This window comes from Psittacula echo, assembly GCF_963264785.1.
Source record: "Psittacula echo genome assembly, chromosome: 2".
NCBI lineage: Eukaryota > Metazoa > Chordata > Aves > Psittaciformes > Psittacidae > Psittacula > Psittacula echo.
In genome coordinates this window covers 33301043-33373131 of record NC_137737.1, presented here as the reverse complement: position 1 = coordinate 33373131, position 72089 = coordinate 33301043, and the positions used below count along the sequence as shown (strand labels likewise).

At 41.3% G+C, this 72089-nt stretch overlaps 2 protein-coding genes across 2 annotated transcripts; one reads left to right on the top strand and one right to left on the bottom strand.

The window, feature by feature from the left end:
- Positions 1-39401: 39401 nt before the first annotated feature.
- Positions 39402-44466, top strand: TAC1 (tachykinin precursor 1; the record flags this gene model as incomplete). The annotated part of the gene is made up of 5 exons (XM_080610350.1): positions 39402-39524; positions 39649-39745; positions 40358-40381; positions 42043-42096; positions 44417-44466. The coding sequence occupies 5 exons, from the start codon at positions 39402-39404 to the stop codon at positions 44464-44466; spliced, it is 348 nt and encodes a 115-aa protein (XP_080466476.1).
- A 10623-nt stretch (positions 44467-55089) lies between these two features.
- ASNS (asparagine synthetase (glutamine-hydrolyzing)) lies at positions 55090-66709 on the bottom strand (the record flags this gene model as incomplete). The annotated part of the gene is made up of 10 exons (XM_080610460.1): positions 65861-66709; positions 64463-64648; positions 64112-64213; positions 62037-62164; positions 60799-60925; positions 59359-59465; positions 58837-58937; positions 57041-57122; positions 56622-56777; positions 55090-55299 (listed from the first exon to the last, which is right to left on the bottom strand). The coding sequence occupies exons 1-10, from the start codon at positions 66000-66002 to the stop codon at positions 55090-55092; spliced, it is 1341 nt and encodes a 446-aa protein (XP_080466586.1). The 5' UTR covers positions 66003-66709.
- Between the last annotated feature and the right edge of the window lie 5380 nt (positions 66710-72089).

Here is a 72089-nt window from a genome sequence, read left to right as displayed (position 1 = left end):
TGGGATGCCTGTGAGTGATTTTCAATAAACTCTGGTTTTGCAATGTTAATGTTATTTCCATTGCTAATAGATTGGCACGGTTTCCAAAGCATTGTCATGAGAAGACAAAAGCCAGATAGTGGATACTTATACTACAGCTGAGCACTATAGTCCATATTCTTGTCAGTGTGTTCTGTTTTCCAAGTAGGACATTAAATGGAGTACGTGCTCATTCTTTATTTCCTTTTTATACTAGACTCAGACCCCATGCTTAGAGATGCATTTGCTACTACTTTATAAATTTCTACTTTATAAATTTCTACTTTATAAATTGCAGCTTGTGTAAGTTACTCCTTGTCCCATTATATGCACTTTCTGTCTCCCTTCTCTGTGTGTCCTCTAAGCAGGTAGCTGAAGAGAGCAGTAAGCTCCCATCATCGTCACCTCTTATGATGGTTAGAAGCTTCCCTACTTCTTCCTTATCCTTCATGTGCTGCAGCCCCTGCCTGTCTTGGTGCCCTCCACTGGACTCCATCCAGTGTGGCAATGTCTTTCTCAAGCTGGGGAGCCCTCGAGATGTGGTCCCACTGCAGGAGACAGGGAGGAAGAATCGCCTAGAGGCTTGCTTTAGTATGAATCCTTGGCTCACCAAACCCAGTCACGTCTTCTCTACCAACCCTGCACTGTGAACTGTGTTAGTCTTAGACTTGATGCCCTCAGCACACCCTTCTGTTTCATCACCTCCCTAAACCTGGCAGACAAATTGAAGAGAAGAAGGACTATGCACCACTGAAACTGTTGACATTTCAACAAAGTGCCAGCTTAGTTGAGACATGTGCTTGATAATAAGCCGGATCCAGCAGGACCCCAGAGGCAAAGGTCCCTAGAAGTACACTGCCTCCCCACACTCACTGCAGGAAAGCTGTGGAGCCCACACCAGAAGGGTTCTGGACCAACAGCACTGCCGGAAATCATGACATGACAGCTCAGCCCTGCTCAAGCCTTAGAGTTAAATGACTACACAGATTTCAGCTGTCCCTGGTGCAAAACCCATCGCTCTTACTTATGTGCATATGATAAATGACCTGCCATTATTATATACACACTCCAAACTGCTACATTGCGAACTATGGCCAATCTGACTATCTAACATAATAAATGACAGTTTAACTCCTTGCATTACAGGCACTACCATAGCTACTTCAGTGCAAAGTTGTGATTATGTTGTGGTATAATGCAAAATGTTCCATTCTGCTGCTAGCATTATGGTCTCTGGTAATAACCCTACTTTTCTTATCTCTCTGAGTCGTAGAATAAACAGAGTAAGTGTTAAGTGAGGACTGGTGGTTGAGCCAGTGTTATGTTGCCTTTTTTCCTGACCAGCTCTCTTGAGCTCTGAAAGACATACAAGTCCTTGGCAGAAACAGTTATAAATCAGTTTGGTGAGCAGATGCTTGGTTGCTTTCATCTGCTTGTTTTGTCCTTTGATCTGATTTTAGATTTGATCTCACTGTTATTAAGAAACAAAAATGACACTTGCCCCCAGGTAAGTTCACTACTTCAAATTGCCACTGATTTAAAAATGTGAAATGATATAAGGTAAACCAATCTAGTCAGGATTGAAGAGAGTCCTCTCTTACCCAGCTCATGCCTTTAACCTCAAATACGTGATTTTAAAAAAATTTGAGTATGGTCCAAAGCGATGTATGAATTAAGTTAATTTTATTCTGTGATTTGAAGTTGTCTTAATCCATCAAACTGAAGCCAAAGCTGAAAGTCAGTGAGAAGTTTCTATGCCTGCAGTACATCTGTGTTTACCAGCTCCCAAGCTCAGTTTTGCTTTAGCAAGGGTCAGATCTGTTCCAAGTTCTGGTAAATGAAAAAGTCTGCTATTGAAAGTATATAGCAAGTTGTAGGAGAGTTTATTTGTCTGGAAATGAACTTTCCAAGTTCATTTTGAAGTCTCTTATTATCTGTGTACCAAGAACTGCTGAAAGGACTTGAAGTGATGTTACTTCTGCTAATGTTTCTATCGGTGACTAATGGGTTTGTTTGATCCTGTTACAAACTCCTTACAATGCTAACTTGAAAACACTGCTTAATGACACTGTGCCCATCTTTTATGACTTTTCTGATACATGTGTTGTGTGTCTGAACAAACTTATTTTACTAAAATTAGCTGGGGGAATGTTTCACAACATTTATAGTATGCGTCATCAGGAGAAAATATATTTAACAAAAATATCAGTTGTGTCCAGCACAAAGGCACATTTCTGAAGGGACATTTCTGAGGCACTGCAGCTGAACCAAAGGACCAATCCGTGCTGCTATCAGTTGCCCTGATATACGAGAGGAAATGGAAACAAAAAACAACTCGTGTAGTGAAGGAAGATGAAGAAGGGTCAATGCCAGAGCTAAAGGGGACAACACCAGAATGAGAGGAGGCAGAAGAAACAGAGGAAGAGGCAGAACAAGAGGTAACTTCCCAATCCCTGTCCCTGACTGGGCTGTGGAGTATGCAAAAGGATTTCAGCTGTCTTCCAGGTGAGCACATCATCACCTGGAGGCTCCAATGCTGGGACAATGGGGCCAGCAGTCTCAAACTAGAGGGCAAGCAAACCAAACAGTTAAAGCCTCTTTGGTAAGGAGGACGATGGCTGAAGTACAAATATGGGGAGGCCTGGCAGATTGATTATATCACACTCCCACCAACCCGCCAAGGCAAGCGCCATGTGCTTACCATGGTGGAAGCAGCCACCGGATGGCTGGAAACATACGCTGTGCCCCACGCCACTGCCCGGAACACTATCCTGGGCCTTGAGAACCAGATTTTGTGGCGACATGGCACCCCAGAAAGAACTGAATCAGACAATGGGACTCATTTCCGGAATAACCTTATAGACACTTGGGCCAAAGAGCATGGCATTGAGTGGGTATATCACATCCCCTACCATGCACCAGCCTCTGGGAAAATCGAACCGTACAATGGGCTGTTAAAAACTACACTGAGAGCAATGGGTGGGGGAACTTTCAAGCATTGGGATACACACTTACCAAAGGCCACCTGGTTGGTCAACACCAGAGGATCTGCCAACAGGGCTGGCCCAGCCCAGTCAGAACTTTTACATATTGTAGAGGGGGACAAAGTTCCTGTGGTGCACATGAAGAATTTGCTGGGGAAGACAGTCTGGGTTATTCCTGGTTATTATTTAACGAGTGGGTTAAACCCACAAGTGGGATTGCTTTTGCTTAAGGACCTGAGTGTGCTTGGAACCTCAGAAATGTCCTTTGTCTCTGCAGCATTATACAAACCCCAGAAATCTGCACGGAGACAGAGGCATCATTCCTTCACCTCATCAATCGAATGACAATAACACCGCATGATGCTGATTGCTTCCTTCTCTCTTATTTGGAAAGCTGGATTCACTATGCAAGAAGACTAACAAAGGACAGGCGCCTGATTTAACCATGACCTGTTTTCTACACATTAGTTCCCCTTTGGAATTTCAAAGGCTCTATTAAACATTTGAGACAGGTAAATAGTAGTGCAAGGTGGCAACCAGAATTTTCGTTTTACAGGAGATTTCACTAGATTGAAATTTATTTTCGTTCTGAAGCAAAACAAAATGCTCCATGAAAATTTACATAAAACAAATATTAGAGGAAAAGATGGGGTGGGAGGTAGGTAAAATGTTTCACTTCACTTTGTCTTCTTTTGCCCCTCTTCCCAATATTAGGTTCAACATATATAGAAATTACAAAGCCATTTCAAGAAGGAAGGAAAAGACTAAGCATTCTAAAACAAAAATAAATTGAGTTTAAGCCACCCCATTAATAAAATTAAATTCTTCACTACATGAATGCTCAGCTTTGCCTAAAGGGTGTTATTAAATGAGAAATCATTACACCAGGGAAAATGATCCACTTTTCTATGATGCAGTACAACAGGATGCTCTGCTGTAGTGACATTATGTGCTGAAGGAGAATGGGAGAGGCTGGGAGTCTTCTCAGCCTTTTTGCTGTCTTTGGCTGCTGCCTCTTTTTTCCAGATCTTATGTACCTACTTGACAAACAGCCAAGTGCAGTGTACTGGTAGCCTCGCAGAGCACGGCCAGCAGCCCAGTTCTGCTGGGGAATCCATGGGGAGAAATTACAACCCGTAGCCAGGCAGAAGGGATAGGTAGGAAAGAGATTCCAGAATTTGTGTCAGAGAAATCGGGGAAAGAAGGATTTAGTGATTTGTAAAAAGCAAACCGAACCGAACCAAACCCAACAGCTTACTTATTTAAGGGTGCAAAAAGTTAATTTTTCTTTTTCCTGTAAAATTTATTAATATATTGGAAATAAACCAGGGTTTATCCATGAGTATGTCTTATTTAAAACATGATCTGATCAGCTGCTTGCACAGCTGATCAAAAAGAAAAAAAAGGTTTTCAAAGGTCCTGATTATTTACTGTTCTCATTGAGCTCTGGTAAGACTGGTGACTGCTCACTACCTCTCAAACCATGCTAAAAAGTTGTGATTTTCCTCATCTTTTGGTGATGAATGCAAAAGGAAACGAATAGCATCTCAGCATGGCTTTTTATACAAGCACCATACACTGAAGTCAAACAGAAGGACCTAGAGCAAAATAAAATGGAGATTGCATAGCGATTGTTGGTTTGTATGGAGATGAAGAGACCAGCCATCATTTGTGTTAATCTTTTCCAGAATCTTTAGGTCTGGGCTCAATGTTACCACTGAAAGGGAAGTTGGAGTGCTGCAGAGACACAACCAGGCAGAAATGTGCACAAGGTATGGGGAATGACCTGTCAAGCTGGACAAAGGTGATTTTGAAAGGCCATATGTCTTTCTGTAACCAGCGTTGCTTGGTTATCCTTTTTAACAGGTTGATACTTCATCACTGCTCCCAGAATAAGTCACCAAAGTCTGACTAGCCAGTTCTCCAGCCAATTTAAGCTGTTGTACTCCTTTGAAGTCCACAAGGAAACACCAATTTATAGCTGCCTTGGGCCTTGCCCAAGGTTTCTAAATAAGAACAGACATATTAATTACATATGGAAACAACCATCAATTCCAGCTTGCATTGAAAGCCAATGGTTATAATTTAATTGTAGTTTTCCGCTGTTCATGACAGTCCATGACATCAGCAGATTATTTAATTATAGCTTTCTTTCTCAAGCCAGGATTGTAAGTTATTGCTGTCTGGAAAACTAGATGAAATTAATTAAGAAATAAGGTGTTAGACATTATCTCTAGATGAATAGGCCCATCTGAGAAAGTACCGAAATATTGATGAACATAAAAAAATCTGATTAAATCAAAGAGGCACTGAGATGTTGAATAAGTTATGGTTTGTCCAAAGTGGAAGACTGTTTGAATAGTCTGCTATTTATTTTCAGTCTACTCCTATGGCTCACTTCCTCATGAAAGACCTTAGGATCCAGCTGATTTCTAATGAGTTTGTTCAGCCAGCTGCAAGTCTATGATTTTGCTAAGGCATTGGACTTTAGTGAACATTTGCATCTCTGGCTGATCAGTAACAGACCCATGAAAAGCCTTAAATAGAAAGATGTTGGTGTTTCACAGCAAGAAGCAACAGCCACACTTTTCTGTTTGCTTTTAATACCCCCTTGTGATTGCCCCAGCAGTGTCGTACTGGTCACCCTACTTAAACAGCAGCACTGCAATTCTGGAGCACCTCTCTCAAACAAACCATTTTCTTTTCTCCAGACTGAAGTTAATGCCAGTCTCCCACCACCCTGGCAAGTACATCCCTGCCATTTATAGAGCACAGACAAAACCTTTAAAAGCTGCTAGCTGAATAAAAGCCTCTCTGCACACTGGAGATAAAGGTTGCGTTAAAGAAAACATCCCTTCATGCAATATTTAATAGGAAGAAAACAAGGCATTTTTTAGCACTATTTTGTTCTTTCACTTACAGGGGAACTGTTGTCTTGCAGGTTTGTTCCCATTTTCAGGCTTCAGAGAACAGAACATTTCTGCTTTCATGCCTTCCAGCAGATGTATAACAAGTGCAGTCAAACTAAAGACTGTATTCCACCCTGAGCACAGTGTTGGTTGTGAGCAGAGACTGCTGGCAAGTGGGACATTACCTGATGCTGCAGGACCCTTCTATCAAAGATCAAAACGAGCTACCTGAGTGAAGCCAAGGGAAAGGGGTGGCAACTGGTGCAGAACCCATCAAACTTCAAAAATCCCATCTGAATGAAGCACTTTCATCTGGGCTGGGGCCTTTGCAAATTCCGAACTGCCTGCTTTGGTAACCTGTCATCCTACCTCACTGTACACCATCTATGTGTTTCACCCAAACTGTGGTGGGGTCTGTACTGAGGCAGCAGGCACCTTCTTGCATTTTAAGTAATTTCTAAACGATCTTTTTTCCTGCGTCAGGGCTGCATGCCTGGAATATGTAAAGAATCCAATAAAAGGATCTTGAAAAAGAATGTGGTAGGTTGATGCTGGCCACCTGCCAGATGACCACCAGCTGCTCTTTCCCCAACCCCTCAACCAGACAGGGGAAGAAAAAGGGATAAAAAAAGCTTACGGCTGAGATGAAGACAGGGAGATCACTTCTCATTTACCAGCATGAGCAAACAGACTCAACTCTTTGAGTGGTGCAGGAGGATGGGGATGGGTGGTGATGGTGAGTCCATAACACCTCCTGTTTGCTGCTCCTTCCCATAGGGGAAGTATAGGTCCTCTCCATGGACTGCAGTTCTTCAGAATAAACCTGCTCCATTCCCCTCCATGGGCTACATGGGAATCTGCTCTGGTGCCTGGAGCACCACCCTCCTTCCCCTCCTTTCTGTCACTTTGGTGTTGTCAGGGCTGTTTCTCACAGTTTTCTTTCCTCCCTCCCCTCTCTGCAGTGTAGTGTTTTTCCCTTTCTCAAATGTTTACCCAGAGATGCCACCAGCTGTGCCAATGGTCTCAGCTGTGTCCTGCAACAAGTGTACTGGAGCCATCAGGCACTGTCTGTGTCCAGCATGGGGCAATCACCCTGCTACAAAAGGCTTGCTGCCCATATCCAATACTAAGAGAAAGAACAGGCACCTAGCAGGTGCTGGACCCAGGAATCGCGTTTTACCGATCTTTAGAAGCTGGGAGGAAGCCTCTGGAGCAACTCGTGAAGCAGCAGGAAGCACTGCTCCAGGCCAACAGATTGATGCTTCGACACATTCCCGGTAAGTCTGACATGTCTGTGCAGTGCTGGCCTCTTCCACACTGCTGGTTTGTCAGGAAATTTGGGCAATTACCACTAGAAGCAATAGAGAAGTTGATCTGGCATGTCTGAAATAGTAAACCGTTGGTGTATTGACTTCACTTTAGGTTGGTAAGGACAGAGATATCATGGTGTTCCTCTGATCCTTTCTTCCTTTCAGTCCAACTCTTTGAGCATTTAGAAATTCCCAACAGATATTTGAGGTTCAAAAGCACCACAGGAAGGGATTTGGGCTGCACCTGCACACAACAGAAAATCTCCCATCCCCAGCAAGTGGCTGATGCTGAATGATTGCTTCAGCAGGCACTCCAGGGATGGAGGAGCAAAAGCTAACGTCACTAAATTCAGGGTATTTATTTTCATGCCTTCCTGCACGTAGCGGGGTTTCCAAGCCCTGTGGTGTTCCCAGAGATGTATCATCCTATCTAAATAAGAGAATTAAGGGTTCCAAAAAGCTAAATGTGGTCCTGGAAAAAAATCTTTCCATTGTGACAAAAAGACTACCTTCTGGGCAAAGCCATAGTGTGGCTGGCACCAGAAATCTAGCCTGAGGAGAAACTTTACCAAAGTCAGAATTGCTGTACTTGATATGCTGAAAAGAGGTAAGCAGACAGGAAAATACATGTCAATTATTTTTCTTTTCTAGATCTTTCTTTTTCCCAATCCTGTTTTGAAGAGGAGCTTCCACAGACCTATCAATTCCTCTCCAATCTGACAGACTCCCCCGTTACCACAGTTTCCTAAAATAGCATTAAAAGTGGAAAAATTTGGAATCATTTTTAGCAAAACTATACCACTGATGGGATTCCAAATGGTCTTTTCTACTTTCTTTCTCCGTTTTCCCTTGCATACTTCTATCTCATGGGCATATTTTGGCATGCTGGAGCATCATACCTCTTTCTATTATTTGTTTTGGACTCTGAGGTTCTTTTGTACGAGGCTGTTGACAGACACTGCCAGCTTTGTGGATATTCTGCTGTAATGTACCACTTCTCAATCTGAAGCTGATGCTTAGCTATGAAAAGTGCAGTGGTAACTGCACCTATGGGGATGTACTGGCCTAGGGGCTGAATGCAGAACCACCACCACCAGACTGGATTCAATAGTGTCATTAACATCTCAAAAGAAGCCTGTCGACTTGAAGAGATGCAAGTTTAATTAAAGGCATTTTATCACCCAAAATTCTTCAAATAAAATCTGGTCTTCTTGAGGACAAAAGTTGTAATTGCTGGATTGTCTTTTAGCTTTTGTTAAAAGAAAAAATCTGTTTATTCCTTTAATACCTAACTAGAAGCCATGAGGCAATCAGTGTCATGCTCTGATTCACATAACAGAGGAAATTGCTGAAGATAGGACTGTTCTGCTGGTACTGAAAATGGAATAGACTTGTGCTCAAAGACCTGTTCAGAAAGCACATTTTGCAAGTTAAATAATTGATGATATAAAAAACCTAATGAATATATACTCCCATACAGCTACATGGGTTGTACTTTATGTGTCAGACATGGACACTCACCCAGGTCTACTTCAGCACACTGACTGGGATCCTATCTAAGGCTCCAACTCTTCTTTACTTTGTGAAAATATCTTCTGATGCAGTAACTCTGCATCTTCATGGGGCAAAACACAGGCTCATCTCTCATTGCTGTTTGCTTCAGTTTTTTAAGTGGATGTGCTGCACATGAAAAGCACTCACAGACTGGTGTATTTCAGGGCCAGACGGACTTGTTCAGGTAAGATATTGTGATACTGCATTAGGAGCCTTGTGGAATGCATTGTACTCAAGGAGGGAGTGGTATTGGGCAAGCCATATCACCTGTACTGGGTCTTGTACTTAGGGCTTTAGTAGCCCATGTCTTAGTTAGCATAAGCAGCTGCTTTAAGGGAATGTGCTGGAACATCTCATGATGGCTTGTGCTACACACTGGAGGGCATTGTCAAAAACACTTGCTAGGAGAAGCTATATGTTTTTGTGTCTTACAAACAATAAAAAGTACCTCTGTATGGGAGAGAGGAGGGATGTCTCTATGGATGGGATCAGCACAGCATCCCATGTGAAAATGCAACCAGGACGCTGCACAAAAATGAGATCCCCAGCATCTGAAGGGACATAAGTTTAGCTCATTATCTATATTAGCTCATTATCTGTACTCTTTTTATTCTACCTAATTAAAACAGCTTTTTTATTATGTCTGTAGATGTGCCTTTCTTACTAAAATCCAGAAAGAATCCTGCATCACCAGGCCCCATCACCCTAACGCAAAACAGATACATGCAGGTATCCCTGCACAGTATCATGTCATAATTTATTGAGACTCTTATCTATCTCAGTTATTCTCATCTTAAAATTCTCAGAAATGCTGTTACATTTTGAAGACAAGGTCTAAGTCAGCATTAGAGAGAAGCGCTATCTCCATTTAGGTTAATTTTACAGGCAGAAACGCTGCAGGGATGAAAGAAGAATATATCCTTTTTGGGGACTGTGGTACTCCTCAAATGAGTGTGTGAAGCTCTGTAAGCCACTGCATGCCCAGGGAGACTAAATTCTGCCTTCCTTTCTGCAGCCAGGGTTACTGATAGCCACATCTGCAGTCGCAAGCTGCTGCACTGAAACGTTTTCCTTCTGCGCTTTCCACTTCTGCCCCCTGGGCTTCCAATAGGACTGCTTCCCTTGAGCCACAGGGTAGTCACCTCATTGCCCTGCCCTGGGCAGCCTCTTGCCCAAATATCATGATGTTCCCTGACAGTGATCCATTTGTTGTGGCATCCTGGCAAAGGTCTGTGCCTTCAGACCTGTTAAAAACAAATCATCTTTTGTGAAAGAGTTTTCACAAAGTCCTTCAGAAGAAGTCTAGATATTAGAATTGTGAATGGCTTTTCCTATTGAAGTAGGTTTTATTTTGCTTATGGTTTGTAACTGTGCAGCCTTGTGCTCAACGTACACACCCTTTTTGTAACAGACCAACAAGCCACTCTAAACTCCCGGCATCAGTCAGCATTTTCTTTCTCAGTACAAGATGTGCTTTTCCATCCAGAAGGTTTTCCCACATTTTATCCAAATACTCCCACATTTAATACATTTTAAAATAATGTATTAAACTATTCCTTAATACTAATAAAGTACAACTATAATTTAAAATAGTCATTGTTCAACACAATAATATCTGGCATTATGAATGAAGCAAAGAGATTCCTACTGTTTCACAGCATGTAATACACTGTCTACATTTTAGAAGACTTTCATGGCATGTATTGGAAAGGCCAGTGGTCATTATGTTTGTAAGTGTATATGGGGAAATAATTTGCACATTATGTAAAAATAGCATACTTAATATAAACTAAAAATAAATACCTCTCTGCAGAGACCAACTTCTGTTTCTAAATAAGATCTGTGCAATGAAGATTTTCCGTAGATTAAAAAACCACTCTATACAGGATGTTGCTTCAGGGATGCAAGTAATAAGTTGTGACAATTAAAATTATATTGGAAAATTATTCTAGACAAAGGACTAGATCTGACATGGAACTCTTCTAGATTCAGATATATAGGACCCAGCCTCTATCTTCCTAGAGAAGTCATGGCCGTGACTGAAGCACTTTGTACTCTTTTTGTTCTCTACAGCAAACACAGGCTTGTGACAATGAGAAGCCTGGACCTTGGGCTGGGAATCAGCTGAGCTAACTCTTGAGGGATATCCATGAGAATGTCTGTAAGACTCAAGTCTTTCTAAAACAAAGGCAGTAGAGAGGTATCTCATGCCCCTGAGCAGCCGGTGCTCACAAAAGAGGTGTCAAATGCTCTGTCTTACTCCACATCAACACTTCTCTGGTGCTCCTTCTTCTTTAGTGATTCCTTGTTTTGTTCCCTCAGGGACATCCAGATTCCCACATCTCTGCTGGTGATGAGAGGATACTCTGACCTAGGCTTACCAGGATGCATGCTTATACTGTCATTGAGGCACCTAAAATCAAGTCAACAGTGAAGTTTCTTTGAGGATCTAGACTAACATATCAACTAGCAAAAAATTAGCACAGGGTGCTTCTCTAGGCAAGAGAAAACCACAGACAGTGACCCATTGGACAGCTGATGCAAGACATTATAATTGTAAATCTCACAGCCAAATTGCACCTTCTTACTGCTCCAGGTGGATTCAACCAACTAGTTTTTAAAATTCCTTCCATCTGCTTTTTCTTTGCACAAGGCCTGTAAGTATACTACCAAAGATGAGTCAGTTACTTATACATTACAACATCTGTGCTTGTCACAGTGAAAATGTCCATATTATTAAAGGTTTCACAACTATATAACTGCTGGGGAGCATGTTCAACATTTTGCAATAAGGCAGACTTCTGTCTTTTAAACTGAATAAACACTTTTACTCTAAGCTTTTTACATAAGGTGAGCAAAAGAAGCTTTCCAGTCCTCTACCATTTAACAAACTACATTGCACAGTATGGAAGTCATGCTGTTTAGGGCACTGTCATTTCTTTCAGAAAAGAGATATAATGCCAAACAAAATGTCTCCAAAAGCCCTTAAAATGATTCTTCGGAGGAAGCACTCAGAGTTCTCAAGCCCATTTGTCTTGAACAACTTCTTTTTAGTTCTCTATATTGAATACAGTTGTAATCCATATATTCTCCATTCAATTGGCTGTTTAACAGAACTAGTTGATTGAATTCGCAAATTTAGAGTAAATTCAAAGATCTGTTTCTCTCTTTAGGCAGCTAAAGTAAATGTTCCACTCAAGTTGAGAAGGGTTGTGCAAATGTGAATTGACATAAATTAGAGCCAGTACCTGTTTTTCTTTGTACAGATTAGTTTAACCAATTTTATTACATGGGTACATTCTAGCACTGAAGTGTTAAAAAAGGTTTTGTTAATATAAAATCTGTGCCATTTAAATTATAAAACTAAAACCTCTGAGAATTTCAGCTGACAAACCTGCATTCATTTTCCAAAAACTCATTTCATCTGTTTTACATAATGAGTTCACAAAATTAAAATGAAAATCCTTTTCCAGCAATCTTGGCTTTCCTGCTTTCCTTGCCAAGCAACTCAGTAGCAGCTTTCCTTTCAAGGTGCTATCTCACTTGGTACCATAATGTTTTGATGACAACAGTGCAAAAAAATTGCTTTTCAAAGGATGAAAACCAAAATATTTTTTGCCTCAATTTAGTAATATCGCCTCCAGAATGAGTAAGCAAAGTTCTCAGCTACCACGGTATGGCAAGAATCTACTCTGACCTCCTCCATCGTGAAACCATTTTTCACAGAATAAGAAAAAATGCTTTTGAAAAGTTCTTTGAGATAAAGTTGCTGCAATCCTCCAAGCACGACTTCTTCTTCCCCAGTGGACAAGTGAAGAACGAAGGCTTCATTATGCCTATGTTTACTGAATGTATCTTCTTTCCAGAAGAGTGTATACTGCATGGAGTATAGTAATTACAGAAATATTGAGCACTGTGTATCCTTAAGTAGGGGTGTGAAAACATCCAAGTGGAATGGAAAGCACACAGTGAAGATAAGCTGCTTCTTGTAAACAAAAGCACACAAGTCAGTCATGTAAGTCTTCTTCCTATGTCTTTGAGGCCCCAAGTTATCTGTAACAAGATTAGTCCAGGCCTCCATGATGAACACTGACAGGGACTACAATCTCCTAGAATGCTTAACACTTACCTACCATTAACTAGACCACTAAGATGGCACTATTATAGTCTGTAATGGTAGCCTCCAGATCGTGGGTGAAGATGTCCTCATGCCCACAGTCAGTGCTTTTCAGCTGCACTGCATCCCTGGGTACCTGTCTCAGAGCAACACTTAGCAATACCCTGGAGAAGATATGCCAAAGCTTTCTGTGATCCCAAAAGATTGCGAGGAAAGTGGCAAAACTCCTCTGGCCTCCAGTTTTGTAAAGAAGACTTGGTTGAATACTTACTGTTTATGTCATCAGAAAGACAAACTTCTGCTGGTCTAGAAAATTGGTTCCAAACATCCAGTGACAATCATGGTTGCCGCCAATAACTCTGGGGAACAAAACACTGAGACCATGTTTCCCTGGGAAAGAGTGGCTCCACAGAAACCCAGCTGGAGCTCCCAAAGTTGATGGGAGCTCTTCTTGCAGACAGTGAAAAAAGAAACAGGAAAACCGGTACAGGTAAGAGTTTCTGGCCTGAACCACCTGGGAACAGTTGCAGTGGTGTACAGATGCTCGTGTTACCCTCCTTTGATCAGGATGGACTCAGACCACAAATGAAGCAAGCTTTTGTCAGACATCTTGGCTCTGGATAACTGAATAAAACAAAAATTAATAGTAATACCTTAGCTGACATCCACTCCTTTTCCTGAAATGGAGGTAACCACAGCAATCATGGTTTTATCTCCCGCCACAACCGCAGTTTTCCCCCTCTGGAGAGACTGGTTTTGGCAGGATTTCTGTCCCAATTTGTGCTTCGTCGCTCTCCTCCCTATCCTACCATGGTAATCTTTTCCCTTTCGGCAAGAAACAAGATACAAGGCAGATAACTTTTTCTCATCTAATGCTGAGATTTCTTGACAGCAGCTCTAAATTACCCAGTTAGCGACGAATGGTGAGTCAAGGAGTCCAGGAGAAAGACCACTTTAGGGAAGAGATTTAAGTTGTGAGGGTTTCTGCACTTGCTACACATGCTGAGTGGACACACTGTCTATTTTCTTGTTTTGGTTCCTAAAACCTTCCTAGGGCCAGCTTTGTTCCTCGCCAGCTGTTTTCTGAAGTGCAACAATTGTTCCCATCACTGCAGGTCTGCTTCTTTTGCTGCTGGAAGGATAAAGCCAAATTAGGTCTGAAGACAATTTCTGTCTTTTCTGGGCACTACTTCATGTATTGGTGAGTCATTTTAGGGCACATCCATGGATTTTAACTGATGAGGATCTGCCTTTCAGTCCTTGTCCCTCATCTTGAGAAGGAGACTCCTGCTGAGCCAGTTCCTTTTATGCTTGTAGTACATACAGCGGTCAGTTTGTAAATATTTGCCATATTTTGCTTTAAGTAGCATATCATGAGATCATTTGATGTTAGTCCCTAGAAGGTCTGTACCAGTCTTAGTGTCAGCGACTGGGGTGGTACTATGAAAACTGAAGGAAAATTGCAAGTCCGTGCTGTAAATCTACTATCTGAGCTACAACAGATTTATCCATGCAACTGCAGTGTTCTATGCAAAAAGTATTTCTGCCTCCTTGCTCTTTTGCCCTGTTTCTACAGTGGGCAAAACTTCCTTTTTAATTTATGAAGCTACAGGAAGGAAAGAAATTCTCTGTGCAAGCCCATGAGACTGTCTCTGCCAGCAGCAGAAGACCCCAAGCTATGGTAAGTCTAATGTTGGTAGAACAGAGAGCATCTTAAGAATGCTCAGCTGTAGTGGAGGAACTTCTCTGGCAGATACACACAGGCAGTACTGACATAAGATGCTACTGATGCACGCTAAATCCTTCTGTGCAGGAGTTGCCTCCTGCATGACCTATGTCACAGGAGCAGCGGTTGTCCCAGTACAATATGCACTGCAAGAGTCCTGCCAATACTGGGACCTGTGTTTCCAGCTCAGGACATGGGGCCAGGCCCATACGACATGGAGGCAGAGTATTGACATGTGGGCTTGCTTTAGGTCAGAGACTGACTGATTAGCAGTGCTTCCATACAGCAAAACTGTTAGGTACCTCACTCTAAGCCACTGAAATACATTCCTTCCTATACAGGTAATGAGAAGCAGCCCCACTTAGTGATGCAGAAAGACTTGGGATAGGGTGTGGTTTCAGCACAGAAAAACCCAAGAAAAAATTGCCCTGGGGCAGTCCTCTCACAGTGGTGGGCCAGGATCTACCTCTGGGAAACCCAAAATCTAGTATTCTCTGTAGGATGATATTTTAAGTATAACCGGAAAATAGGTGCAAGCCCACGGGACTGTCTGTGTCAACAGGAAAAGACCTCAAGCCAGGCATCACATTCGCCTTTGCCCACTCACAAACCAGTGATATGGCTAACAGCTACAAATAGAGTGCTGTTTGAAAAAATCACAGCAAATAAATGATTCAAACCTATGAGGAAGTGAATAAATTACATCTGCTTAAAAGCCGTGCTAATGAGTATGTTGCCTTTTTTTCTACACTGTTGGTTTTTCAGTGAGCATATATATTGCATGTTTGTCTCATTTTGCTATTCAAGAGTTGTATGTACACCTGCTGCACAGAACCAAGGGGACATCTGTGGAAAAGAGACTGGGAAAGTTGTAGACCTACGAGGAACTGTAGAAAATATTACTTACGTTAAAATCCCATAAATTATTGTTACAGGTATTGATTTATTCTGTAGAAAAATACTGTCAGCAGAAGAGAGCTAACTTTAATGAACCTGCATTGCCAAAACTGGCAGAAGTTGGGGCATCTGATCCCTGAAAATCGTTTTATGCAGTCAGTGATTTAAGGCACATTGACTTCATTAGAAGAGAGAAAACAAAGCAAAGATTTAAATTAATTTTGTCTGGAGCAAACAAATTTCATTTTCCTGCTCCCAAGAAACAATAGGGATGGACAGAGTTTTCAATGCAAGGAGCTTAAAGAAGGCAAAAAGTGCCAGATCATTAATTAAAAAGTAAGTAAGGAAAATTAAGTGATGTGCTGAAAATGAAGGCAAAAGTGAAGGGAGGCTTTAATTGAGGGACAAGTAGGAGGAAAGCAATTAAGACACCATTTGGAAGTAAACAGCAGAGGCGACAGAGGATAAATCATCCTCCAAGAAAACCACTCCAGCTCATTAAATATTTCAAAATTATTTATTATGAGCAGCTCCCCCTTTGCCTTCCCACGCTTTGTGCCATGTGCTCACCGCACTTAGAGTAGTGGGAGTTGGCCAACCAACTGATGGGTTGGCCAGTTTTCCCCTGGCCGCAGGGACTGGTGACATGCTGAAGCACCAATCCGTGACTGCACTTTTCTAGTTGATGGTATGCTCACAGTCCCTCTCATCTCCAGTCCCAAGCCAAATAGATACTTACTCTCTGAGATGCAAGGCAAAACAGAGTAACTGTGGAGGGAAATCCTGGTGTCACTAGGAGTCTGGTGTTCATGTTAGCAGAGCCAATATGCCATTATACAACTATCAAACCTCTGCTCTCCTGTTGCAACCTTCCTCGAGCATGTAATGTTGCATAATGGATGGACACAAGGCAATGCTAAGCTCAAGCAGAAGGCAGAGCCATTCAGAAGGGTTTTTTGAATCATAGGCATTTGGAGATTCCCTTCCCAGCTGCAGCACAACACCAGTGCTTTACTCCCAATCCTGACTCTTCACCTCATACCCAGCAGGGACAATGCAATGAAGAGACCACAGTGCCAGCACTGTGTGGTGATGTTAAATGGGCCCTAAGTGCATGAGACATTACTGATGCTTCATTTAATGGATGCGATTCCCTCAGCACTTAGAAGAGTTATAAGTAATCATTAAATCCGAAAGCTTTCCTCTCGTGATATCAAGGGATGCGTTCTGCACTGTGCAACTTATTTGCTCTTAGATTGAAGAATAGTTCTTCCTTCTTGTCTCTAGTGCTTTCTGCTGCCTCTGAGCAGAGCCATTTAGCAGGTGTTACCAGAAATGTGAATTGTTCTCCCCTACTCCCTCCACACATTTTATACCTTTATTGACACTTGTAGCTGATGGTACTTGCCTTGGGAGAGTCTTCAAACAATCCTTTCAGGAAAAAATCTCCTTTCTCCCCATTTTTACTCCACTCTCATATATGTTCCATCCCCCTTCAAGTTCTCCCCCTGTACAAAAGAGAAAGGCTAAATCAAACAAAACAGAGTTTGGGGTAGATCCTCAGGCCAAGCAACACCTCCAAGAGAGATTAAAGTTGACTGAGCAGATAAATAGAGCTTCTTTTAGCGTAAATGTTAATTTAAGAGACAGAACCACATAATTCCGAACATTTGCTTGAGGTTTACATATGTGTTGTACATACGTCTCTGTATCTAAGGCTGGGTAGGGATGCACTACTGGATACTATAGCACTTCCACCACACTAAGATGACGGCGAGGCCCTGCTGAACCCCTCTGGCCAAGTGAGTAGAGAGGAGTCCTGAGCTGAGAAACCCAGTATATGTCTCACATTTAAATCTTTACAGTTATTTGTCTACTCTCTCTATCCTAGTACCTTCTGTTTTCCCAGGTAAGCACTTGGAACAATACTTGTTCTACTATAAGATTAGCTCATGCCCAACAACTACCTTTTTCGAAAAAGAAATTGCTTTCTGCACCCAAGGAGAAGGGTAGGTGGGAGAGTGAATTCTGCTACATTATCAGTTTGAAACCAAAAGGGTATAAAAGGATGAACACTATTAGATTCTGCATCATTAGCTAATTTTTTGCATACTAATATATCAGCAACATAAAATGCCTGGTAATTTAAACATCATTATGCTAACGCAGGATTTGACAATTTGTATCACATACCACAGAGGGCACTTGGCCAGATTTGAGGGATGAGCATGGCTAAGAGATGAGTACCACAGTAAGCATAGAGGACCATGCTGCAAATCTTTGTTTACTGCAAGAACAGGGACATCATAGGTCTACCAGCTTCATTTTATGCCTTTACCAGCATCTCCAACCTCTGCTGAGCTTGTGCCAGCACACTTCAGCTCTAATTTGGAAAAGGCAAACTGTCCAGCCAGACTATCCTTAAAAGGCTGTAGGTCTCCGTGTCAGGATATGAGAATTCAGACACTTGAACTGATTCTGAAATACAGCAACATCGATGCTGTGGCTTTACACATACTATAGGGCAATCAGTGTCACTATAAAGGCTTTTTATATTCAATTAATAGCTAAAACTTAAAAGCTTAACTCTTAGTTGGTTGTTCCTTGCAAAGAAAGATGGATGAAACTGCTGAAGTGAAAACCAGCAGGCACAGTACTGTACTGGAGCCAAAATGGAATCATATTTTCTGAAAAATACAAAGAGGAGATACCTCTTTCCACCCATGAAAACGGAAATGATATTGATGACATTAAGGTGCAAGAGAAAAATCTGATGCTTAGAGCAAGAGAGACTGCACCAGCATATTTTTTCTGCTAGGTTTCTTTTGTGGTCCGTGGCTTGTTTTAAAGTATCGAAACTAAATAAAGTTTTTTTGGGTTTCTGCCTGTGTCTTTCAAAAGATTAAAAGTTGGGAACTGGAATCCTTCACACCAAGTTATAGGATTTCAGGGTCTGAAAAATATTTTAAAATTATTTGAAATTGCTGGGGATCGTGACTGAAGCCTGCCTGTGTGCAGACCAAAGAGCAACTTTTTGGATGCAATGTAAAGGCCGTGAATATGAAATAGAGCTCCATTGCTCACTTTGTTAGACTGAAATAATTAAGAACACATCTGCTTATTACCACATTGCTCTGCATGTAAGAATTGTAAACCGCTTTTAGGAGACCAAGAATGCACATAGGCAAATATGTAGTAGATAAAGAAACTCACTTGGCCCTCCCATGAATCATGGCTGTTCCCAAATTCTCATGCCACATCCCACGCTGTCATTCTTACAGCTCATTCACACATTTGGGAAATAGAACTTTCAGGTTTTGACAAGGGAATTTGTATTTGGAACTCTGGAAACTAGTTTAGACTAAATACCTAACTGTTAAATAAAGATAAATGGGGTGACCTCACTAAATCTTGTATTAAATATTAACTAACTGTAAGAACAATTTATTAGTGTATTATAACGGCCCTGTCCTTTCTGTAGCATCTCCTAAGTATACCTGGACTCATAATGAAAGTGCTGATTATTTCTGGAAAAAGTCTTGCCACCATAGTTTGCCATGGGCATGACTTTGCTTCAATTTTACTTTTCAAAGAATCTTTATGCTGCAAATGAAAATTTTTATTCAATGCAAGCTGAATTACAAGGCTGAATACTATGAGAATTGAAGTTATTACAGATAGTCACATTAATTCATATCAGAGTTTTTATTTTAAGATCCTACTTAGCCTAAAAAGCCACAGTTTAAGTTAACCTTAATACCACGATTTACCACCATGAACTTACTATATAAGTTAACTAAATCACCTATAGAGCTGTGAACATTAATGAAGTACTGGGAATGGACACCAGCTATGAGTTCCGTTACTTGGCTTGCAACTACGAATATTAATGAAGTCTGGTGAGCAGTTGCTTTGATTGTGAGTGGTGTTACCAGGTATAAAACTATAAATATTAACAATGTGGAAAAGACAGTCTATTTGATTGTGACTTGTGCCCTTGTCTGAGCAGGTATATATATTTCATCCTTCAGTGTTTTGATACAATAGCCTCAGCTTCCACTCTTCCACAATAAAACAGTATTTTGACAAACATGTCCATCCAAAATGCACAAGGTGGTTCTATTTCTGACTTTTGAACACAGATCTCTTTGCCAAAGGCTGTCTCAGTCCCACCGTCAGAGCTGCATTTCAGGGCTTTCAGAGGAGGCTGTATCTGCTGAACCTTTGGCAGCCCCAGACGTACATCTTGTACTTTATGCTACATGCAGTACAGATGGCAGCACTTATGTTTAACTTTTATTGCTACTTCCCACTGTAAACCTTTGTTTTCAGTTGCTTTAAAATTTCCCAGAGTTTTCTGGTGTGTCTGCCCTCAGGTCAGATTTTCTGTCTCTCTCTTTCTTCTCAGTGCTTCAGGGAAGGTGAGGACACAGGGCCTCCGGCAGCATCTTCTTCACCCTCATTCCCCTCTGAAGCCTGAAACGTACCTGGCCAGACCTGATGCTTGCTCCATCAGATCTGCCCTGGCAATTCTATGCAATTACTGATGTATATCAGAACAGAGCTCTTTCTGTGTAGTTTGTGTGAAGTGCTAGAGTAGGGTGCAGCCTGGAAATCCACCTAACTGTGAGAAAGATAGTGCTTTTGTGACCAGTCTCCTGTCTGATTATTTAGTGTGTATTAACATTTACAAGAGAAAGATCCTTAGGCCCACTCATGCTGTTGCTGTGTTAATGTGCTTTCCAATGCTCTGCTGTTATACCCAGACATGATGACTTCCGGAAAAAAAGTCATGCAGGGTCACTGGGGTAAGGAAGCTGAAGATACTAAAAAGATTCAAAAGAGGGCTACTACTGTGAGCAGTCAATCAGGACTAAATAATACTTCAAGGAAACTGAATTTCCTTTTTCTTGTGCACTGCCCATTGAGTTTCTACAATCAGATGAGGCACGGGGGCTTGCAAAATTTCTGGAAGAGGGCACAAAATGCTCACAGTTGGACTTGTTATGTTTGAAGGGGGTTTTAAGCAGGAGTAAGTATTTAAGAATGAAGGTCCACCAGAAGAAATCCTTTTGGGGAAGAGATCCGAATCAGGGGAAAGCAGCTTGTAAGGCATTAAAAGGAGTACAGGAACTGCAAACACTCACTTTTGTCAGAAATGAGAAACCAGTTCTTCAAGATTTCATTTCCCTCTTTAGACTTAATGGGAAGTTACGTCAACAAAATTGTTTCCAGGTCTCCAGTAATGAATATAAGATGAAACTACATTTCTTATAATTGTCCATGGCTTCTTGACATAGCTTATATCTTTACTTCAGTCCCAGTGAAGCCTACATTTTCTACAACAGAAAATTACAGAACTAAAAATTACAAGACTAAAAAAGTTTTTCCCTGCCCTTCCTTCCCTTTTTTGTTTATGACAATTTCTAAGAGTGTTTCTATTGAAAAAGAAATGGATTTGGACAATGACTGTAACCCAAATTGAATTTTTAACTATAATACTTCCAACAGAAATATTAATATATATTAAATATTGATATTTAATATATAATTATATATATAATTATACATATAATTGTATATATAATATATATTTACATATATATTATATACTTATATTTATTTTTATATATATATATAAAACTCTTCCAACAGAAGAAAAGGAACATAAAAAAAATGCAAGAGAAAGTCTTTACTGGACTTTCTTCCTTTCCTCCAGGAATACAAAGCACAATGGTAATAGATTCATCAGTTTCCCAGAGCCTGTTAACAAAATCTGTGTTATTGAGGGTTTGTCTTTAAAGTATAATTGTGAAATTGTGAGTCTCTTGTTTCAAGACTCTATGGAAACAGTCCGTATTAGTATCTTGATGTTGCTCGAGAACTGCTGATTTACCCAGACTAAACTTTCTGAAAAGGATTTTGAATTCTAGGAGGAATGTTTTTTAGGTTGGCTGATGTTGTATGAACTGGGGTTTCTAAACGAGATAAAGCCTGTTGGTTTGTAGATGACTTTCTGTCTCTATTAGAGTAAAGCATGGGGTGTATCCTGATTAGCATCCAAATAGTCATTAGTGTTATGGCTCCCCATGCCTGCCCCAGATAACACTGTCTAGATCTTAGCTTCAATATATAGGATATAGATTAAATAATTGCCTGATATTAATATAATTAAAGTACTTTTTATGCAGATGGAATTGTCTATCATGTATCAACATGTATTAGTTCATTTAATTTGTCATATTCATCCGCAGTATCACTATCATTCATGTGTGTGTGTATTTGTATCTATGTGTATGGGAGAGAAAAACTGACAATCTAGGCATTGCTCTTTGATATAGTCTCAAGATTAGTCTTATACCTTAAACTGAAAAAAGCTTCACCTGTTTATCTTTACATAATGCTAATATAAGGATCTTATTCCTAAATCACTGTGTAATTCTCATTTGCTTTTGCATCCAGTTTCAGTTGCTATTCAACCTTTTGGCTTATGATGGTTTTCCATTCCAAATATTAAAAGTCTTGTTTGTCTTGTCCTTTTGCTCATTTGTGATCATCTCCACACCAGGAAGTTCATCCTCACAGTGAGGTCTCACAAATGTATCTGCTTGTTCCATTCCCTACTGCTCAGCAACAGCTTTCAGGGAAAATCTCACAAAGCAGGCTCTCTTTCATCAAATTTATTGTTACACTGCATTGGGTAAAATCAAGTCCAACAGGTATTAATGTTCTTCAGACAGTTTCACTTTCAGGAGTTGAAAAAAAATGCTTCTAGACTTTATTTAACCTTTATTTTACTGCCTAACACAATTATGACTAACACAGCTTTCTGTATTATGACCATTAATCATTATTTGCACACACGATTTTCTGTATGAGAGAAATAAAGGACAAAAGTAGTCGTATTTTTTAACATCTATTTGCCAAAGGAAGAGATTTTTCTCTGCCTGGCTAGCCCAATAATCCACCTAGATAATATGCTTAAGAATTTCCTACTGCTAATGTAAGTAGGCTAATTTAATTAGGATGGAACCTGACTTAGAGGATGTTATAGTTTTATCTGGATGACTGAAACATTTTAGGATGGAGAACACGAATGGTTAATGATTAATATTTTTATTCTTGTGGAAGTATGAGCCTTTCAGATACTTAAGTATGCACATGCTTACATATCTGTATGTATGCTCTGAAGTGCGAGTTTTTGAAGCTAGATGCAGAAAACACACAATAATTGCCGAAGATTGCTTTCACAAATATAGACTACCTTGTTATTTACTCTTTTCTAGCTGTCAGGACAGCTACAATATCTCATTGTTATATATATATAAGATTATATAATAATCTTATATAAGATTGCTTAAATGATCAGGTTCAAGCTTTGAGATATACTATGACACATTATTTTAAAGAACATCAGCGAAAACTGCACTATTTACTTCTAATATTTAGTTTGGTATTTTCTTGCTTCTTGATGCATGGATAATAGTTGTACTCCCAGTTGCAACTGGGCTACCAATGCTGTGGTGAATTATTAGAAGAGCCCCTGAATTTCTCACATAATCCAAAGTTGTCACTCATATGCATCAATGGGGATGGCTCCGCCAATTAGTACTATGTATCCAGACCACAAAATCTGAACACAAAATCTGTAGAGCACCCACACGGAGTTAGATCATGAAGGTGGTTTTCCCTGGGTGAGGCTCATCCCTTGCACTCCTAGAGAGTTTATCTTGACTTTTCCCAAATGCCGGAAATCCAGCTGCACCATTTGTGGTTAATTGGGCAGTGTTCGCTCTCTTCCCATAAAAGACTAGTACTAAAAATAAATTAAAGGTAAAAAAGGCAGGCCAGCATCTACCCACCAGCGGAAGGTGCTAAAGCTCCACAAGAAGTCACTGTAAAACCTCAGGTCCTGGCATGTCCTCAAAGTGACACATCAGTTCTCTGTCTGCATCTGATGCCAGTCTGAGGAACATGGGAATGAGCAGTGCATGGTGAAAGCTGTGTAAATGCTCAAAGCAGCTGAGGAAGAGTTAATCCATATTTTCAACTTTCCATCATCCTCTTTTCTCCTGGTGGCAGGTCTTACAAGAAGTACAAGTGCTATAGGCTCCCTGGGTGACGCTTGGACCAAAGGCACCCTTCTGGGAAGGCAGCATACCCTGATTACCTACCCAGAATTGTGCCATGGACCACATGTCACTTAGAAAAAAAGGAAAAGAGTTTGAGCAATTAGAAGAAGCTGATGGTACAAAAATAGATGTCGTGCCTCTTGCTTGTAAGGAATGTCAGCTGCGCTCTCTGGTGTGACACCTAGACCCCTCAGATGTCTTACGTAAAATCACGATTTTGAGTGTAAATAAATTAGTCTAAAGAGGTTTATGGTTTGAAATCAATAAAATTATCAGTAAACATATGCTACTGTAACTAATGTAGAACAAATCTAAATAATATAAATGGAAGGTATCCTGTGGAAAATAATACCCAATCCCCAAAACATAGAAGAATATAGCAAAGAGGACGCAAATGGAGGCAACTGGTAGTAACACTTTTGAGCACTTGCTCTCCCCCTAAACTTAAATCTCAAGGACTTCCTGAGCCAGGAACCTCTCAATGGATTTTTAATCCCTTTTGAGTGTGGAGAATGGCTGGTTTTCAACGAACTAAAAAGAACTTTTTTAGCCTCTGCGATGCCCCGGGGAAGAAGCTCCACAACTTGCCCCTGTGTTATACACCTCTTTGTGCACCTTGGCTGCCCCATAATGCCTCCTGCTTCTTGTACTGGGACAGGTCATGAAAAACACTCCATATCCATCTGTCTACCGAAGACCATTGTCATCTCCCTTTTGGTTAGCTCTTACATCCTGAAAATTTACTGCATCCTTTGCCTGCCACCCACCTGAGTTCCCCAAGCACCACATGTCATTATCAACTCTGTGGCTTCAAAGCGGATGGCAAAGGCTCCCTATATGTTTCTGTTGTACATATAAATAAGGCGGAGTCTGGGGTTCCAAAACCAATGTACCATGTACAACTTCAAGTAGACAAGCTGTCCAGTGAGCTGGCAAATACACAAATTTGGTTTTCTTAGGCTTTACCCTATTTTAGTTTTCCACAACCATGTCCTGTGACCTTCTGTCCAATGGAGAGCAATAGCTTCAGCCCTGTTGTTATAAGAGGCACTCTGTTTTCCTGAAACTTCAAGAAAATCTTTTAGAGGTTAATATTTTAACCAGGTATGATTGGAATTGTGACTATCAGGTTGAAAAACGTTCATAGTGGGCTGAAGGACCATTGAAGAAACACACAGACATCATGATGATATAAGCCTTACTTCCTAGGAAGCTGAGCTAAAGCCTACATTGAACTAATAAATTATTACTCATCCCAAATAACATTTTTCATATGATCTATTCTTTTATGAGCAGAAAGGAATATTAGGCACGTAAATCCTTCATCCATTGACAAGATAACAGACCTCTAACATAAAAGCATTTTTATTTTACATATGAAAAGTAGGTCTTTTAACCAATTTTGTAAGAAGGCATTTATCTTCTGCTTGCTATTGTTTTAATGATTCAAAAGCCGAGAAATCCTGAATTAATTGCAGTGAGTTAGTTAATAAATTAATTATCCTGCATATTATTTTACTTTGAAATATCAATGCTGATCCAAAACTAGCAAAGAGAATGAAATTCTATAGATAAAATGTTAATATGAAGGGAATATTTTAGTCAAAGCGGAAGACTGATTATTTGGCAGTGGTAGAGGTGGAGGAAGGTGGGGGGAAATACCTGACCCCAAATTTAAATCCTCTTTAACTGAAACTGGATCCACCGTTGATAAAGCAACCTCATGCCACATTTCGCACATTGTAGATTATCACAACAGTGTAACACCACTCTCACTCCCATTTCCAAAGATGATTTGATAGCTTCAATACAAAATTGCTTGCTTAATGTCTTTCAGCATCTTCTTTATAATGCAGATACTTTCCAAACATTTGCTATGAGTTCCCATATCCTTCCTATTATTTCAGACAGAGTGAAGCAGCTCAGGTGGTTTTGGGCCAGTACAGAAGCTGTCAGTTTCTCTTGTCTCATGGCATCATTTCTGTTCAGCGGCTCCTGATCTTGGCTACAATATGGTCTTGAAAGCTTTGTTTGAGAGTCATGTTTCTCCTTCTTTGCTTTAGAATGTTGAACAGTGAGTGCAGTTAGTTGAGACACGCTGATGACGCTGACTATTTAGAAACTGAACATGGCTAATCACTGAGAGGAAGAAACTGCAACATGTTTCAGGAATAACAAATTACAGCTTTGAAGATCAGTTAACTTTCTTCACCAAGATAAAGTGGAAAACTCCCTTGATGTATTTTGTGCTTCTGTTGCATTGGTTTATAATGTCCTACCAGAGCACATAAAACTGTGCAGTTTACCTAACATGGCAAGCTGCTTAAAATTTCAATAGTTTCTTTTCTTTTCTTTTTTTCTCTGTTTCTTACCTACTCTACTGAAATAAAACCTTTCCAGTGAGAATATCCATCACATCCTGCTTGCATCAATGATCAGGAGGATGATCCATGTTTGCACTTTAGAGTAATGAATAAAAGCATCTCTAGTGAGAGTGTCACAGGTAAGGTTATTTTACAAGACACACTCTTCTTAGATCAAAACCAGGAACTCTGGCAGAATGATGTAAAATATGAATGTGCCGGAAAGCACTACTTTCTACCAAGCCCAAATGGAATATATAAATCATAGAATCATAGAGTGGTTTGGGTTGGACAAAGGTCATCTAGTCCAACCCCACTGCTATGAGCAGGAACATCTTCAACTAGATCAAGTTGCCCAGAACCACATCCAGCCTGGTCTTGAATGGACTTCTGATCATGGAATTCAATGGCCTTGAATATCTTGAAGGGACGGTGCATCCACCACTTCTCTGGGCAACGTGTTTCAATATTTTACCATAGCCTGAATCTCCCCTCATTTAGTTTAAAACCATCACCACTTCTCCTGTTGCAACAAGCCCTGCTGAAAAGTCTCTCCCCATCTTTCTCATAGGCCCCTTTTAAAAACTATGATGGATAAAGGTTTCAGAACAGGGTCAAATCCTCACTATTCCTGTTTACCCTGATTTAAACATAATTCTGAGCTTGCTTGTCCTTCCAGAAACCTGAAAATCCCATTTTTCAGCCCTAAAGGCAAATTGGCCAAGCATTGGAGCATTCAGTGAAAATGGGAATTAGCAATTTTCTTATACTGAAAACTGAAGATGCAGTTACTCTTCAGTGTTTAAATGCCATAGGTAACATGATCTTGATTAAGATCACTACAGGATGCCTAAAGCACCTTTGGGGTTGGATTAAAGCTGTATAACTGTATCCATATAATATTTAATTATGGTAAAATGCCTTCACACATGCAATGTCCGTATTACATATAAGGGCTGGGAAGCAGGCAGATTCCTGAATTCAGGTACGGAACATAGCCACACACCAACTCTGTCTCACAGCAAAACATAGATGCTCACCACCAGGATGTGGGAGAACAATCAGAGAATGATGCAAATAGGTGCCCATTGTGGGTAACTGGTGATAGTCCTGTGGCACGTCACAGTGTGCATCAGAAGGTGACTCAAGACACAAATTCTGGGCTCCTGTGGAAGGCAGCTCACCCCTACTGTCACAGGACGAATCAAACCCTGGAGTGTCTCCTAAGCAAAAACAGTCCTAAATGCTCAGCTGCGAAATACAGCCACTCAGAAGAGGATGAGAACAGAACAGGATATTTGTATAATGGATCTTGAAGAAACAGGAAAAGTACTATTGCTCTATGCAATTATAAATATAATAGCTCCTTTTTGGAAAGGAAGAAAAAAGAATCATATATCTGTTATTTTTATATTACCCCACTGCTATATTATGTTATATTCAGACCATCTACAACTTGAATGTAATTGCCATATACTAGACAGTGATGAACTATCCAAATTATCTGTTTCCCCTTGTGAGTAGAAAGAGTCACCATAACTGCTTCTTTCTCTTGATTGTCGTAGCAGCCCTGGACAAGCAATAGTTCTTTACTTTTGAGTAATTATACCACAGCAACCCTAATCACTAGTGACACACTGATGTGGCCTAAGTCATGAACCCAAAGTGCAAAAATACTCACTGCCCCACATCTCTCCCTCTGCCCAGAAAGCAGAGCACTTCTTGAGTTCTTGTTTTATTCAAACATCATCTTTCTGTTTATCCCAAACAAAAATAGCTTAATTTAAGGGGAAATTCTTGTTTCTGAAAATGTTAAAAACACTGATTCTCTGCTGATGTGCTAGAGTGTTAAGCCAAAATTGGTAGCAGATCTTTGCCTCATTAGCAACCACAGCACCAGTTCTGCCCTGGCTTGCAACAAACAGGTCCTCAGTTAGACTGTGGCACTGGTGTCCAGGCTGAAAAGAGCATGAGCTTCACTCAGCAGTTACCATGCTTACTGGGACATGTGGGACAATGGTTGCAGGTGAGTAGTCGAAAAGAGGGAGTTAGAGACATGTTTCTCAAACCAGCTCCGCCTGCTATTCACTGCTCGAGCAATGGAATGTCCAAGTGCATCCCTGTCCACTGGAGAAGAACTTAGGCTGGAAGGTGTGCCTGGAGGTCATCCAGTCCAGCCTTTCTCAATGCTAGGATAACTTCACAGTCAGACCAGGGGACAGCAAGCATGCTCTGCACTTCTGAGCCATGGATAGCCAGACAGTACATACTCTCGTGCTTTTCAAGCAGTTATTTACATATCATTACATGGAGGGGGATCATCTTCTACAGCAAAGATTCTTCCCATCAGGCTGACTGGGACACTGTAGTTTCTGATAATGGAATCAAAACTGAAGCACCTCTCAAAACTTTTCTCCAAGTCCCAGACTTCTGTTTCCTCCAAAAAAGTATCACCTCCTGCATGCAATCCTGAGCTACAGATCTGCCTTTAGCTTTTAACCTGCCTTGCTCTACTTGTTTACTTCTCCAATGCCTTTCAGATTCTCAGAGGGTGGCATTCTCTCTCTCACTATGAGACTCATCTAGTGCAAGTATTGGCCGTGCAACTGAGGGTAATTTGAAGAACTGTTTTCATCCATAGGTGTTTTTTGATATTTTGGTGACCCTAACCAGCATTTTCCTCTCTCAATAAGCCAATTCCCCCTCTCCCTTTCTTCCAGAGTTGTCTTCTAGAACACAAAAGGTATTGTCTGCATACAGGGCTGCATGTGGCTGCTTCATGAGGATCTTCATGCTTTAATTCTGTTGACACCTTCTGCTCCTCTGACACAGATGTCACATCTTTTTCCACAGGTTTTGAGAGTACATGGGGAGTATGGCATTTGGTGAAGATCCTTAGAAACAAAAGACCCAGAACTGCTTACAGTATCACAGCCTCTGTTCTCCAGGCATAGCTACAGAAACAATTACAGACTCACCTCTGTTTAAGAGAAGGCACCAAATAATTTTATGCATGTTTTGATTTCAAGAGTATTGAAGTGGTGCTTATGCATGCTCTGGACTGGGGATGCTCTCCTAATCACTGCTTTACTTCCATGAAAAGTCACACCAAAATAATTTATTCTCTTAAAAGTCATAGAAGAGACAAAATGGCTTTAAAGTAGAAGTAATGATGATAGAGATGGCAAAATTAGTCTAAACCTTAGCTAATATGTTTATTGATGTTTTAAAGAGAAAAGGCTTTTATTTGCCTGATGTTTGTTTTCCATGTTGTACACTTGACTGTATGTTTAGACCTTGGCTGTATGTTAATAAAAATGTTGTAATAAAATCACAGTCTCTCAGAGACAAACCTTTGCTTTCAAAAGTTAGTAAAAAAAATACAGTACAGACTTTGGCTCAGAAAGCAAATGCTGCCATGTTCCATTTTGCTTCAGCAAAATATCAAGGGAAAAGTATAAAAAGTGGAGAAAACCACTAATGTTTAATGAAATACTCGAGAACATACGAAAAACAGAATACGTAATGTGTCCTGAGGTAATAGGTTTCAGATCCATGAGTAATATTTTTATCTTTGATGTGTCCAAATACATTTAACGTGTTTCTCTTCATTTGCTGCACAAAAAGTGGGGTAAGCTACACAGACTTTGAAATATCGTAACTAGTATTTTTATGAATTATATATCAGCACATTCATAAGGAAAGATGCGAACATTTTATGAGCTCAAACTATCTTCGTCCTGAGATAGGGAGGAAACTGTCCACCTCTCAGGCTTTCATCTGCAGCATGTTTATTCAACATACTTCCCTACAGTAGACATCTTTAATCTAGCATAAATCTTACATTATCCTAATACTATGAACGATTTTACTTGAAAATGGATTAGAAGTGCTGCAATAGGAGATATACCAGAGGTACCGATATATCTGCAAAGCTTACCAGCACATGTTAAGAGCATCGTCTTTCAGTCTAGTTTCACTAACTAGAGCTTTGCCTGAAGATTGGTGCCTTCATCCTTCCTTTCTAAACATAAGAATAAATTACACAGCAATAGGCATAGCCGTTTATGCATTGCCCAGTGAATGCACATCAATTATGGCTGATCCAAATGTAACCCACCTCTCAAATTAGTTAAAGTGAGTGGTACCAGTCCTGTTATTTTAAAAGATGACAGCTACTCTTGTCAGCCCTCTGGCAGAGTGGTTGTGGATCTCTACTTTCAGGGAAAAACAAACAGCTGATGAGATGCTTAACTTGAAGATAGGCAGGATAAGAGGTCCACACTTTTTACTAACTAACCTGAGATGGTCTCACCCTTTGAGCACTGGATGTTTGAACTCCATTTTCAAACATCTGATTCTTCCTGGTGTTTGTCAGAAGTAGGAACCTGGATTTCATTAGTTTAGGTGCTCTACTGAGCAGCTAAAACTTAAATATTGACATCCTTAGTTTTTATGTACCTATATTCTCTCAAAGATTAATAGAATTTAGTAATTGCATATGAAAATACAGGAAGACTTCTCTTCCACAATTTGGAATACGTCCAACATGCGTGATATGGTTCCATCACTTGGAGACAAGCACCATGCCACCTGAATTATGTTTAACTGAATAGCGGTTCCTTCCTCACATTCCTAGCTGTGGACGAGCAGCATTGCCTGTGCACTGCACAGCCAATGCACCCAGCTATGTGTGCAGCTGTGGGTGCAGAAAGCCAAGCGGTCTTTCAAGTTGGCAGGTTCTGTGGGAGTTAGCACAGCTGCAGATTTGCTCATCATTTCTGTCTGAATTCGTTACTCTAGATGTCCTGGGAAAATCAGGTGTCTGGGTAACCATTCAGGGTGCTCTTCAATAATCAACACAAGCTACCGAGAGTATTTGCATGCACATACTACAGTGCATCTGTGAGGGCACTGGCAATGAGGCAGAGCACAGACCTTAACGGCCAGTGTGAGACAAGTCCTCGTGCATCTTCTGATTAGCCAAAATATGACAATTTTCCCTTGACCAGAGAATGCTATGAACCTAGATGACACCCTTCTCTATTGCTGAAAGTGAGAAGAAAGGGGAGTACTTCAGCAGAAAGTGAGATGCCTGCTTGAGGGTGCATGCCCTTTGTAAGTGTGGCTGGGCTGTGGGCCAAAGCAGGTCTTAGACTTGGGAATGATACAGTCCTCTGCTATGTGAAGCCTTGAAGTGATGAAAGCTTTTGTTTCTAGCCAAGTGATGAGCCAGTGATGTTTTCATACAGGTGTACCTAGAAGACTTGATTTCTCACCTTCTTGATTTCAGTACTTCTTACCTCAGACTTACAAAGAATTAATTTTCCCTGTAAGATTGGCTGAATTACTCATTGGGCTGCAATTGGCAAGTGTCTCAGGACAATCCAGTAATCTCATTTCAGATGAACGCAAGCCCAGTCGAAATGAGAACTCTCCCAAAGGCATAGGCGCTTCCATCTTAACATCCTATTTACCCTTGTTCATTGGTCTCCATCGACCAGAGGGAGAATCTGGGAGCAAGTCATTATAGCGGACAAGATGTGAATGTATGGAAAGAGAGCATGGGAAAGAGGCATCTTACAGAGATCCGACTTTAAGGGCACCACAGGGCACAGCAGCCAGGTCCCAAACACTGAACAGAGTCCTTCCTCCTTAGCCCAACTCAAAGTTGTGTGATGCTCTTGCTCTGTCCTCCAGCCCTTCACAAACACTCTCCAGCTTTCATCATGCACATCAAAAGGAATTCTAGAAGAAACAGATGCAAATAATCTAAACATAAATCCCAGCATATCAGGGACCTTGTATTAGGCCGTGGGGGCTGTGGGGGGAAGAGAAGGCTTCTTGGATTCCTTGGGCATGGTGGTGATCCCCCAAGACTTCTGTGAGAAGGTGTCTCCCCTCTTTCTGATGATGAAAGTGGGGCTCACAGCTTGTTACAGAATTTGTGTCAGATGTGGCAAAGTTTCAAAATTGCTCAAAAGTCAGCATGGAGTGAGTGGGAAAGGATGGCAGAGAGACAGCAAAACCAAGCAGACAAAACAGCCCCACATGAAAAAGCATCCGCTAGCAACTCTGACACCTTCCTTCTCAGGACACACGTTTGAATTTTGGCACAAAAAGTCCTCCTTGGGTTAGGCTGCTACTTTTGTAAAACGTCTGTGTAATAAATGATCCACATAAATTCATGTCATATTTTATCTCTCCGGCTGAATGATTTGGCAGGAAGTGACCTATTTAAAAATGAATTTGTTACAGACATGAGTTTAGAGCTTAAGAGATTAAAAAAATACACATAAGATTCAAAAATGGAAGACAAATCAGCCACACCATAGAGACATATTCTACTTCAAGTGATCATCAAAGCAGCACGAAAGGCTGTCCTTGCTACTTTCTCCCTTCCTCTGCTTTTTTTCTGCTTAATTTGAGGACCCGAACTTCTTAGATCTCCCACTGATTTCATCCCCAGGCAATTTCTTTTTTCTTTAATTCACTTTTAACTCACAATACAAAGTGCTGCATCCAACACTAAATTCATGGATGTTTGTTCAAAAAATGCAACTTGTTTTTACAAGTCATTGCACAGGTTTCATCTATGGATTTAGAATGAAGTCTCCTAAAAATTGTGGAAAGTCATAAGCAAAATTTTTGCGGACTTCAAAGACTTATGGATGCGATGAATTTCTATTGAAGGTATGTGAGGAAGGAGAGAGATGCACTGAGATGCAACAAGTGCTAATAATGAAGAAGATAGTGTCATGGATTTGTAAAAGCTGTTTAACATAACTATTAAAAACCTGGTAGTTGTAGTAATAGAATTTATTTAAATTTTGCTGAAATTATACTCTTTTATCCTGCTGATTTTGGAATCTATATTTGTAACGTACCGTTACTGAAAAATATGAATATTCAATGAATATATAACCATATAAATTATCTAGTTTCTAAAACAGAGTAAAAAAGAGGATGATTCATCAGTGTTTGATCCTAAGTTAAGAAACTGTTTCGCTTAAGTGCAGATCGTAGCAGCCATGAGTAGCATGGGGGATTGGCAGAAGGACCCAGTGTGAAATAAGCCTCATCCTCACTGGAGGATGAGGTCTGGAAGTAGGTTCTGGAGGCAAGACTGCCCAGCCTCTTGCCCAGGAGCTGAGGGCTGCTGTCGCACATGTCACAGGGATAAAAGAAGAAGAATAAATAGTGAATGGAACTGTCGTGTGTCTGTTGCTTTCCCAGATAATCAAGAAGTGCTGCTTCCATGGGTGTGGGACTGGGGTTGTTCCTAGTCCAGCATGACCATCCTTCTCCGCCACCACCTGTGACAGGAGCCAGCCAGTGCTCGGTGTAATGATGACAGGTTCTGGTGACAGGATCAGGTAGAAGATACTTGGGTGTTGAAAACAGGCCAAAGGCCGGACTTTGATGATCCATCTGCAAAATTTAATAAGACCAAGGCCAGTCTTTGAGGGGTCTCTGAGAAAAGATTGTCCTTCCTACAGAGAAGCTTTAGAGAAGGTGTGCAAGGGCTAGATTAAAACTCAGCTTTTTGCTTTAACCTGTTGATAACTACATTTAAACCGTCCCTTTATCCTCACAGGTCACTGTGAGGTACTTTTCAAATACGCTTGCACAACTGAAGCAAAGCACCTTATGAAAGTGAGCTCCAGATTCAGAAGGCTCAGTTTGAATCAAATCAACTGATTTATAAATATATTTGTAATCTAATAAGTATTCAGGAGACAAACAGGGTCTCTGTTTGCATCAGAACAAAGTGATGTCAGCAGTTTTCTTCCAAGAGTGATGAACTTAGTTAATCTGAGGCATCTGCTCCTTGGCTGCTCCGAGTGCTTTGCACTGCAATGGAAGTTCACACTGCAGATTTTTCCTGGCCAAGCTCAAACCAGTGATGCTCACAGACTGCCTCAGCTTCTTGGAAACATTTTGTGCCACATCTCATGGTTGCCTCTGGCCATTCAACTGGTAATGGCAAATATGGAAAAAAAATGGGTTCATAGTTGAAAGAGACAGACACTATCTCTGCGAGGCTAATACTGTTCCATATTTGCTATTAAAATGTGCTGTTAGAATGTCATTCACTGATGGTTTCTTTGAATAAAAATGAGCAAATATCACATCTTTCATGTTTCTTGTGAAAACTGCTTAGTGAGTTATGGTAAGGCACCTCCAAGTAGCTGCAAGTCCAAATCTTCTCCCTTTTGTTTTGAACAAATACAGATCTAGAAATGCCACAGGGGCCCTTCTCACCAGCTTCCCCACAGCTCTTGCAGACATAGAGATAGCTTTGCGCAGCTTTGCTTCTGTCTCCCTGAGACCTCCAAATGGTTGAGTGTAGATGCCCTCTCTCTCCTCCAAGGACATGATCTCTCAAGTAGCTCAAGAACCATTTATTCCTCTTGGAGCTGATTGCCTCTAGAGCTAGTAGGCTGGGAGGATAGCCTTGCCTGCACTATTGGTTTACATGATATGTTTACATTCAGTATCTTAATACCCTGACATTTATCTTCCTTTCAGCTCATCCCACGTCTCATCCATATGCCTAACTTAGTGTGGACAAAAGCGATCCTCAGATCAGGATTAAAGAAGTTTAGCCTAGGTAAGTGAGATGCAAGATGCCAGAACAGCAATGGGAGTGTAAAAGATGACAGGGATCAGAAGAGTGGGGAAACCCATTAACTTTACAAGATAAGAACCAAAGACCAACATTGCATTTCCAGCTCTTAGATCAGCCTTGCTTCTGCATATACCTGCCCAGGAAAGAACATTCCTGTGGCAAGAAAGAAAGAAGAACATCTCAGTGTTCCGTTTCTTGCCTGTCTGTGAGCACAACACAATTGAATCGATAACATCTGATTTCACAAGGACAAGAATAATCTCTCACTCTTTATGGATGGGGAGGAGAGAGATATACATAGTTATTACATATGCGTCATATGCATTAATGTGTACAAGCATATGCTCTGAAGATGTACACCTTCATTAAAGGAAAAATTGCGATGAAAACCTGTAGTGTAATAGTGTAAAATTTAAAATACAGGCAAAAATGATTCATTAACCTGGTCATTTTCGTTAGAAAATCAGAATGGTGGTGTGAGTTTTGCTAATTTTTCCCATGCCAATTGGATGTTTTGCTAATAAATAATCTTACAATGGCAAAATCAATCACTGTGTTACAAAGACTCCTCATATGTGATCAAATTCATTCTATTTCCCCTGGAGACATGTACCTATGAAAAATTTAAGAGGTCATCAATCATGGTCTCTCTTTCCAAACTTTGTAAAGTTGTATATTTGGAAAGAACATTGCCGGTGTTCTTGTCTCAATAAAAATCAGAGCTGAGATCTGGCATGTTTACAGACAGGATCACTGTGCTTATGTAGGCTGCATCTCATCTCTAATGTTTGGAAGTTACATGAAATAACTGGTCTGGGGCTGCCTTTGTTATTTGTACATCCCTAGCAAAGTGATAAAAAAAGAGATCTCAATATATAGCAGAATTAGGCTGTAGGTTTAAGTATGTAGCATGTTATTGCATAGCATAAAGCCACTGAAGAACAATGCCAGATGCATTCATTTCATGTCGAGAGCTCTGAAATTGTGTATACTTGAACAATTCAGATCTGCATTCTGCACAAAATCTTACATGGTCACATGCAATTGGCTGTTTTCCCACAGCACATTAGCTGTTTGTTGATGGTGTAAGAATCACTTGATAACAGTGTCATATCCAATATGTCTTATCATTACACTATTGGACTTTTTACTGGAAAACAAAACATCATCATAAAATTCAAATAAACATTTCACAAGGATCATCACGCAGGATGTATCTTATTAAACCCATCAAACCCACAATTCTCTGAGTTGTGTTTCATAGCCAGTTTATTCCCAAACAGTGTTCCTTTAGTGTTGAGGCCACAACAAGCGCCTTTAATCAGCTCCTAACCGTGATTAGGGAAATGTCTGGATAAGAACTGCAGAAGCACCTTTCTCTGACACATCCACAGGAAATGTCAGCCCCTATTTGGGTTACCTTGGGTCTACTGATTTCTTTATTTATGAACAAAAATCTTCATGGTGGTTGTTAGAAATCACACAGTCTGACTGTAATAGGAGGGCAGGATCTGTGCCCTGAGCATGGATAGAGCAGGGATATTCAACACAGACATCTTGTACCTGCGTGCTCTCATCACACACTGATTCACAAGGCAACTAGTGACTAGATAGAAAGCCACTAATATTTTATGTCTGAGTCAGGGGCAATTCTTTGCCGAACTGAGGGGTTTGTTTTTTGTTTGTGCACAGAGGACATTTAACCTGTTCTAGTGCACCCCTAGGGCAGGGCAGGGCAGCACCAAGAGCAAGAGTTTGACCAGCTTCCAGATCAAGATGTAGCTCTTGCTCCTTTATTTGAGCCTTCTACTTCCTCTTTATATATATATAAAAAAAAAGTGAACTAAGAAAATCTTCCTAGGAATCAGTGTTGCTCATTAGCCAAGAAATCTCCTCACTTCCAGAAAAGTTCATAGCCTAATGTCCGGATATTGCAGGTCAAAGAAAGATTAAGCAGTCAATTTATTTTAGAAACTGAGAAAGAGAAAAATAAGCTTGACCTATTAGTCATTTTTTCACTGCCGCCCAAACTATTAGAACAGTCTGAGACGAAGTACTTGAATTCATTAAAATCTCTGATGAACAGAGAGGACCCCTTTTTAATTTTCCATCTGTTGGTCTCCCCAAAAAGAAAATTTCTGTGATTTTACAGGTCAAGCTATGATTACAATCATTTTGATAAAATGCTGAATTACAGAACAAATAGGGCTTTTCATTTCAAATTCATCATACTTATCACGGACTCCTGGATGACCGAAATTATCTCCACAGGAAGCTAGGAGTTCTCAGGTTTTTTGTAAAATATAAGCTTCATCAACACTCACAGCTTTGGCAAGCCAGGCATGATGTATCTGACCTTCTGCTCCATTGCCATTACGGTGAACAGGAATAACATAATGAAAAAAAAACCAACCCAAACCTACAAGAAAACCATTTTCCTTCAAGGGTCTTCAAAGTTCACACATCAAAGGGAATGCTGCAGAGCTGCAGCACAAAAAGCTGATGGATTAGATTCCCAGAGTTGGCGGGTTTATTGATGGATTGGGTTCCCAGAGTTGGCCAGCTTGTTGATGGAGAGAATGAGGAGCATTCACACTGCACGAGGTGTCAGTAGAGGTGCCCACAGTGGGAGCTTGGGCTATATGAAGTCCCTCACCATGCTTCTCCAAACCACATTTTTTCTCAATCACCCTCTCAAGCAGTCTGTGTTGACTTCAGAGGGACCCTTGAATCATTAGGCCAGAATCTTATTTATGTGCAGAGTGTCTGTAGACCTCCCAGAGTCGGGAAGCAGCTCATGCCTGGCTGTTCTTTCGATAATGCTTCAAGTACTGAGGAGTATTTCTGGTCGACAGGGAGGCTTGGTATTAATTGTGCATTTATTTAGCAAAGAAGGTGCCGGCCCCTCCCTGTATGCACAGTTATATGCCAAGGAATGGTCCTTGGAGAGAAGGTTTACCACTGTCAGCAAGCCCTCCTTAATAATAGCATCCTAAAGCAAGCAGGTACCAGGGAGATGATTCCAGCTCCTGCTCACTCCCTTCTTTCTCAGAAGAAGCGCTCTTCGCTCCTGTTAAACTGCTCAGTGTCTGATTTAGGCTGTGGTACCACACACCATGACAACGCAGGTGCTGAGGGACCACCAAAGTTAACTGAGAAGACTCGTGCACAATTGACCTTGGAGAAAAAAGATGAAAAAAATGTGAAAAGGAAGATAACCTCAACAGTTATCTGAGCCGAATGCCAGCAGCAATGCGAGGCTGTCGTAGGGGAAGGATGAAGGCAGGGATGTGCTGCTGGAGAGACTGGCTCACTTCCAGTGAAGGCATCAGCCCCATCAGAGCAGCCAGCCTGGCTGTGCCTGCCGGCTGCCTTGTGCCGACAGACCCTCATCAAGAGCACACACAAGTGCTTCCCGGCTCCCCAGACCTGCACCCGCTGGTCCCGCCACGCTTCCAGCTGATGGGGCTGGCCAGATCTCGCCCAGGCACGGCCTGAGTCACCGCTCCCTGCTTTGGGCTCTCCCCTCTCACAAGAACCCCTAGCCACCGCTCGCCGCGGGAACTAGCTCTCCCTTCGGCGCGGGGACGCGCGGAGAATCGAAAAGCGGTATCTGCATCCTTACATCAACATCTGCACCCTGTACCAGCACCCCGCAGCTGCAGCTGTCGCCCGGGCGCGCTTTGGCACCCGCCGGGACGGGGCGGTCCCGGGGGTCCGGAGCTGCAGCAGGAGGGGAAGGTGGGATGGGATGGGACGAGACGAGACGGGAAGGGACGGGACCGGCCATCCCGGCCCCGAGCAGCACCGGAGGCACCGCGGGAGAAGGGGCGGGGGCCGCTCTGTGGGGCGGGGTCTGTCGCGGGGCTGGGACGATAAAACCGAGGGTAATTTCATTTAGGCAAATGAGGCTGCCTCGGCCCTCCCCGTCTCCAGGTATATAAAGTGAGGAGCGTACCCGCAGACGGCTAATGCGCACGGAGAGCAGCGCTCACCCTCCCCGGTACAGACGGTGCGTGTGCCTCCTGAATCCTGTCCGTCCCTGTGTACCTGTATACGTGAGGATGCACTTGTCTACATGTTTGGAGTGTATCTGCCTGTATGCATGTGTGTGTGGGTCTATATGTGTATGCATCATTGGGAGGGTGCCTAAACATGCTTGTGTGACCACACGTGTGTGCGTCTGTATGTGCAGGTGTGGTTTTGTGCTTGTCCCGATCTGTGTATCTGAATGGGCAAAATGTACCTCTAGATACGTGTGCCTATGTGTGTTTAGAAAGCTGTATCTCTGGGCAGATGTGTTTATAACTAGATGTGTATGTACCTGGGTATGTGTGTGAGTGAGGTGAATTTGTGTGTATGTGGGAAGGTGTGATTATCCAGATGTGTATCTCTGTGTGAGGGTGTGTTTATGTATAACTCTTAAGTGTGGAGGGGTACTTATGGATGTGTGTGTCTATCTGTACGTCTACATCTAGCTGCACATCTGTATGTGTGGGGTGTATGTATATCTGGAGGTGTATGTAGCAGTCGGTGGGGTGTTGTGGGTGTGCAACTAGGTGTGTGTATGTGCGAAGGAGTGTGCATTCAGGTGCGCACCGTGGGGGGAAGGTGTGAGTGTGTGTGTGGAGGGACATGTGTGTGTGGAGGGACATGTGTGTGTGGAGGGACATGTGTGTGTGGAGGGACATGTGTGTGCATGCCCCCAGGCTGGTGCCGGTGCTTCACCCTTTGCCTCCCGCAGGACGTCGAGGCGGCGATGAGACTCCCGCTGGCTTTCGCCGTGCTCCTCCTGGCCTCGGCGCGGACGCTGGCCGAGGAGATGGGCGCCTCCGACGACCTCAGCTACTGGTCCGACTGGTCCGACGGCGACCAGGCGAAGGTGGGCTCCGGTGGGCTCTGCGCTGCCCGGGGACCGGTGTCGGGAGCGGCCGGGACTCCGCGGGCTCTGGGGGTTGCTGGGGAGGGGGGGTCCGCGCTGAGCGCCAGCCGCTGTCACCCCGCAGGACGAGCTGCCGCTGCCGCTGGAGCACTTCCTTCAGAGGATGGCCCGGAGACCCCGGCCCCAGCAGTTCTTCGGCCTCATGGGCAAGCGCGATGCTGGTGAGCAGTGCGGTGCGGGGGGAGGGCTCCGTCTTGTCTCCTCACATGTCCCTTCTCCTTGTACCACCCCAGACCTTACAACGGTTACCACTCGGGTTCAGTGTGATAAACCTTTCCCCAAAAGTGCCATGTAGGGTGTTTGGGTAAGTGTTTTGGTTTTTGCAAGTTTAATACCAGATAAACTTACTAATCGGGAACGAGTAGGCTTCACCTCAAAGTGCTAGGTGCACACCAATTACAGCATGTAAATACCAGTAAGGAGTATCACAATAATTCATGGGTCAGGAATTGGTCATGCCACTGAATTGTCCAATGTGGATATCTGTTGTGTATACAATTATTGCTGTGATTTCTACATGTTTATCAGTACAGGAACTGATCTAAGAAACCGTAGCTAAACAGTTCTAAATTGTGTGGGTTTAGCTAAAACAAGATTTTGTACTCATTTCAAAGAGAAATGTAGTTATAAATGATCACTTACATGGATATGTGTGCAGCAGTTTCTGTATTTGATTCTTCCGAGCATTGCAGTAGCATCATTTGTATATGCCAATCCTTTCTCAACAATTCTTTTTTCCTTTTTTTTTCTCTTTCCTTTCCTCTTCCAATCAGGATATGGCCAGATCTCTCATAAAAGTAAGTTTTAAAAAGGCAAATATCTGAAGTATTTTTAAAAGTATTCATGTGTTTAAATGAGGAGTAGGATAGTTGAGGGGATTAGTTGGAAGGTGTTTGGGTTCAGCTAAGGACTGGCAGCACCACTGGTGGAGAAATACTCTGTTAAAGGATTCGCGCACACACACACTCCCGTACAGCCATGAGCCTATACATCATCCGAGCTGCCACAAGCTTTGAGATTTCAATCCACATAATGTGTGGATGTTGCAGCTCTCTTATTTCCCCAGGGGGGGATTCTGTGAGCCTTTCTCATAGGCAAGGCAGGCTTACTGCCAGACTTGGAGAGAAGCAATTAAGATGGCAAGATCTGGAAAATTAGAATAGTGAATTCCCAAATCCCCAGGAATGCTTCCATGGGACAGCCCATGTCATCACACGTGAGATACTGTATCCATGCTCTCAGTGTTGTCTGGATGGGAATCAGACCCCCACTAACAGCAGGGGTTGATTGATGATGTGCTGCCGTATAAGTAACAAATCTTGCTCTGTTAATAAGTGTGCCTTGTTTTGCATCTGGATAACACTAAGCAGGAGATGTTACCAGCAGAGTGCTGTTCCCGTGTTCTGCACAGCGATAATTTTAGTCTCTGAATTTATCTGAAGATGCTCAGACAGGTGCTGGAAGACTTAATAAGAAAAACTGATCTCATATTCTGTGAGACCTTCTCTGTCCACAGGGGTCAGTAACTGTCCCAGTGTTCTGTTAGGCACAATGTCTTATCACTAGGATTATGTACTGGAAGACCAGTTAAAGAGCCTGAAACAAAGCTCATGTTAGATAACTGCCACCTAAAGTAAAAAATTATAGTTTTCTGAAACTGCTTCAGCTTGAATTAATACCTGTGAAGTCTGAGGATCATTCGTCTTAGCAAAGCAAAATTCTTTCCAAAGAGAAACTTCTAGGTTTGCCTCAAAAGTCAGCTCAGAGAACGAAGAACGTTTCTTTTTTCTTCTTTATCTGAAACTATGGCTAGCCCTATACCTGATACATGCTGTAGACCAAAACTTGAAGTAATTAATCCTCTACACATCCAGTGCCTCTAGGAGTACTAATGGGACAGGGAGGTAACATCTGAACTCATAAATATTCCAAAAATAGAGCCAGACTGTCTAGCTCAGACATGTCCAGACAGAGTCCTGTTTGATTCCCCTTCAGTAAGGGCTCTGCCTGACCTGTGAGGAAGATTTTTCTTCCACATTAGAGAAAAAAACACCAACAGGTAGAAGAGATGCATCACGCAGATGCAGGCTATACCAAGACACTGCCTTCTTGTGCATTTGCTCAAATCAATAGGAATTGCACTGCGAGAGGAATAAGAAACAGGTTTTGGCTGTTGTTTTGCCATTCTAATTAAAAAAAAAAAACACAAACAAACCACAAAACAAAAAAAAAAGTCTAATTTAATGAGAAGGTGTCCACCAACTGGCCTGTGCCTTGGTCTAACCTGTTTAGTCTGATTAATCAGATTGATGTTCATCCTCTGTTGTCCAAGTGGTGTGAGCCACTAGTCTGAGAGATGAACAGTTTTGGAGCCTGTGTCTTCCTTCCCATAAGAACACATTATCTAAAAGCCTGCCTATTTAAAATGTATTAAAACATGCCCAAATATATTTTTCAGGGCATAAAACAGACTCCTTTGTTGGACTTATGGGCAAAAGATCTTTAAATTCTGGTATGTATATGACTAAATCTGGTGCTTGATGATATACAGCCTCTTCATTCTGTTGCCTGTTTGTTCTCTCCCAGCAGATGGAAGAAGCAGACTTTATATAGTGTAGACCCAGGGTTCTCTGAGAAAGGATCAGGATTTTCCTGGTTAACAAGGGTGTTTCAGGGTCTGCTTCAGTGCAATGATCCAGGTGATCAGGCTGGTCTGAGCAGCTAGCAAGGTAGAAGTCCCCAGGGTGTTTCCCTCATTGCCGCGTCCTTGCCAACGTCATGTTTGCCTGAAAATGTAAAGCTAATTTAAGCTTGTGATCCCAAACCAGAGATGTCCCCAGGCGAAGGGATAACCTTTTCATCTCTGAAGATGATTATTCCTCAAAATTGGAGCAGAAGGTGGAAGAGCAGAGATCTGCCATTAACACCGCCTCATTCTGCAGGTCAAGCTGTTAAGCATTCCCAGCTTCTTCTAGTTTTTCACTTTACCTAATACCTCTCTCCTGCCCCCCAACCCAGGGAACAAGCATTTTAAGCTTTGAACTGATACTGTGATTTTGAGTTATTTCCCCGTACTATTCATATAGGGCAGAATCCTTATGTGCACAACCCCTGTGGGGGGGTACCATCATATTTCCACATACTGGGGGGGAAGCTATAGGTCTGTACAGAGGAAAACCCTCACTGTGAGCCATAAAGTGTCACTTAATTCCCCAGAATAGAAATTACAAAAAATTAAAAAACCCTAATATGTATTTCACTTCTCTGAAACAGTTCTCACAATTTTGTTAAATGGCTGATAAAAGTTAAATTACTAGCTGACACCTTTATATTATGTGGATACACACTGTGATCTATATTCTGCAATTATGGTTGTCAGTAACTTTTATTTTCAATTAAACCCTCTTCAGACTAGTAATATTGCTCTCTGCATCATCCTGCAAATTGCTATGTATCATGAATAATTTTGTACAATCTTATCTGTGGAGGCAATAGCTATTAAATGCATAATACCTGTAAATATATCTGCTATTACAAAAGTAAATAGCTTGGAAGTAATAAATTTGGTTTGGTTTCCACTGAGATTACATCTACACTAATATGAGAATGTAAAATACAGCAGATGTTTAAAAAACGCAAAGATTTTATTGCCTTGATTTCAAAATTGCTGGTATAGTCAGGATGCTGTTGTGTGGTTTGTATAACAAAGGGGAATAATGAAGTTTTACCCTGCTGGGCTATGTAATACCTGCCTGACAGGTGAAACTAGAATTCACTGCTTTTCTGCCCAGTTCCCAGAGAGGCAAATGGTAACAATTTTGTTGTGCTCCTCTGGAGGAGAAAATAGGTCCTAAGGACTGCGTAATCAAAGCAAGATCAGGAGTACATGCAAGGACTGTCCTTGCTTCTTGCTACTGGAAGATGTTTAACTGGACAGAACCTTTTCTTGGTGCCATGGTTTTCTTCTGCAGAAAGCCCCTGAGTGCCCTGGCAATGTGTAGGAGCTTATGGCACCCTGTTGCTGGGTGTGAGCATGGTGCCGATTTACAGCCTTGTGTGACAGAGCAGGGCACCGGCATGCTGGTGTCTCAGTCCTTGGGTCTGACACTCACTGTCTCCCAGGCTATGAAGTCTGTTGTATGAGTGCTCCAGGTAGAAGCTAGGAAACAGTCACATGTACAGTAAATATACCGTAACAATCTGCATGGGGGAAGTTCAACTCATTTTGCATTTATCGTGGCGAAAACGGAAGCATTATTAGTTTAAAAGTGTCACTGATCCAAAATTCCAGCTCCCTGCAGAATGCAGTGCTGGATCCCCCCAAAAGTAGCTATGTGTTTGCATGTAATCGCTAGGCACGCATTAAGTTCTGTGAAAGTAATTCTCCCTTTGGGTGGAGGCAAAGATGATTCTGGTGACCAGCTACATCATCTGATGGTCAGGCTTTGCCCAAGAAAGGCTCTCTAGGTTTCCCTCTCATTTTAAAAGAGCAAAAAGGAGAGATATACTGCTACTAAATGTTAAATATGCTACTCAAGCCTACTTTAGGCTGCAGTTAGTCCACTGCAGGGTGTTACTATGTTTGCTTAGCTCCTGCTGCAGAGTTTAGTAAAAGGTATCGCTATGTGCAGAGATTGTGAACAGGGAAGGTTTAAACCTGGCAAAGAGCTGACTGTGCAGGACAGAAGGTGGATGTGTCAATGCAGAAAGGTTCTACCCACAAACCGATCTGAGTGTTCAGATCCCATCAATTAGATGGTTTCCTGGGAGGTAAAGAGGCTCGGAGTTAATAGGCTGCACCATTTGCTTCATTCTCCTTCATTTTTTTGCAGGATCCTCTGAAAGGAGCATAGCACAGAATTATGAACGGAGGCGTAAATGAAACATCCCCGTGTATTATTTATTAAACTTCATTTGTTCTAATGGCCAATGCAGTGTAATATAAATTAACCACTGTATGGAATAATTATTTATTTAATAATAACGGATGGGTTGGTTTCTGTTTTGTTTTGGGGTTTTTTTTTTTGAGTTGTACATTCAATAAAATGATTATTTTTCATATTGTGGCAGTGACACATGTTGTGTAGGTGAGTTGCTGTTCCAAAAGGACCGGCAACCCTGGTGACGTCTCACAACAAAGCACATCATTTGATATGACCAGTAAAGTTATGTTCACTAAATGAAGAAAATATTCCTTTGTTCATTGAGAGCAAGTCTTATCAGCTTCACAGCCAGAGCAGAATAGAGCTGATGTACAGTTTAGTGCCTCAATTTGTTTTCATGGTTTAAAATGTACTGTAATTTCCATATCAAAAAATATATTTGTATCATTGCAGCATGCTTTATGTTTGTGACTACGTATCTATATATTTTAAAAAGGGGGTGGGTAAGGTCAAATGGGAATCCAAGGTCTTCATTTCATAGTCTGGAATTTTATGATAGTAACATTTTAAATAAAAACTACTCTGGGGCTTTTGCAACATACTTTCTCTGGTGACAGTGATGGAGTTATTTCCCACCTTGGTCTGGAATGAGACTTGGATCCAGGTGACAGTGGTCTGAGGCTGGAAAGAAATAACAAATTACTGACTTCCTTTTGCAGGGAGGCTGTAAGCATCTTAGTGTGGGTTTGGCAAATGTCCGGGAGATTTGCTACTGGAGGCAAGCATTCCTGGCATTGCTCCGGGTCACACAAGGTGCCATCTCATCCCAGACGTGATAGAAATCAAGAAGTGTGTTGTCTGAATGAAAAGGGCACAATGTAACCCCTCGCTCCAAGTGGAATCATTTGCTGAGGAATGCATCCACTATTGCAGGTTCATTACTTGAAAGCCAACCTTTCAAGAAATTCTAGACCTCAGGTTTGCAATAAAAGTACCTATTGGCTTGAATCCACACAATATAAGAGAAAAAATGTGAGTGGAATTATCTTTTTAATTAAAAAGTCACCTTACTATATATCCAGGACCATCCCAAAATGCTATATACCTCTTACACCAAAATGCTATATACCTCCAGATGCCAAGGCATCTGGAGATTTGTATTCTTTCCACCTGCTAGAAGCCATACTTCTCTGACGCTATTATATAAGCTTTCATCACAGATGAATCAGCAGTGAAAACAGTCAGCGTGTACAAATCAGATTTCAAACTAAGCAGTACAAAGCACTTAACTGGTTGTTTTCCATTTTGGAAGTGAACTCGGTAGCCTCTGTTTTCAAGTTTACCTGGAGCATCCCCACAACTGAACCCGTTAAGATTGGGTGGACATCGGCCCTCCCTCCTGCTAGGTCAGGATCAGTGCCTAATCCTGCACATGGTTAAAACAGACCCCACTTCCACACAAGTAGGACTGGCTCTAGCGGAGTGAGGGACTGGGAGGTGGGAAAACTGAGGCAGAGTAACGGCAGGGCTTGTGTCTGACATACAGTGGTTGTACAAGAGCTCTGCCAGCTCTATGTTGTACCAGGGCTAATTTTCAAACTAATTAACTTCTGCGTGAGCTCCCACTGATCTCAATGAGGGGGGAACATTGCTGGGCTAACAGCATGGCAGAAGGACTGTGGAAATGCACATTAAATAACACTCAGTGGAGGGTGACAGGAAAGAAAAAGCTTTAACATGCTGTTTCTCAAGCCCAGAAGCCCATGATGCTTCCAGTGCTCACAGCCTGTGTGCACTGAATTGCTAAACACAAAGAAAGAAAAAGCCCTCTGCTCACTCCCTGCAGCCAGCAACCCTCACTAACCTCCCTACAGAGGCAACCACTGCAAATGTTTACATCCAGAGGAAGCCACACATGACAGAGTGGGCTTTAAGGGTTTGGAGGGCAGCACAGGTACTAGTTAGCAGCACCCAGCAAAGAGCTGGGACTGAATTTCCTGGCAAAATCAGGGAATCTCCAAATGGTTTGGGTTGGATCTTTAAAGATCATCCAGTCCAACCCCACTGCAGTCAGCAGGGACAACTTTCACTACATCAGTTTCTTCAAAGCCCCATCCAGCCTGGCCTTGAACACTGCCAGGGATGGGGCACCCACAATGTCTCTGGGCAACCTTTTCCAATGTCTCAGCACCCTCATCATAAAGAATTACTTCCTTATATTCAGTCTAAATCTACCCTCTTTCAGTTCAAACACAGTGATCCTTCTCCTGTCTCTACAGGCCCTGGTAAAAAGTCTCTCAGTCTGTTTTACAAACCCTCTTTATACATTAAAAGGCCACAATAAGGTCTCTCCAAAGCCTTCCCTTCTCCAGGCTGAAAAAGCTCTCTCAATCTGTGTCCATAGCAGAGGTGCTCCAACCATCAGATCATATTCCTGGCCTTCTTCACTCAAGCTGGTCCATGTCTCTCTTATGTTGGGGGCCCCAGAGCTGAACACAGTACTGCAGGTGGGGTCTCATGAGAGCAGAGCAGAGGGAGAGAATCGCCTCCCTTGACCTGCTGATCATGCTCCTTTTGATGCAGCCCAGCGCACAGTTGGTTTCTGGACTGCGAGCGCACACTGAAGCCAGTTCATGTGGAGCTTCTCATCAGTCAACACCTCAAGTCCTTCTCCTCAGGGCTGCTGTCAAACTAGTAGTCTAGGTTATCCTGCTCTTGCAGCGGGGTTGGACTAGATGATCTTTTGAGGTCCCTTCCAACCCTTGGGATTCTGTGATTCCCAACCTGTAGCTGTGCCTGGAATTGCACTGACCCAGGTGCAGGACCTTGCACTTGGCCTTGCTGAACTTCATGAGGTCTGCGCTGGCCCACCTCTCAAGCATGTCAAGGTCCCCCTGGATGGCATCCCTTCCCTCCAGCTTACCAACTGCGCCACTACAATTTTCTCTAGAAGGAAAGGCTAACCCTCTGGGCATCAAAATATTCTCCTGTTATGTGGCTGTATGATGAGTGGTTTTAATTTGGAATTTGAAACTACTCATTGTAATTTCTGGTGGCAACAGAATGAGATTTGCACTCATTTAGATTTTAATCCATAAAATTATAATTGGCATTGGTTTATACGCTTGTATAGACATACATTCCTGTGCTAGAAATAAACGAAACACACACCAAAAGGCGCAGCCTGAAATGTTCTAAGCCACTCTACCAACAATACCAAAAACCTCTCATCATATTTCAGCACTGGCAGGGACTGTTCATCCAAGCTGTGCTGCGCTGGGGCTGTGGGGCCATGCCTGCCCAGCGGGTCTGGGCAGATGTAGAGGTGCATGAATCGCACATACCTGCAGGCATGTCTGTGCCCCCTGCAGGTGCACTCCCACTAACCTCCTAGCCCAAACACTTCCCTTCACAGCCATCCTGGAGCCTCAAGCAGGGATTATTCTTATTTCTGTTTTCAGTCTGTAGTAGTAAGTGATATAGTCTATATGTTAGTGGGTACTTCAAAGAGACTTTTTAATAATTTCTGTGGGTTTTAACCTCCCTCCTGAGGCTCCTTCAGCTTTTAAACACTTTTGTGTTGGACAGCATTGCTTGCAGCCCCTGGTGACTTGTGCCTTGGATGGCTGGGCAATGCCAGCTCTCCAGCTCCACTGCAGGCTTTGGACAGGCTCCCACTAAATCCCTGGCCATCTCTGCAACAGCCAGCCTCGATCATGACACAAGCTCAGCTCTCTTTTGATGGCAACAGTCTGACATCCCTCAAGCTGCATAAGCGAATCGATAACGCTGCAGCAAGGGCATTTGTCAGCAAAATGCAAGTGAGCTTTAAATGAAGCAATAAAAATCTTTCTAGGAAATCAGCACAGAGAGTAAATCCAGGGTGGTGCTGGTTATTGTCTCCACTGGGGAGGTGCTATAGGCAGTTTGACATCACAGCCTGTCTCCAGTATGTTCTGCCTCCTTTTTGCTTCTCTTCTCCCCTCAAAATATGTCTTTCATGTGCATCAAGACAGGCAGCTGCTCTTCTGATAGGCACCTTCTCCCCTACACAGGGATTCCCCTTCCCCCTGACAGGAGATGCTGAAGTCAGGTCTCAGCAGCCCAAAATGTGACCCAGCAGACCAGAGCTCTATTCATCATCTTCATCTCTCTGCTGTTGCACAGAGACTGGTCCTCCATAGTGTAGATGCAGCCAAACATATCCTGAGGAGCCAGAGCCATTGCACACATGGCCTCCTCACAGACTGGGGAGCTGGGAGAGGAGTCTGATCCCATGTATGCACCTCGCCAGGCAAGCCTGGGCTCTGCAGCGCTTAGCTGCCATAAGAAAGTGCTTTGTGCATTCATGACAGGAAGATGTATCTTTCAGCATGGTCCTAACCAAAAGAAAAGGAAGAATCTGGAAACCTTTATGGGGAACCCAGCCCTCAGCCATTAGCTAGAGCAGAATAACATCAAAAGGGTTTTTTAAGCTATAAAAGTGATTCTTAAAAATGCTGTTTATTCAGAGCATGCCAGTGGCAGCTCTGCCAGCGTTACCAAGAGCCATTATTTAAATGCAGACTTTGTCTCTCTACCTTCTTAAACTACAGCTTGGATAACTGCTTTAACATAAAGAGATACTGAGCAAGTCCCAGTGCAAACTTCGCTAATGACCAGATTTCTTCCTGATGAGCCTGAACAGTTCCCTTAGCCACAATATCGCAGACTGCGTTAATGAACATCTCCCACAGTGCAGGGATGAGAGCACACTGTGTTGTACTGTCAGGATGCAGCCGCCTGCAATTCCAGATACACCTCCGTGTCCTCACACTACCTCCAACATGGCTCGTTTCCCTTCACAGGAAATAGCCATTACTGGAAGAGTAGGGATTTTTAATCCCCTCCTCCCTTGGCTGCTAGCAAGGGTACAAACATCCTCAAATCTATCTACATCTTTCAGGGGAGACAAGCAGACTCTCCTCGTATTATTCTCTCAGTTTTTGAAAGAGCACAGACCGAAACATTTGTCGACAGGAGGGGCTGTATGAAATTAACGATGATATCCATTCATTAAAAATTATCACTGCCTCATCTCTGATAGATACCTGGCTTCTGTCAGAATAAAACAGCAACTCATCAGCTCAGAAACTCCTTTCTGAAGAGATGTACGCAGAGCACATACAACAAACAGCACCTCTTGTTTTCTGTGCCCATCTCCAAATTAAACAGTATCACCATTTGCTGCGTATAGAAGAAATGAAATGTGAACAGACTGTTAAAAAAGCAAACACTGTGTGTCATGGTGCTTCACACTCTCCCAGAAGCCTGGAGGGAGGAAGCCCAGCAGGGTGAAGGAGCTTGGCCGGAGGTAACAACAGTGGTTGATCTAGAAAAGCAATGCACAGCTTGTACCCAAACAGCCACTTCTGCAAAGTGCTACGTACGCGCAAAGGGACTTAGAAAACGGTAAAGGATAAGGTTGAATGTTAAGAAAATCTCTGACAAACAGTAGTAGTAGCACTAATATTACTACTAATAATATTTTTCCTATCTAAACCATTTCTTATGCTGTTCTTTCAGAAGCATAGCTGTAATAGAGTTGTAAGACCTACCTGTACCAACATATGTCAATATACTTTTAACATTGTTTTCTACATGAAGTAGTTTGTATTGAAAACACTTAACCAAGCAACAGAAGAACACCTTTAATCACAGACATTCAATTTTGGTATAAAGAAATGCCTTTTATTTTCTGTGTTATAATACTCAGAAAACAATAGGCACATTGTAATTCTGTGTACTAAAACATAAAAACTGAAGCAATACCCTCTGCAAGCAAGTCTTGCTTGGAGAAGATACACATTAATTACTGAAGGAACATACAGTGTGGCTACATGAAGACTGTATTTAAAAAAAGTTTATAATTCAGCAAATTTAAGGCAGGGAATGTTTCTAATTCACAAAAGACATCATAGCTGGTTTGTGAGATCTGAGCATTTGCAGCTTGGATTCTGCTGGTGCCAACTCAACCCAGGCAAAGCCTGCACTGAGTGGGCATGAGCATGACCAGCCCATGGCACCAACAAACCTCACCAAAATGCTACACGGGCAGAAGACAGCACTTCAGAACACATTCTTGAAACATAAGAATTCTGATGTCTGCAGATGGCAAGCTGTTTACCCAGAGCACATCTTCCCATGCTTCCTTACCAACCCAATTTCAGCTTGAGGAAACAATCAAACCTTCCTGCCCTGCCCTCCCAGGCTGCCAAAGGAATTCCAATTAGTGTCAATTGGGATAATAGCTCTATTTGCATTTTTAAGCTATTATTAGCAAGTTGTCAGTCAGCCCGTAATTTGTATCACTTTGGTATAATGAGCATTAAAATATTTAAAAAGAGAATGTTCCTTTCTACCACCCCCTTCTTTTTTGTGCTAAATAATAATGGTTTTAATCAAAAGTAATTTGTATTAATATACATTTTGCCCCAGGTGTTAAGAGCAGTTTTCTAGAGCAATGGTGAGAGACGTTAAGTAATTCAGTTTATTAATATAGGCAACTATTTCTGTCCTTGACAGTAGCAGAAATGGAGGCTGCTTTTGCAACCAGATCATTCTTACTCTCCTCTTGGCCTTTGTGAGATGATTATGATGTAGGAATTGAGGTAATTACAGTAATTTTACATACCTTGAATTATAATTCTCTAAAGGACTAAATTGGGCCAAATTACTCTATCATCTATTTAGTGAAAATTCCTCATTTAAGCACTTTGTAACACACACACATACAGAAAGTCCAGAAGGCCTCTCTTCAGTGTGAGTCTAGAGCAGGTGAAAGGTTGTGCTTGGCAAAGCAGACATTGGTATTATGCCACTGATGGTCACTGGGGGATACTGTTTCCTGACAGTCTAGATGCTCAGGTATAAACAGTCTGCTCCTGTTCGTCATCAGCACACAGGGCTCATAAAACAACTGGACTAGCCAGTTGCATAATTTTTCCAAATTTATATGATGTACTTCATTTCATAATGCATGTATATACGCATTTTTAATAATAATTCTTTTGAGAAACAAGCAGAGGTATGGCCCTAAGTCTTCCTAATGTGTATCTGTAAAATTCCCCAGTAGGACTCACAGTGTTCTCTCTTTTTGACTATCTGAAATCCTGCGATCCACATGTTAATCATGACAAAAATAGGAAAAAACCCTTAACATCTTCAGAGGTAGAGTTAGCATTCCTCATTCCACAGCCCAGTATTATCTTCCATTTTCCTTAGAACTGGCATTTTATATCTGTTCTAACTGAACTTTCTGATTTCTAATATCACAACTGTTTTTTAATTACTTTCAAACTGAATACTGAACACCTTCAGTACTAATGCATTCAGCTCTTGGCTGCCCTCTCACCTGCAGCACCAGCATGAGAAGCTCTGCATGGTTACCTTTTGAGCAAGATCAATTAAACAACGTTTTTCTGCTTGGCTTTATCCCTTTTCTAATCTAGCACTTATTAAATTCCCTTCCACAAAGCTCAAACACAAATACCAGTGACAAGTGTGTGTGAAGGAACCGGCTAAATGCAGGAGAGAGGGTGCCTTCCTTGGGAATGAGGAGGTCGTTTGTGAAGACCGGCTAACAGCGGCTGCCATCTGCTGGCTAGGAAATAAAAGATATATCGAAAAGCCATGCCTTGAAACAACCTCTCAATTCGAATTCAAACTTTTACATGCTCCTTTAGGCACACTTGAGGAAACATGTCTGCCTGTTGGCTTCCTTGGACCAGCACAAGGGGGAAAGCAGTGAGGCTGCAGAGCCGAGCCATCTGACCTGCTTGCGTGGGAGAAATCCCAATGTTGGGTGGGCTGTAACATACCGTCAACGTCCTTTGTGCAGCTCATAGACACTACAAAGATGCAGTGCAGGAAAAACCAGCTGCCCATCTAGTTTTCTCTTGCTGGAAGAGTTTCCAGGCAACTAACAGATGGAAAGCGGAACAGAGAGGACTGGGTGAAAAACCACAAACAGATCTTGGAAAGCAGCAGGCACCAAAATTTATGTGTCCCCTCCCTAGCTATTACCCCTACCAACTTGCAAGAAACCACTGCCACATAAACCACTTCTTTCCTTTGTCTTCTCTACTTTCTCAAGGTTTGTAAATAAAAAAATTACTCACTTAAGTTTAATTAATTCTATATTTAAGTAAATAAAAATGTTGTGCATTGTCTGCACTCAAAACAAGGCTCATTTAAAAGTTTCTAAGATTTTCTGAATCACAGCCTTTACACGTCAACTATAACGTCTATGTAGATATGCAAATATCTCATATGTAAACAGAAAACTACAGCCCTGGAAATTCCACATGAGGAACACGAGTGACAGGCATGGCGCAAGTAATAAATGGGCTTTGGTTATCCCTAGGAAAGTCACTGAAGAACACACAACTTACCTTGCTACATAAGTAAACATCCTCTCACATACTTCAGCTGCTCTCTCCTTTCAATAGCCAGCTCAAACATTGGCTTACCTTGTATTAAATCCTCCTTCAACAACTTATCTCTCATTTATTAATGGAATCAGACATTAGATCTGTGTCAGAACAAAAGACTCCTCAAGACCCTCAGTGCAATTGTTTTATATTCTACTTCTAACCACAATTTACTATATTTTACCTCAGTTCTGAATAGAGAAACGCAACAACCTTGACTGATACTAACTCTGAATAAAATTATAGCACTCATTGAGGAATTAAGATTTATACCTTTTACAAGGTAGCAAACACCGTAGTTTTCCTCTGCACATCAGTAAAAAGCTAACATAATTAAGGTTACCAGTCTAGCACCAAACTTCACCATGTAAATGCCTAATATATAAGGAATTTAAAAAAGTAAGGTAGATTTCCTTGAACGCCTGACAATGTTGCAGCAGAAAGTACACTCGAGTAATGACCTTAAAATGTGTTGAGCTTATTTTTTTTTTTACTTCAGGCAAATGCTATTTTCTTAACATCTCAGCCTTGGGAAATTTACAGTGAGTAATAAATCCTATCTTTACACATCAGTATCTAATCAACATGCTTGGTACTCCTCTCCTAAGTCAAAATATACTTCACTGCTTCAAAGAAATCCAGAAAGATAGACACATGGACCTTATGTAAAGAAGGCTGTAGGAACACACCTTACTCATCTTATATTCATAACTAAATAGTATATGTAAGTTTATGTCAAAATACAGCCACTACTGGCCATAGCTGGAGCGTTCATGGGCTCTATGGTACCACTAAGAGGTTCAGTAAGGTTTCTGGAAGGGAGATTCAAATGCAGGATTAGGGGGGAGTAATAAGTAGACATTCAGTCATCTTATGAAGATTTTAAACCAGAATTGTTTATATTTTTATCTTTTATATAACAATTTGCTTTGGCTTCCCATTCAAGAGGGACACTAAACTACACTTGTATTCATAAACAGCATAATGGCAATCAAGTCAATCTGCAGTACACAAGCATATTTCTTGACAAAGCTTATGTTTAAGTTACCTTTAAAAAAAGCAGCTCCCATGCCTAAGTAGTCAATAAAAAGTTGGTAAAAAGTCATGTGTTGTTCAGTAGGGTATTAGAAGTTCTTGTGGTTTCTGAAGAAGACTTTTTTTCCATTTTTCCAAGCAAGATGTTCGATCCCATTGTCTTCAGCGATGCTTTGTTTGACCAGAATCCATGGTTCACGAGGTTGGCTCACCACACATTTGGTCCCATGCAGCTGGCCAGAAACACAATCTACCTTTCATCTCACAGGTGGAAATACTCTCACAGTATGTGAAAAAATTCTTAAAATACTTAGTCATGTAACTTCCATCAGATTGACACAAATCACTCCGCTAACATTCTATTTTTAGTAATAAATAAATTTAAGAATTGAAACCCTTGAGTTAGAAACAAAGGCATAACTTGGCTTCTCTTGTCTCTTCTGCTCTTTGGTAACAGTCACAATGTCTTTAGACTGCTGATATGTTTAAAAGATTCAAACCAGCCAACTGGTAGCTTTACAATAACAAAAAGAAAATTCCCATTAGTTTAGTTGAGTAACACCCAGCACCACCACTATGATAAATACTAGTAAGCATCTCTGCATAGCTATGAATATTTAAATACCTTTTGAAAACCAGATCAAGGTTCTCACGAATGCTTAGAAAGACATTCAGAATAGAGTAATATAGACAGACTATCCAAATCCCACAGCCAGGAACACCAATCACTAAATAGTGAAATTCCCCTCGGCTCAGAGGGCCTGCAGCAGTTTGTATCACTTACTCTTATTCAAGTCCTCAAAACAGAGTTCACATTAGCATATATTAAATGACTGCAAGGCAAACTAATACAGTCAAGGTCACATAAGGAACATAGCTGCCAAATAAGGTAGCTCCTTGTCCATAAACTATTTTCCCACAAATCACAAAGTTTTGGTACAGCAGGGTGAATTTTTAACAGTATGCTGACCACAGAAAGCTCTTATTTCCTACAGCATTGTCAAAATGCATCTTAAAGACCATTTAAGCTTTAGGTTTGCATTGTTTGTTTGTTTTTAAAGCAGAGTGCATGCAAATTGCTCACAGGACTTCTGCTTGGGGGCTTGTTTCAACAGCCTACTCTTGAGCAGCTGACTTGTAATGTTTCAATGTGCGAGCAGAAGGATCAGTAGCTTTAACCCATCTTGGCATCCAGTAGTGGGGCAGCCAGTTGCTTTGCCCTGGGTAGTGCTTTTCAAAGATCTGCCGGTAGTAATAACTTTCTTTTGTTTTAGGAGGATTGAAAGGATATTTCTCCGCTGCCTTTTCCAGCAGAAGATCATCAACCTGTAGACATAAGTAAAACTCCAGTTAAGCTGCAAATACATTTAACTGTTTACAAGTCAATCTGCTGCAAGATAAAAGATGTACAAGGATTCACCAATGACTGAATGCCCAAAGTTTTTTAAAAAAATAATAAAAAAGTAAACTCTTTTCTAAAGGCAGAGGCTTCTGACAGACAAACCTCTCTCTCCCTTGATCTTTATGAATACATAACTGTATTTCCATTTCTCTTTGGGTTACATTCACCTTTGTTAGTAAGCTCACAAGAACTTCCTCCCTATCCTTCTCTCTGCTGTTAATCGACCAGAACAACAGTCTGTTTGCCATATAAGTGGCTACTTGGGGTTTTTTTTTCAGCTCACAGAGAGCTGTTGACTATGCTTTTATAACCAAGCTCTCAGCAACAAAAGACCTGGGACAAAGAGGCAAAGACATCTGCAGATGCTAAGCTGACTAAGAAAAGGAGGATGAAAAGTTGCACCCATTGAGGCAATTTCTAAAGCAGCTTCAACTGCCAACATGTTGACCAACTCCTCACAGCCATGAAATAAATTTGCCCCAATACTCCAATGCAGGCTCAGTGCAGGCAGCACAACACTGTGGCCCAACTACTTTCTTGGATACAGAGAAAGAAAAAGGGAAATAAGCATTTGGTGGTAGGACAACAAGCACCCATCTACAGGCTTAACTACACATATTTTTGTGTAACAGTGCTCTGGTGCAAATTGGGTGTTATTCCTTCCTCTGGACAATTAAACTGCCTCTGTACATCAGAGATGATTATCTTTTGTCCAAAGTCAAAATACTGCAGGTCTTCATTGGTTAGCAATGCAAGCAGAGGCTTTAAAAAGCAAAAGGGCTTAGGCAGGCATGGCTGGGAAAAATAAATTAAGTAAGCAAGCAAGGACATTATAAAATCATTATGCTGTTACTCAGCAGAGTAAGTTCATGTATGTTCTTTCAGCTGAAGCAACTGCTTTGTGTGTAGCCCAGAAATTGTGTTTGCCTATACAATCTAATTTGCAACCCAGATGCTTAAATGCTGTTCATTTCCTTACACAGTCATTTCTGTCAGGCTCTAACATTTCTTTCTATCTAGGATTTCAAACGCCTTTAACCAGAAAACCATTGGAAGACAGAAGACCGCTGACTAAAGTTTCTCTTGCTGCTCCACCATGATGCTCAAGTTTCTATCATACCCAGATAGTTTCTATCATACCCAGATAGTTGGGTTTATTCTCCCAACTAAGCATGTGAACTCCCTCCCCTTGGCAGCCATATCTAATACACCTAAATGTGAAAGACAAAAAAAAGTAGTATTGCACCTGTTGATCAATATAGTCCTGAAGAATAGAAAACCAAGATTTCTTTACTGATGCTATACCATCACTGAAAGCTTCTTTGGGTCTCCAGAGTATTTCTTTGGGAAGCAAGTTGGAATCTTCAAAGGCCTGTCTTAGAAGGTACTTTTCAATTCCATTCTGTTTGCAGAAGAATAAACAACGTTTTGAGTCTTACCAATGGCAGTATAAATATTTGGCTTTAAACATGTAAGAAATAGTTTTCTTTCAGAAGGTCTGGTCAGAAAAGGGTTTCAGTAGTCCAACAATCCATTAAAATATTTAAAAGTATACTTAACTTTGGGCAGAGAACATAACCACTGAATTTAGCAATTTGGTCATGCTTTGAATACAAACCAGTGAATATATAAGATCGCCTTGGGTGCAACCCTAGTTTTACATACCTTTGGGATTCGCAGTTCTGCTGGTAGAGATAAATAATAAGAAGTAAACCGGTGATCCAAAAACGGGACTCTCAGTTCAAGACTAAACAGGGAAAATAAATACAAAAAGATACTGAATTAAACCAACAAGCCATATACTTACAGAATTCTTTACTGTTAAGCATTCCCTGTACTTCATATAAACAAGCTTTTCTGCTTTTACTTTGAAGAAATTTCACTTGCATATTCATGACTATCTGCATTGAATTCATTAATTTGGAAAGTTAAGTAAAGATTTAATACATATATCAATGATTTATGATGCCATCTGCTGGGCAGCTTCTAGCACAATGAATTTAAAGACTACAGTCCTGCAGGATTTGCAACAACCATTGGACCATGTAAGCAAAAAAACATTGGAAAACAAAAAAATCCTGTTTCCCCCAGAGGACTACGAAGTTGCTCACTGAGATTTGCAGCTCAGCACTTGTAAAGACGTCACAGAATCAAGCAAAACTTTTTGCTCTATCATTTTTGAAATCCACATTTGTTTGCATTCTCAAGAAACAAACTGAAAGGAGCCGCATGGACACCATTAAGTTATTTACTACTGATTCTGCAGCATTTACACACTTTCTCTCCTATACCAGTGGCAGTTATACATGTACAAAGTCTCCTTCCTTATATTCTTACACATACCATGACTTCTAATGACACTGAAGGCAACAGATAGAATTACAGTAACTGTGTCTTCAGCAGGAAGACCCCCTCCCAGTGTGTTTCTTCAGGAGACATTAAGCTGCCCAGTTGCAAAGTCAAATAGAGATGTTATGCTGCATACTAGTAATTTCATTGTTTCTATAGCTTTTCTTCTGCTAAAGAGCTTCAACTACTTCAGGTAATACCCACGATGTCAAAAATCCTCAAGAAATGGCAACTCTCCAAAAAGCAGCCAGAGTGAGATATTAAACAGCCTTGGATATGTGGCCAAATTTTTCAGCCCAAATTGTGAGGCACAGGGCAGGACTACTGCTTGTCCATCTTTCATATAGGAAGGAGAAATGTAAGTATAAAAAACTGGGCAAGTCATTTTGTGGCAGGATCAATATACCACACAAGTTTCCCAACAGGCAAGTTATTTACTTTGCCAAAGGTACCATCTTTTTCTAATTTAAAGTAATTTCCCAATAATACTTATTACAGTCAGCTACCAGACTCAATGTACATACTTTCCTCTTTAAGTTCTTTTAATTTCTCATATGCATGCTGATTATCTGATTCAAGATTCCTCTTTGTCTAAACCTGAGAAAAAAACAACGTCAAATATGACTGCCTTCCCTCCTTAAGTCTACATATTTATATTTCTAATTCACTGGTATGAAGACCAGTACAATCCCAGATAAAAGATATTTCCTGCATCAGTTGGCAACACAGTGGGCCCTATAGTCACAGAAGAATGAATTAAATTTTGTGGTGTGTGATTTGCTGTTGCTTAAATTCCTTCAGGCTACAAACTGCTCTGCCAAAGTGGGTGGTGTCTCGAGTTATATTAAGATACACAGCTCAAGCACAGTCTGGGGTGCACCCCATTTGCTACTACTACTCTGAAAACCAATGGTCATCTTCAATTATTTTAAACTCAGACAGTAGAATAAAATTATCCTACACCACAATATTCTGAATCACTTAGTTATTCAAACAGTAACATCAAGTCAGCAATTAACTGCTATATTTTCCTCAACAGCAACAAAACTTTTACGATCTTTTTAGGCTTTTAAATCACAGAAGTCCTCAGTATCCAACAGAGTATGTTTTACCCATGTGCTGCAGTAGTTCTGTCCGCACGAAGCACATCAAACAGGTACAGCTCCTTCAGAAGCCTCTCGCTCTCTTCTGCAGCCTCTTCAGGAGATGGTGCCTGTAACCAGACATATGCATGTAGCACACAGACGTAATATAGCTGCACTGAGGAAACCATTACTTGCTGTCCTGTGTTTGAGTTATTGTGATCAGCAAGTGATGTCAGAGTTAGCAAAGACTGCATACAAGAAAGAACAGTCTCAAGAATTTTTTAAAAATTTGGGTTTGGTTTTGGTTTGTTTTTTTGGTGTGTGTGTTTTTTTTTTTGTTTGTTTGTTTTTGTTTTTGTTTTGTTTTTTGGGGTTTTTTTTTATGTGATTAAATTAAATCCCTTGGACTTTATGCCACCTGAGGAGAAAGTCTCAACAAATACACAGCTGTGACAACTCGCAAGCATCACATCTTGGAATCTCAGAGATTTTCCCACTGAAGGGGAGAACAAGCAGTTCAAGGGATTTCTGCATAGGGAATATATCTACCTTATGGAAATATATATATCCTTGTGTCAGCTCATCTGATCCTTCTCCTGAAAAAATGACCACACTATCTGTTTTCTTCCGTATATATTTGGAGACAAGATACATACCTTAAAAACAAAAAAGTATAAAGTTATCATACATGTAGCAGTATTTTAATGCTATATACAGCAAGCCCAGTTTTAAACTAGCATTTTATAAGTTTCTCTCCTACACTACTTTCTTCTGTGGCGAACAACTGCAATAGGTAAAAATAACATCTCACTGTTATTCAAAGCCATGAACAGCTACACTAGGTACTGCAGATACATCTGAACTGTGTACCTACACTTAGCCCTCAAAATATCAGAAAGATATGTTGGATCCTGGAAACACTGGAGGATTCTCATGGGAGCACATAGAGGTATTATTCTGACTCAGTTTGAAATGAAACACATGATTAATTCCAGCACAGTCCTGAAGAAACCTTTCCACTTTGGAGAAGAAAACTACCAACAAAAGTTGCTCTTTGGCTCTCTGCCACTGTGGGTTGAACTGTATGAAGCCCTTTTTTTTTTTTTTCCAAGAATTATTTATTAATCAGAATTAATGCCTTCTCCTCACTGCATCTTTCCAAACAATATGCTTTCATAACACAAGTATTAGAGATCTAAGGAAAAGGATCTAGTTCATACTAAGCAGCAATCACAAAGAAAGATGACAGCTGAAAAGTTTATTTTTTAAATAAATACTTTCAATATTTCACATTATACAGTCTTAACTTCATGTCCCAGATTCCACACAGGGAACTCGGGTTTTCAAAACTGTGTTGCCTTTTTGGCTTAATTTTTTTGCAATGCTTTAGGATGACACAAGACTAACTGGGAAAAATGTCAAAGCCTGCATTGCACAGCAGGTCACACTGGATTAGGGTTTTTCATTCTATCAGGCTGGCAACCCTTTTCAAGAAGCTGCTGGTGACTTCCTTCGTTTCTCAGAATCAAGCATACATTATAAGAAGTCTACCTGGCTTGAGTGAACATGTTACTAAAGGGTGAGAAGAAATACTTCACTTTATCCTTTCCTTGCATAATTTTTATACTAATCATAATTGTTTTGTTATCGTAACATTCAGTACCTCAGATAACCTGTACATTTTCCCGCTTCCTTCAAGGAAAACCTAGACCTGTAGATCTAACATTTCTTCCTCATATAACTTCTGTTTTTTATCCCAAAGCTTCAGGAACAGCTCTTGACAATTGTTTTGTACAGTCGGTGACTTTGAAATTACTAATAGTTTTGCTCCCTCAGACAAGACTGGGGAGCAGAATATGGGATTTCCAGCTCTCAGGTTCTGTGACTTCTAAAGGATCTAGTAGATGACTACGTGATTTTGCACAACATTTTATTTGGACAATATAAAGCAAAGGCTGCTCTTAGAAAAAAAAAAAAAAAAAGTCTTACCAATTGAAGCTCTTACTGTTGTTATATCATAGGTTTCCAAGGAGAAGATAACGTCCTCTATCGCCTGAATTCCCTCTTCAGAATTAAATATTACTTCATGATGTTCACTGCCTATATGTGCTGCCACCTGTTTGCAAAAGGTCACAATAATGTGTTGCTTTTCAATTAAAACATTTTTCAAACATACATTGTACTTAAAAACACACATACTGCATGAAAGCACCAGCTCCCTTCTGCCACAAAGAGAATTAAAGGACACTAGGCCAAGAAAAGACGACACTGTAGCAGCCTCTGACTTGCAGTGGTACATTCACCAGAAGGAACATAGTCTTCCTAATTACAATGCTCAATCATGATTACAACAGCCATCCAGCTGCTTGCCCAAAGCAGAACAGCATCTGTAAAGGCTCTAAATACTCCAGATACTTGTTCTGAAGAGAAAAAGCAGCTCAAAAGCCAATACAGCCTGCATACCTAAAGAGTACCTCAGATGGCAAACAGTTTGTACAAGGCTCTTAATTCAGTAAACTGATAATTAACTTAAAACATTTCACATATACACAATGTTTACAAATATGTAAAGGGTGAGTGTCAGGATGATGGAGCTAGGCTTTTCTCAGTGATGTCCAGTGATAGGACAAGGGGCAATGGGTGTAAACTGGAGCATAAGAGGTTCCATATGAACATCAGGAAAAACTTCTTTACTGTGAGAGTGACAGAGCACTGGAACAGGTTGCCATGGGGGGTTGTGGAGTCTCCTACGTTGGAGATATTCAAGGCCCGGCTGGACAAGTTCCTGTGTGATGTACTCTAGGTTACCCTGCTCTTGCAGGGGGGTTGGACTAGATGATCTTTTGAGGTCCCTTCCAACCCTCGGGATTCTGTGATTCTGCGAAATGCCACAGCATAGGAACCACAGCATGGAGGTTTACCATAAAACACAGAGGCAGAATTGAGACAGCTCCAAAGTACCATGCTTTTGGTAACAACACAGTGAGAGTCTGTCATGAAAGTCTTCCAAATACAAGAGAAAACAGGTAAAGCGAAATTACCTCTCTCATAAGATTTAACTAAGCAGCAATGTTGTACTAAATGATTTACTGCAAACTGATCTACATCACAGCAATACATAAATATTCAGTGTTACTATTAATACCATAGCATGAAGTTAGCACCATTAATATACACTGTTTAGCACTCAGCAGCTCAGAACAAATGGAAAGCAAAAGTTACTATACCTTTCTGGCAGCCAGTAAGTCAGGACTGTTTTCCATTCCAATTGCAAAGGTTTGTAATGAATAACTGATGTTGATTTCTTTCATGAGTTTCAGAAGAACAGCTGCAACCAAGCTGGAATCTAAGCCCCCTGCCAACAAACCAAATTATTTTGTTAGGTGTTTCCCTGTTTTTTGCTTCCCCTTGAGGACACTGAATCTAGATAGTGGAATCTCATGTGTGGGCTTCATTTTTAAGCCATGAGAATCCAAGGTACTTCTTGTACAAGTGCAGTTTAACTCTGTTTAACAAGAGAATTGGAGAGCTTTAGTGGAACATCTTCAGTAACAGTTGTTAGTACTTTTGGTGTCAGAAGCATCAGTGGAAATCCGTCTTCAAGATACACAGAAAGTATTCTGAAAACATTGTACCACTGCAGAACATGCCTCTTCTCAGCTCTGCTGTAATGAGATTTATTTCTCTATCCTCTTCCTACCTACACATTTGATGCTGTACTGACAGAACTACGTGATTTATTTTTCGGTTTGCCTTTTGAAGAAAGAGGATAAAGTAAATTCATGTTTAGTGTAAGGATTCTACTCTTTCCCAATCATTTTAAAAGTGAGGTTTGAGTGCCATTATTTTTTTAAACATCACTTCAAAGTGAAAAGGTTCACTAGTGACACTCTTTTTTTTCCCCTCCTTTTCTTTCTCTAACAGTGGAGAGATTTGAACAGTTCGGAAAACAAACAACAAACCCAAGAGATACACAAGCTGCTTAGATGTACTCCAAGACTCCACTTATTCTCATGAGGTAGTTCTGCTAATCCTTGACTAGTTCTACTTGCTGTTTCCCTTTGAAATACTGAGCAAAACAGTACCTGTTCTCCCATACCTGCCTGCAGTTTTAACAAGCATGACACAAAACCCTCTTCTCTCTGTCTGCGTGTGGTTTTTCAGCTGACTGCATTAGCATCCATTCCCACCCTGATCCCCTCTGTGGACATGACACCTTGCAAATAAAATGTAGAAATTACATGCAGACTCTGAGAAAAGTGGATCACAGAAATAAAACTGAGTGCTTAGGATGTGGAAATCAGGGAAATAGAAACCTGAGTTTCCACTGCAAAGTTGCAGAACTCCCTACGTGATTGGAAACAAAAGCATTTCTCCAACTGTGATGCTCCAAGCATAGCCAAAACTGCGAAACACTGAGATACTCTGGTATTATACCAGCAATGGCACTTAGTTTTGCTACTAATAGATTCTGCATGTGCATCTGAGGAGCTGCTGACTGCCTTCTAATTTGATATGTGAAATTTGGGGTCTGAACAGGCTTTTTACTGAGGCTGGGATCTTTAAACTCCATGTATCTCCCCATTTCATTTACCTCCATCCTACTTTTTATGATGCCACAGTAATGAAATGGTCCAACCGTATCTCCTAGCCAGTTCTCTTGCATTCAAATGCACATGTAATAGGGTTCATTATATATGATTGCAATTACTGATGTTCAGTGAATGCATCAACAGCATTTCAGAACTCTAACCATAAGTACAAAGTGCTACAAAACTAAAGTAAGATGTGAATCTCAAGGCTACGAAGGCTTTACCTCTAAAAGTACCTCTATAACACTGAACCACCAGATCACATCACAGATGACCTAAGTCAGTGAACAACTTCCTGTACCTGAAAAAGAGTGTAGCAATCAATTCTGATCCAGATGATCCCCTGTAATTTCACAAATCAAGGGCAGTCTAGGATGGAGGCTAAATCAAAGAACGTGACAAGTAAGAACTTCACTTCCTCCTGCTATCTGAAACATGCCAAAAATTTTTTCTATGCTAAATCCATGCAAAGTGAATGTAATTACATTTTCTTTTTAGACACTGACCTAAAGCATGAATCTCATATATTTAAGTGTACACAAGGTTATTTTTCAATATAGTTTTTGCATCTATACTAACAAGTTCTCTGTTATCTGTTCTATGAAGCAAATGAAGATTTGTATCACTTCAGGTACATCACAGCAGAACAGCCAGTATACTTTTGCCTAACTAACAGAGATGGGTGAAAGACAGAGAAGATAAAGAATCACCTGACAGAAGACAACCAATCCTTCTGTGAGCCATCAAACGTTTTCTAACAGCATTTTCAAACAGAATACGGATGTTGCTCTTCACAGTTTCAAGATCAAAGCCTATCCAGAACAGAAAAGAAATCCAAGAAGCTCCACTTAGACTTTGATAGATTACGCTGTTAGGGAACAAAGATATTTGTCTAAATTTTTCTTTGATAATGAGGGCATGCAAGTTCATCTTTGTACATGAGCGTCTACAAAAACAATTCTTAAGTCCTTACATTATAAAGGTTCTTCCAGTTGGCACTTTCTTAAACCACTCAATTTCTTTTTAAATCAGAAGCAGCAGGAAATGCTTTGCTGTACTACCTGAAGGCAGAATTTCCACTGTATCACATGCAACATGGAGTGGTTCATCTTTATAGCTATGAAATTTTACTAATTCCACTGATGCAACTTTGCCAGAGGGCTTTAAATCCAACACTTCATAATGACCGGGGAGAAATGGTTCCACTTTAGAACATAAGGATGATGAATGCTTTAAGTTGGTAAGTCCTACAGATAAAATGGGGGGAAAAAAAAAAAAAAGTCAAGAGTTTTTACCTGATTAGTTACACCTCACACAACAGCATCTGTACTAAAACCATTCACAAATATTTGCTCCAGATCTTAAATTTGGTATTAAAAAAATAAGTAAATCATTTGAGTTAGAGTCTGTTCTGGCTAGTGCCTGATTCTGCAGCTGACCGGTTACACACACAGATCTGAGCCATCTCAAGCTGAGGCAGACAACAGTGATGGGAAGCCAGCAAGTAGCAATTCATATCCTTGTAAGCATTAAGAGCAGCACTTTCTTGACATGATGTCCAGGTCAAAATGTAATATGCTTATGGGAATTCAAATGACAATTAACAACCGATTTTGTGTTTAAAATTAGGTGCAGTCAAGCTAACAAGGGGGTTCTAATAAAACTACATCACTGAAGTGACTGCTTAATTAACAATGATTTAGTGATTCCATAACTCACCAGTTCCAGACTGTACTGCAGTATGTAGTACTACCATTAGAGGAATCAAGCTACACTAGAGTAAGATAATAAAACTGATACACAGTAAACAGGAAAGACACAAGTAATTAAAGTCAATTTTAGCCAAAGTGCATTTTAGGCAATAAAATCCCTTTTGGCACTGTTCGGAATTGTTCACGGAAGTGTCAAGACTAGAGATAATTACTTTAAAAAAGATTTGTCATTTCGAAGGAAAAAAAAAATCATCATCAAATAAAATAAGTGTCACCAAAAAATTACCCAATGCTGCAGGAAATTTCAGTAGGGTTTTAAAATTCCTGGCTTTTACATGTTAGCAGTTCTTGCAGCACTATTTCCCAGTTCACCATAGAACCCCAGGACCAAATTCTGATGTAATTTATCATAGCATAAATCTAGCCTAACTCTGTAGACTACATTTAACTTTGGGGTAACAAAACATCTTGGGCTCAATACTTCTATGATTCTAGAACAAAAAGAATTACAAAATTAAATAAGCAAGTTATTTTAGAGATATTAAGGACAATTAAACATCTTAGAGGTTTACTATCTGTGGGTTTTGTTCTAACAATACATAGTCCTTAGACTTCTAAATATAGTTCATTTATTACTGAACTTACAGTTCACTTTCTTGTCACACTTAGAAGAAAAGCCTAACAAAGGAGCCTGTCTCTGACAACAATACCTAAGATTATTTAGGCACTAAATACAACTGGTCTTACCTTTTGCCTCAGAACAGACGCCCAAAAATCCATCATCAGTCAGCACCTTAAACAGTGGTCTGACTCCATAGGTATCTCTCGCCAGAAACACTTTTCTGTTTGCGGTGTCCAGAAGGATGAAAGCAAATACACCATCTAGCATGGATGCTGTTTGTTCTATTCCTCCTCGGTTGTAAAGATGAAGGATAACCTCACCATCCAGTAATGTTTGATATTCAAATCCAAACTGCTTCTGCAACTGAAAAAAAATATAAAGAAAACATAAGAATTTGCAAACACTGACTGCTTATTAATCGGAAAAAAAAAAAATACTCAACACCATTCATGTAATTGTTTAGTAAGAAAACATATTTTTCTTTCGTAAAATCACAGTTCAAAACTTACATAAACATTTTTGCCAAAGAAGCCAATTATACTTCTGTGTTAAAAATATTTCCCAGGATCATCTCTCAGACAATGTAAATTGACTCTGTGGTCTTAAGCAATTCACATTATGGCATGTTTTCAGGGATACATTTCTATCTGAGGATGTTAAACTGCAAACCCATGACCGTGATCTTCAGAAGTGCTAGGCTCCCCATCTCCCACAGACAAATGGCAGACACAGGTAGTCTCTGCTTCTAGAAACATGACTCAAAACAGGACCATCAAAGACATCATTTATTACAGTCTGAAATCACTCAGTGGTACTTTCTTATCAGATAATAACATTCACAGAAGCCCTCCCCTGCTCCAAAACACACAGACACTGGTAACATCTCTGCAGAGTAGTTAAAAAATAAACTTTGGTTTACTTATGCAGTCACTGCAATTCCTCAGTGATTTTTTTCCACACACCACTGCCTTCTGCCTAACCTTCCTCCATTCCTCAAACTAACCTTTTCACTCTGCCTATGCAGATGGAGTGGGGGAGGAAGAAATTAGCTGTCAGACTCAAGCCAGACCAAATATTCTTCATGTTCTTGTGGTGCTACTCTTAAAGTCCTTTCATTATCTACCAGACAGGGGAAAGAGGGTTTCAATAAAACACTAACAAGCCAAGAAACTCCACAGAACCAATGCTCTGCGTTTTGAGTTCTTCAGTTTTAATTGTTTCTTATGGGGCAAAGCGTTGGATCAAATTGAGTCAATATTAATATAACCAAATAATTTCCCTCAACAAATGCCTGTTTCACCAAAGATCCTTTCCTAGGTAGGTTTCAGCCACAAGGCTGAAAGAAAAATCTCTTTATACCCCTATATAAACAGTGCACACTACGTAGTGAGAACAACTGAACAAACTCCTACAGACGGCAAAGGGAGCTTTGCACAATTCAAGTCCCCTTAGGATTGCGTGCAGCACAACTGAGAGTAATTCTTACAGGGTTCAACAGCAGAAAGACCATAACGCAAAACACACCAAGTATTACAGACATTACAACACATTTCATGTGTACCGCAGGGCAAAGTTTATCTCACCTTTCAAATAGATACTTGAAGATGGGGAAAAAAATTATCTCCTGCCTATTCAAATTCCCAGTGACGTTACTGATGTCACTGACATTGCCTGCCTCCAACTTCAAAACTGTAATAAGTACTAAGACATCTCAGGTTATTCCTACATTTCTGATACTACCACGCTCAGTTTATGATTAATTTTAAGCATTAAGTTTCAGCATGAGTCAGAAACAGTCACGATTGTAAGCTGCTTTATAAACCAAATTTGGATGATCTGAATCACTTCCCTTTACAAGTAACACAGGGGGCATGGACGTCTCAGCACAGGGACTAAGGCACACAGAATGATGTTCAGCTACAGCATCACACCCACCAGGGACATTCAAGTACTTTAGGAGGTAAGTACAGAGTTGCTGCTTGTTTTGTGCCCAAGGGACTGAGACTTAGGTGGCTCTTAAAAGCTCCACAAATCTGCAGACACCTAAGGACTTTGGTGGCATAATGGAAAAATCTGCCTTGTGCTTGCTGTTTTACTTAGATACATAAGCATGGATGCTATACGTATATTAAAATGACATATTCCATCTGAATTGATATGCAGAAAATAAAAATGCAACACTCAAAAGCTTGAACAACCCAAAAGAAATGAAGAGCAAGACAGCCTAAGACAGAAGGGGAGAAAAGAGGCCTGGAATTTCCCTCCCCGAGAGATAAAGAAGAATGCATCTTTATTTTAAACTCATCAAACCTGAAAATACAAATACTTATTGATCCCTACAACATTTACCTGTTTGAAATTATATATTTCTCCATTGTAACACAGCCACAGGTATGGGAATTTCTTCACCCGGATAGGTTGCATACCATACAGCTGATCAACAACTGCAAGGCGGTGGAAACCGAAACAACAGTTGGTGAATCCATTGACGTTCTCAAAACGAAATGCATCAGGACCTCTGTGTGCTATCTTCATGGCACTTAGACACTGGACAGAAAGGCATTCATCACTCCCAAACAGGGCCCAGATACCGCACATTGTGAGGATGTGTATCTACCTGAAGTGGAGAACCTGTCCCACAAAGACATTATAAGCAAGTGCTGACATGCAGAAAACACAATCAACAAACACAAGGTATTAATTGCTTAAATGTCAAAAGGACCGATGAAGCAAACAGCAAACTTTGCTAACACGAGGTAAAACCTGCTTTGCACAAACTATGATAAGCAAACTTTGGCCACCAAGAAATTAGGCTTAAGTTTACCTTTAGGTACACCAAGGTTGTCTATGATTTTTTTTATAGAGCACAAATAGAACAGATCATTACAAATCATGGGCACAGGGTATCACCTATGGAAGTACCATCATTTCAGCAGAAACGCTGACAGTCCTTTCAGTCTGTGGCCTTTCAACACACAAAGGGAATTTAAGATTAAGAGAGGCTTTTTAATAAGTCCTGCAGCAACAGGACAAGGGGCAATACTTTCAAACTGAACGAGGTTAAGTTAAGACTGGACTTCCCTAGCACCATAGGTGGCCCAGATAACAAAGCTGTGGAAGGAGCAATGTTGGTGCAGTGCCATGCTCCGCTTGGCATGCCTTTTGCAGCCCCAGTGTCCCTGGAGCTGTAGGCTTCGTGCCTCTCTGAATCCTAACCCTAACCTGAATGGCATCATGGAGCTGAGGCTGAGGACCCCAGCAACCACCACTTGGCCTGCAGGTTCCTGGAAGCAGCCCACCTCTGGGGCTGCAAAAGGCACGTGGAACTGGGCTTTCCCACCAGCTGTGGCGGGTCCCCGGTGCCTCACGGTCCCCGCGGTTCTCGAACACCCGGGAGGACGTCCCCTTCGCGCACGGCCGCTCCCCCTCCACGCGGCCGCCCGTTCCCCTGGCGGCTGCAGCCCACCGCGGGCCCTCCGCCCATCGCCCACCCGCCAGGGAAGGCGCCGGGCCGAGGGCACCGGCAGGAGTGGCAGAAGGCCGGGCACTGCGGCCGCTCTCCATGAAAGCCGCCTGCGCGGCTGCGCTCGGCCCACGACCCTGTTGGGCTCCCTCGGCCAGCCCCGCGCGGCGCGGCCCGTAACCTTGAAGCTGCCGCCTGCTCTAGCGCCTTACCCTGTCCCGGCCGCCAGCGCAGGAAGAGCCCCTGTCCTAGCCGCGGCGCGTAATGAAAGAGGCGGCTCCCGGCGGTGCCGGCTCCTCCCCGCAAACGCCTGCCGCTGTTGAAACCCGCCGCGAAGTTTCATCATGCACCGCCCCGCTGGGCTGCGGCCTGGCCTTGCAGGGAGGGACCGGAAAGCCAGGTGAGGCCCGGCCCGCACCGTGGCTGTACCCCACGGCAGAGCAAAAGCTGGCTCGCAGCCCGAGGATGCCGGGGTCTGCCACCTCCCCTGGGCCACCCTGCATGTGGTGCTTTATTTGGTTTGGGAGAGAGAGCGCTTGCAAAGCTGGCTCCTTTGGAAGCATTTACTGAGGAGCTGGGATTTTGCTGTGCAAAACTCAGCTTTGAGAAATAGACGTTATGGGTAAAAGGGATATTGATGCTTACCTGAGCTTCATTGTTGGGCAGTTTTGCCTTTTTGCCTTTGAGGATGCTAAAGTAAATGAAACCAAGACTAAGATGTGACGTGCTAAATGTAAACCTTAATTCTCCACACGTACTTAAGGAGGGCCATTAGTTGTAATTTGCATAGCTTTAGTGGACTTAGTGTAAAACCACAGTGCTATGCATAAAGTTCTTCAGGTTATGCAGACCATCAGCTATAAGTGTGGTCTGTGTGTAGAATTTTAAAAGGACCTGTGAGAAGCTGTTAAAAGGGTATTTTTAGGCTTTAGAAAGAAGAATGTCCAGAGGAATCCTGTGAATGAGAAGTAGACTCCAGTGGTGATCAGGAATAGCTGTAAGAGGTTTCTGTTGAGCACAGCTGCACCTGAACACAGGACTGGCCTTGGCCTTGGCAAGGCTTTGGGAAGCCTGCAGATGCCATGTGTACAGTTCCCAGAGCAGTGCACCTCTTGGCAGAGCAGAGTGGAAGCACACACTGAGGCTCACTAGGTCACTGCTCACAGAGGAGTAGTGCTTGTGCTTATACGTGATCTATTTTCCAAATATCTAAATGTCACAAACTGAATTTTTAAAAACTACAAGAAATGGTTGTATTCTACTGTTAGCATTAACATTGTATTAACCTAGGTTGGTTTGACACTCTTTTGGGGCTTTTTGAGGTCAGAAACTTTTGTAAACAGTATTTCTTTACATTTTTACTTTTTTTCTCCACACAGAAAAGATTTTTGGACAAGTCTGCATAGGCTTAAGTTGTTGTCTGGATGTTCTCATTTTATGAGCAATTCCAGGTTCATAACTAGCTCTCATATAGTGCTTTATGATAGTAAGTCAGAAACCGTTTGGTAAAATAAGAATCTTTTTATGAGGAAACTGAAGCAGGGAAGTTGAGAAGCAGCTTGCAGGAATTGGCCCAGTAAGGCTGGGCAAGCACAACCAGGGCAGAGTGAAACCTCGTAAGTCCTCAGTAATGTCCACATCCTTAGCATACACTGGGCAAGAGCCACATGGTTTATCCTCCCTTCACTACCAGTTTTAAAAACTGGGGATAAGTGTTGCATTTTACTACGTTTTGCATGTTTAATCTGCTATTTTAATGGAGTTGATGGTGTTATATGTGGGACTAATGGCAGAAATACCATACACAACCTGTTTTAAACACTGTAATGTTGCTGTTGGGTAGTCACAATAGTGCAGATAATAACTGTTATATCCCTGTCCTTTTCTAGCCTTTTCTAGGCTAGTGCCAAGTAACTCATTACAATCCTTTCACATTGTCATTCTTCAGTATCCTTCGTGCAGGTATTACCATGTGTAATTATTTCTCCAAAGCATTTTTCTTCTCCACTATACTCCTTTAAAGCTGCTTTTCCCTTCCACTTTTGTTGAGAGGAATTTAAGTTGATGCTAGCTGGGTTGAGAGAACAGGTTTGAACGTAAATATTGGGTGCCATGAGTAGCTAAGAAGCTTTCTACTTTGCTGGATTATCTATTAAGTAGAGTAACCATCTGGCCACAGGCTAATACCATTTAAGAATGGCTGAAAACCATTGTAAGAAAGTTCCTGACTGATTAATGAGGAAGTACTTGGATTAGTTTTGTTTCTAATCAGCTGAAATCAAGCTAAGAGGTTTCTGTAAAGACAGCAGGTTAATGAGTAAATGAAAGGTCAGAGTGAACAGGTAAAGGAGTACAGTGTGGAATGAGCTGTTGCAGCTGCATGACTTTTACACTAAGCTGATCACTGTCAGCTCAACTCTCAGTGGAGCACTGCTTGTATCTGAAGCTGGTGCTCATTTTTTCCCTACTAAAGATGAATACCTTTGCTGCATCCTTTGGATGTGGTGCACCAGTATGCCTGGAAGACTGGAAATGTGTGAGTTCTGTGAGATACATGCAATCTGTTTGCTGTGCCATAGGTGAGCTTTGCACCAGCCCTTTGCATGGCAATTGCTAGTGAGTGGCAATGGAACACAGGCGTTCTGCACCCTGCCAGACCATCTACATAGTCAAAGACCATTAAAGATGATTCATCACCAACAATTTGAGGGATATTGAGGATAATGCTGAAATACTTTGTGTTTTTGAAAAATTGGAGATTTGGGCTTTGGGAGGGAGAAGGATGTATCTTCCTTACACTCTCATGAGTCTATATAATCACACACTCTCCCTTTTCATCCCATAGCCATTTTTAATTTGGGCCAACTACTCTCCATCTAGCTTTGAACACA